The sequence below is a fragment of the Lagopus leucura genome, unplaced genomic scaffold (assembly GCF_019238085.1).
Source record: "Lagopus leucura isolate 7727_CA_CO unplaced genomic scaffold, USGS_WTPT01 Super-Scaffold_100004, whole genome shotgun sequence".
Taxonomy (NCBI): domain Eukaryota; kingdom Metazoa; phylum Chordata; class Aves; order Galliformes; family Phasianidae; genus Lagopus; species Lagopus leucura.
This window is the reverse complement of record NW_024962264.1, coordinates 34,003,191-34,067,560: the sequence shown is the minus strand read 5'-3', so window position 1 is coordinate 34,067,560 and position 64,370 is coordinate 34,003,191. Positions and strand designations below refer to the sequence as shown.

Here is a 64,370-nt window from a genome sequence, read left to right as displayed (position 1 = left end):
GCTACTTCAATGGCAGTAGTTCTTGCAACTTGACCAAAATGTCCTCTGAGGAAAGAGGTGGTTGTCAGAGGATAAACGATTCAAAGCCACTAGCCAAGCACCTGAGTGCTTCATGCAGATATTCCATGCATGTTTGTTACTCAACAAAAGCATTTGATCTCCATGTCAAATAAAATCCTTAATAGTGAAATAATAGCTTTAAAATTGTAACTATTAGTCGCTGAGATTCTGCAAATGCTGAAGTTCCTTTCTCTATGGAGCTATTAACTAGGCAATGTCTCTCTCTACACAAAGAATAGATAGTAAGGACCTTGTCAGAAACCATCGCTTGCATTATCCAATTCCTACACTTCATTTTGCAGAATTGTTCCTTTTCTATATCATTTTCATTGATGTTTAGCTATCTCCCAAATGGCTCAGAGAATCCACTTTGCTTAAGTAACTTCAGTTTCTTCCAGAATTCAATTGTTACAGAAAAAATAATAATAATAATAATAATCCTGATATTCTCTTTTTTGGCTTTGTATGTGAAACATGGGGACTTGAGTACTATATTTATGACTACACACAGTGAGAGAAGCATAGCAAAATGCCTGCAGAGGAGAAACAACAGCTCCAATGGCCAAGTGGGGAGAAGCTAACAGAATAATATTTCAATAATAAATCACCCAAAACCAAATAAAATAAATCAATCACCACAGCTAATAGACTGTTCTGTCCATTCCTTGTGCAAAGATCTCTTTTCTCAAAATTCTGTCATAAGAAATGTAACAAAGTGTTATATATTGTTGTATATACATGTTACAAAAATATAATATAATTCAAACATGTTTATGACTGATGCCAACATTATTAGCAGGCTTCAAAGCTCATGTGTTTGTTGTTTGTTTTTTGTTTTTTTAATCAGCAAGACTATGACTTATGACTCCAGAGCCAACTATATTTATTTTTAGTAGCTCTTAGGTTACTGCAGTGCTTCTTGAAATAAAATGTATCTCTACTTTACTTGTTTTCAAGTGCTGGAATTCACTGCTGAGTTGATGCAAAATTCATTCTACCAGACTTCTTGCTTTGTTCATAAAAATAATTATAAAAAAAAAAAGGATCTCATTAAGTTTTGTATAAATAAGTTTTGTATAAAAAAGCAATGCACATGAAGGGAATGCCATTTATCATTGCAAAAAACAAAAAAAAAACCAACCAAACAAACAAAAAAACAAAAAACGAAACCTTGTGCAGTGATGGGAGTAACTGCAGGAACCCAGTTTCAGTGTATGTGTAGTGGTTTAGGTGTAGCTGATCCTGTCCTGTGTGGGGTTACCTCTGTTCCTATTTTAAGGATACCTACCTTTTTTTCAATGTGGGAAACAGCAGCATTAGACAGGTGAAGATGAGTGCTCACCGCATCAATGTGGATATCTTCCCACAAACTATTGATCTGTTTTGGCCACTCTTGGGACTTGAACAGTGTTATTTTTGTATTCAGCAAGGTAATGTTAGCATTCATTATAAGCGTTTACGCTGCCAGCAGCTATTTTTGAGAGACTTCAAGATCAATTTTTGATGGATTAGTTGCAATATTAGATCTGATGTAGAGCAGTTAAAGTTCCAAAATATTATTCCACTGTGGTTCCACAATACATCATAGCAATACACTGCTGCAATTATTTCTCCCAAATTCTGTTAGGGGTGTGGGTTATGAAATATTTCTAAAAGAAATGGGAATATAAGTCAGAGACATAGTATTTAGCCAGTTTCTTTTCTCTCAGAAACATCAACAGAGAGGGTTGACTTGACATAGCAGCCTCTCCTCACCACAAATCCATGCTTAGCATATTGTGAAAGACAGACTTGGCAGCCAAACACCACGTTATGACATGTCTTCATTTCCTCTTCCTTGCCCCTGCCCACTTAAGGATTTGGCAGATCCAGTAGGAGATTGCTCACCTGCAATATGAAATCCAGGACTGCCTTCCTGACTGCTCTGAAGACAGTTGTTTACATTCCATTCCCACCACTAATTTCTTCTTAGTATCCTTACTTTATCCTAGGAATGGCATCACTACTTTTCCTGGCTTTCCAAGCTGCCTTTCTTGACCCTTGCTCCCCCACTCCCAATTATTTCGTGAGCACAAGCAGCCATCCTTGTTCAGCATTTGATCAAACCTATCTACCAGATGCTCATCTGCTGTCACATACAATTCATCCCATTTCAACATCTGACACAGTTTTTCACAACTATTGGTCTACAAGCTCTGCACTGCCCCATACTTCCCTTCCCATCCCGAGTCTCTCTCCATCCATCTGTTTGTCACTGTGCCATGACATGTAATCATGACATGTGTCTTTCCCCACACAGTTCATGCAAGACACACAAACCTCCTTAAGGGACTCATCTCTGCCTTATGCCAAGCAATAACTAAAATGGGCTTGTCATCTGCATCTCTTACTCCTTCTAAGATGATCTCTCTCTTCCTCACTGTGTCCTGAGTGGACACACCTCAGAGCCAACACCAGCAGAAGGATGACTCCACTGACCCTCACTAAGGCTGCTGCACTGTGCAGAACCAGTCATACGAACAACTGTATTTCCCCAAACGCAAATACATTTTTAAGATCAAAACTTACACTTTGAAATTTGGCCCAGCAAAATATTGCCTTTTCATAATATTCCTTCAGTTCTTATGGGTTTTTCAAGGGCACCACATCTTCTGTGCACACACAAGCTCTACAGGACGATGATTAATATGACCACATCAGATCTGCCAAGATCTGCTAGTACCTGCACGAAAGAACCGCGTTACAGAATCATAGAGTCATTTGAGTTGGAAGGGACCATTCAAAATCATGTAGTCCAACTGCCAAACAAAAGAAATTAAAAGCAAAAACTCTGTCTCATGTGACACTTTCTTTCAAAATACAGTACAAACCATACATCAGCATAGCACATCAGCTACAACTTAGTTTGATTCCCTGGTTTATTCTCCCTGAAAGAGAGAAGACAAGAAAAAACAAAGATCTGCTTCTACAAAGATAACAAAGATCTACAAAGATAACTTCAAATTATTCTGGCCTTTAATGAAATAAAGGCTACATTTAAAAACAAATAGGAAAAGAGGCAACAATCTGGATATAGTAAAATTTTACTCCCACTAAAAACAATGGGACATAAGCCCAGTAGACTTCATGATGTGTAACTGCTATCACCATGGATGCCATTTAGTTAGGTGCCATTCCCCTAGGAGAAAAGTACTAAAGCCACATACACTGCACAGCTTTCCAATGCAACAAATGGGCACTACAGACAACAAATGGATGTATACAACAAAGGGAAAATTTCAAAACAAACACAAACCATGCTTATTTGAAGTTCAACATTCAATACAATTCTGTATGGTACTCATTAGGCAGGAGTAATCTCTGTGGTACTTTCTACAAGGAAAAAAACGAAGTATCTTATGACCATAGAATTATTAAGCTTGGAAAAGACCACTAAGATTATCTATTCCAACCTCCAACCCATCACTACCATGTCTACTAAACCACGTCTCTCAGTACAAAGCAATGTTGAAACTGTCATCTGCTACATGCATTCCTTTGTTCCTGAACATCGTTGCCTTAACTAGAAAGTATTTTCCTCTCCAAAGGTCACCTTCATGTTGCTTTCAGTGCTACCAACAGTATACATGCTGTTGTCCTGACTGAACAAAATTCACCAATATTGGAACGTGCATGCTATCAGAGAGCTTATTTAATCACACAAAATGAAATAAGAATACAATTGCAACATTGCTTACATCAGGACACAAAATTATCCAGTAAAGGCAAAAGAATAGGTTTTATAGCTCACTGTCCTCATGAATGTGGTGAAATAGTGCTCTGGGATCATGTGTGGGATCACATTTGCTGGCAGAGTATGGCAGACCTAAACCAACAATAAATGAGATATTTATTTATTCCTTTTTACTTCTCTCTAAGCTGCCTGAAATAACAACATTGGTGACTATATACTATCTCTTTTGTCTGAACAAATGTCTGTTATGGAGCCAGAAATGTCAGTATAAAAATCAGCATTCTTCCTTACATTTGGAAGGAAGCACCTCATGCCCATCTTCTGTCATCCAGTATTAAAATCGTTTGGATAACTTTTGAATGCTCATACCTAGGTTGTTGTAAATGCAACAGCCTTTAGCATACTGAGAATGGTATACTGGTATACTGAGAATGATACTGGTGGCCCTGCTAGGCAGGGGGGTTGGAACTACATGATCCTTGGGGTCCCTTCCAACCCGGGTGATTCTGTGATTCTGTGATTCTGTGATTCTGTGAGAATGACATTCCTGAAAACTATAAATTATGTTTAATAGAATAAATAATCCCAAGTTAATAGTGGTAAGCAAGCAAAATAGTAGAACCTGTCACTGTACTGAATGTATTGCTTTCATGATTCAGTGTATAAAGGAATTCAATTTCTTTAAATTTAAATTAAGCTGCCACAAAACATTTATGTTGTAGTGTCAGAAATACAAAGAATTCAGCACCCTAAGGAACTGGGCCCTACTTGGTGCTGAAATAAAACTGCCAGAGTTAGGGGGGGAAGCGCCTTTCTGTTGGGCAGCAAGTGCTGGCTGTGGTTAAGGAAATGATACCGAGCTACTCCAATCACCAGTACAGCTGCCTCATACAGGATGAGACTGAGAATGCAAGTAGATGGAAATGATCTGAGGTTACAGGTGTTCAGCATCTGGACAAAACCAGCAATTTTCAAACATGAGAGCTGCAAAACTGTGTCATATGTCTTTTAGTCTTCTGGAAAATAAAACATCTCATTTAAAACAATGGAACCCACAATGGATTTTTTGAAAGAGATCTGCAGGAGAGAGTTCCAGAGCATAATTCGCACCTACGACAAAAAGAGTTAGCTTTTACCAAATCTGATATAACTTAGTTCTCTTCAACTTCAGCATCCACATCTTTCAAGTGTATGCAGGTTATGTTCATATGTCACTGTCTGGGAAATATTACACTTTTTCCAAATTCTTTTCATCAATCAGGTCTACAACACAGATTTTCCAAAGCAATATTGAAAACAGTAAATATCAATGAAACTAGTAAAATGTTGAAAATACAGAATTTTTTCTTTTCCTATAGAGAGTCTCAGTACTTACAGTGCCTATTCTTTGTGACAAAAAATATCACGTGCATTTCCTCTGCTGCTGCAATCACAACTGAAAAGCAAGACACAGTACTTACTGCAATTCTTAAAAACAAAAACAAAAAAAAAGAAAGAAAGAAAGAAAGGAAAAGAGGTTAATTTCATTTGCAAATCATGAATCAGTTTGATTTTCTAACAATAAAAAGATTATCAAGAAACTAGAGTTGTCATGCTGGGAGAGCCACTAACTACCAAGTACTAAATCCACAGAATTATATCAGCAAGACCTCAGCCCAACCAGAGCATTGTTTTGCATTGCCTGCAAGTCTATTATGTCTGGTCTCAGAAACTATACAAGTTTGTGTCTGAAGAAAAAGGCAAATTTCTGACCTGCTTTATAAAACATAAAAAAGGAGGACTCGGGGAACTACAGACTTTAATAAAACAGTCTCACACGAGGTTGACAAATATGTCAGGAATTCTGGAATATATTCGAACCAAAAGTCTGAAATAGGTGACCACCCGAAGACATCATAGCCCTAACTCTCTTTCACCTTCACAAAAATCTGACCATCTATTGATGTGGAAGAGAAGATGAATGACTGCGATTTGAAGTCTCCTGACTGCCAGGTCATTGCTTATTTCCTCATCTCTTTTGTTTTAGCTCTGGGGAAACCATACTTGGGAAAGGCTGGTAAATGAATTGGTATTCATCACAGAAAAAAAAAAAAACAACCATAAATTTGTTTGTTCTCAGTATGCTCACATCATCATCGTGAACTTCCTCTTCCTTTCAAGAAAACTCAAAACCACTACTCTGAGGACTCTGAGGGACTTCAAAATGGTGAATATAACACCAGAGAAAAGGGGAGAAAGGAAGGCTTTCTTCTGTAACGTTTTCACTACATGATTAATGAGGTTTATTGTATTAAATAGGTAGGTTTGACCAAAGTCATAACAGACTAACTCGCCTAATGGAAAGTTCTTGGTTCGATGCTTGCAGCATACTGACTTTGACCAGTGGCAAGATTTTGATAGTGACACCACAGAGGAGAGCTATGGCTATCTCTTAAGAAAACAGATACATCAAAATGCAACTCAGTTCTTCACAATTAAATATTGGAAAGATTGATTTCAAACGTGTCTCTCTCCATTTTTCACTCAACATCTTCTGGCAATCAAATCCAAGTGCCTCACACCATTGAAAGTTTTACAGCATTTTCAGGACAGCTGTGGCTGACATACACATTTCTCATCATATTAAAGTAGGTGCAAGAAAGCTCATTTCGCACAGTTTGTCATCTGAGAAAGTGAAAATGGATCATGTTAATAAAATAAAGTGAGAGATCCATACCACACGTTCTGTCAGCCAGCAACTTGTATGAACCCCCCGTAAATGCAAAGAGAGCACATCCAGATACATTACTGTGGGGCAATGGGACGGCAGCTATCAATTATTTAAAGGAAATCTGCCTGAAGACAGTCATGCCAAGCACCTGAATCCACTTTAATGGTGGAAGCGTCTGCATATGCTTGGAGACTTTAAATCCTTTATGAGTAACACTTCTGTTATGATGTACAAACGGAGAACAAACTTTAAGGAAGATTGTAGTGAGTGTGTGGCTGTTGTGGGTGATGCTGCTCAGCAGTGCTCAGGATCTGTAGTTCAGCTTGTTGCACAGATGAAGAGTTAGGACTTTCAAGTGATCTTGCATAAACAAACATTTCCACATCACAGCTGCTTGCTTCAATGGCACTTACATTAAAAGTCTTAATGAAAAATTAAGTGAATGATGCCGCATGCTGAAAAAGTCTTGCTTTTGACAAACTGATTAACTATAAAGCCTCCGCTAGCATTTCTTGGATGCATTCCCAGAAAAACCTCTTGTACTCAGGTAATTCCTCATCGTAGGTATATAAAAGAATACAAAACAATCTTAAATACAGAAAAAGTTGTTTTCAGCAACCAATTGGAAGTATTTTGATAATACTTACTTGGTGTTAAAATACACATATCAGCATTTACAGAGCAGACACCATTTCTCGTGCTAAGCTTGTTCTTCACTTAACACAATACTTCAAAGTCCTCAGTGCATTTTTTAAAAGCAGCAGAATATAATACTGCAGAAAATTTCACTCCACAAATCTTTCTTTTTCCTCCACTAAAATAAAAACTTGTGCCGTTCATGTAAGGGAATTTAATTTTAATAAACAGTTTGAAAACATTCAAATCATTTCACAGCTTTGTGCTTCTACAGAATCAAAATACTCAGATTTTCTGTTTGGTGAGGCTTTATGCTAGTTACCTGGAAGCACAGATTGCATCAACATTTGCTCTGAAAGACAATCAGCACCAATCAAAGCAACGAGTAATTGGGAAGCAAAGTGTCAGACCAACGGAAATATCACACACATGCATTAGCCGAAATTTTATTTACAAAAACCTGTAGGCAATAGCTACACAAAATGGCAATAGAAAAAAAAGAAAAAGAAAAATATATGTGTATATTTTTTTCAGTAGATTTCTGTACAAGTGAAGGAGGAAAAGGAGAAGAAAGAAAAGCCAACACTTAGAAGAAAAGAGAGTGCTCTGGAAATGTACAAGCAAAATGCCTGGCAGGAGAGAAATCTGGCAGCAAAACTCAAAAGAAATGCCCAGTGGGAATGAGACTGGGAAGAGGGAAAGGAAGAGAGAAAGATGGAGAGAGAGAGACAGAGAAGTTGTTCTGTTGCCTGGCCACAATACATAAACCTTACCAGCTACATGCGTTGTCACGGCCAGCAGGCAAAAAATTCCTGAACACTTGTCCAGGCAACATGCTTTGTGGAATGAAAGCATCTGCAATTCTTCCTGAGAACCTAAATTAAGTTAGAACATGAAGTTTCTATTATGATTATATCTCTAATTTTCAAGTTTTAAGAATGGTCTGGGTCTGTATGATGGTTCTGCTCTTGCTCTTTAATGTCATGCTTTTTCACCACTTCCTGATCTTCTGTTCATCACCAGTATGGCGAAGTAGCCAGATGCAGACTCTCTGCTGTATCATTAACTCATTCCTTGTGCTTGCCTTCTTACATAAAATGATGCTGTGGGCACTCTGTTATGCTAATGCATCACAGCAAAATCACCTGCAAAATGTGGAAAGTGCCATGATTTGTGTTCTTTCAGAATTAAAAAACACCCATCCCAGTCTGTGTGGAAGGTACATAAAGCGGCCAGGTTGGATGGGATTCTGGGCAACCTGGCCTAGTATTAGATAAGGAGGCTGGCGGCCCTGCCTGCGGCAGCGGAGTTGGAAATTCATAATCCTTGAGGTCCCTTCCAATCCAAGCCATTCTATGATTCTACGATCAGGGTCTAATGTGTGGCATCCTGGTACCAGTTGGCTTCCTATGGTTCTCTTCAGGTACACTGAAACACCTAAGGTGAGGAGATCTGTTAAGTTGCAGGTATCCAGGAATACACTTGTACTGTTATGCCTCATAACTTTTTCTGGTGTTTCTGTTCTGTTGCTGGCAACTGCTGAGAGCAATCTCATCTTGAAATGCACCTTTCTACAAAGTTTTGAGGATTATCCTGAGAACACTTCTGAAGAACGTTCTTCTCAGTTTGCATCGGAATATGTTGCCATGTGCAGCATGGATGCCTGAGGAGGATTTTATTCCTCATGTGCAGCTCAGTAGCCCTTATTCTGTGAGCTTAGGACATGTTGTTTCTCTTCAGCACAGCATTATAGGGGAAATTACATTTCCTCCTGTGTTCACAGTTTGCTGTAGCTCATAAAAATATAGATATATTATGAGCAGACTGTCCCTGTAACTCCATGAGAAAGAATTGTTCTCTTCCTGGCTCCCCTTCAGCACTCAACAGTTAACATGACCAGGCTGCTCCTTTTGAGCCCATGAAATATTAACAGAGCTCTTGGCCAAGTACCACAAGAACTTCTGCCCAATCTGTTTCAAGAAATGTACTGTCTTTTGTGGGGAAGCAGGGAGGAAACATTATGGTAAAGTCTTATTTGGCTCTTTTCAGCAGAGCTGACAATATGTTGTGGGCTGAGTGACTGTAGGCTGAACAAATTGGCAAGATCAAAACTGTTCTTTAAGCTTGACTGTGGAGCCAAGTCTGATGGGTAGCATAACATACTGTATAGCCTCTAGTCAGAATAAAATCCATACAGTGAAAATAAATAAATAAATACAGCATGCAATCATCAAATCTATTCATAAGTTCATGACTGGCTGCATAATCAAAGGAAAATTACTTCATTGGGCACACTGCCAAATAATGAGCTGGAAAGGGTGAGATTTCTACTTCTCAAATTCAATTGTAGGCAACAGGGATGACATCTCTAACCCCACAAACCTCACGTTCCTTGAACAGTTCATTATGACCTTCATGTTTACCACAGTCCTAGAAATATGAGACAACACAAAGAAAATCCAGGAGGCAAATAACGCTGCCATCATGTAGAAACTGATCATTTAAGCAGGAAGAATTTGTTTGATTTGAAACACTGCCAATATTTTGCAGTTGTAGAATTATTTTCCATTTCACAATGTCTGTACTAGCTCAGCATGGATCCCTGTTTTAACCCACGTCTTATCACCTTAGAACTATGAGAATGCTTTGGGTCTCCTTGGCTGAGGCAATACCTTGACGCAAATGCCCTCCTTATGACTCTCCACTGCCTTTCTCCATGCTCTGTAAATACTCTGGAAGAAAACAGAAACATGGACAGAAGGAAATCATTGAGTTTTCCCAGTATGGGAGATATTTAACTGCCCTACTCTTAAAAATCTCCAAGGGAGAAGACTTCATAGCCACCTTGAACAGCTCTTCCAGATATCAAAATCCTGTTGCTGTACATTAACCAAACTATTCCCCACACTATCCCTAGCAGGGATAGGATGAGCCAGAACCATACTCCTCCCCACCAGGTTTTTCAAAAGAGAAAGGTTGGACCAAGTCTTCTATCCTCTACATAACAAACTGAAATCCTCCAGTTTTTCTATTGGCCTTACATTCTCCTCTTACCATTCTTTTACATTAAATTTTATATATCATGTTCCCAATGAGTTTCTACAGTATTGCAAATAGATATGTATACAACCTAACAAATGCACAAACATCCAGAATTATTTCTTTTTGTAATAGTATTACATGGTTGACTCATTTTTGGACCCAAATTAAAATTTCCTTTCCATTCTACATGACATTATTGCGTACTTACAAGGTCACTTCTTTATATTTGTACGTAATATTTTTCCATCCACACATCATAATTTGTATTTTTGCATTCAATTTCATGTGGTTTACTTAAGATATTTCACCAATTTATCCAGTCTTCACTTTTATACTCATTAATGGAAGCGCTGAAAAGAATGGCATAGGTTGATTTAAGAGTAATGCCTCCTTTTTTTTCCCACGGAAACTACAACAGATACTAAGAGCACCATAACATTATTTGATAGAGCAAATTCTCAGCTACAGAGCACAGAGCTCCACAGCATAGACATCACTATTAGCTATGCATTTGTGTCAGTGATGAACAAGAGCCTGCATGCTGTGCTTGTAAGAATCTGCACCAGGGAAGGTGACCCACTGTCACTGTTACAACTGCTGAACTGCACTCACATCCATGATCTCCATCAACACTCAGCAACTGTTGAATGTTACTCGTTGCAATTTCTTTCACATGGGGGAATTCAACGTCACACTTTTGCTTGATATGCACTTCTATGTCAGATCCTACTCTGTCAGGCTGCCCTGCTGCTGCCATCTGTCATGTAGCAACAGCATGTAATGGAATATTGGTGGGAAGGTTCAGCCTTTACTGCCACACCACCACCATCAGCTTCTGAAGCCATGGGCTGACACCATAAAAAAGAAGGTATTACTTCTGGAGTGGTCCTTGTGCATTTAAAATGCCTCCCTAGGTCCCAGTTTGTAACAGCATTCCAATTAACCTCTACATCAGTCACACAGCCTTGTTGCCTATACACATTGCACCGGCCCTTGGTAAAAAGTTCTAGATGCTACAGTAGGTGTATTCAGTATGGACACATAGGCAGTGTGCTAGGCAACACAGTGCATAGTATTTTGATGTGCAGAGAGCAGGCAAAGACTTGAACACGATTAGGTGATGTTATGATCCCCAATGTAGGACATTCTTGAAGGGGAACAAAAAGCAGTCATTTCTTTAATGACTACAGCTACCCTGGCCCTCCCTTTTTCCCCTTAATTCCTTTTTCAAACCTCTCCACATTGTATTAGGACTACTCAGTATGTTCTTGGAGATGATAACTGATTTCTAACAGTGACTGCCTCAGCTCATTCCTCAGTTGTTACATATTTATTGTGTGCTTAAATTAGCAACCTATTCTTAAATCTCTTTCTTAGTATTTATTTTGTGCTCTTGATTATTGGCCATCAAAAGAGGGTTGAGGATTTTATTTATTTGCACGGTGCGAGATGAGATCAAATGTACTTAAATGAACATTAAATAAATAATAAAATTTGACTCTGGGGCCAAAACAACGGTGATAAACAAAAAATATCTTGTTATTATCTCCTAATGAGAACTACTGATTATTTTTTACATTTCATTTGACAGTCTTCATCTCAATTAATTCTACATGGCAAAGTTAAATTATTCAGCTTGATAAAGATCATCCTGACTCTAAAGCATACTTATTAAAAGAAATTAAAGCCTGGTGCTAATCAGGCAAATGAGCATGTGTTACTAACAACATACAAAGCCCAAAAATGAGATAATGACAGGTAGGGTGACAGATAAAAAGCATTGCAATTTAAAGGTAGTGAAATGCTTTGAGCTTCTTGAAGAGAACAGGCATTGTTGATGAGTCTTCTGAAAGAACATCCTTTGCTTTTTAAATTGCGCTTCTTTCATATCTCAGATAAAAAAGCATCTGCACTGAAAAGTGACTGAAGATGATAAAAGTAGTAGGTTGAGAAGTTGTACCAGAGCCAGGAAAGAGTCACAGAATGAAAAGCAGGGCTTGTTGTTAAATAGCACAGAGGCAGTTTTCCACAAATGACCCAAGTATTCCCACTCTTGGCACATCTATTCAGAAAGTTATTTCAAAGTGAACTGGGAAATCTGGATTCAGTGCTGATTTCCACTGACCTCCAATATATCTCTATCAGGATATGTTTGTTACATCTGGAGTCATGGCAATGCTAACGTATTTATGTGTCTATGGGTAACACTACACAGGTAAGTAGACCAGCAAAGCTTGCATTTTGATGGAATGAAAATTTCTGAATTAGCTTCAAATGCTTTGTTTTGCTCAATGACAAGTGAGATTATTTGCTTTTATTTGCATGGAACACATGGTTCTTCGGTTGAGAGAATTATCTATAATTTTTTCCTGGCAATCCTTATTGTTTTGGGACACAGCCTGACATAGTAACCTTGCTCTGTTAAGAGAGATTTCTGCTTGAAATGTAAGTCTGAGTAGTCAGGAAGGTTTCTGTATTAGCAAGCTCATGGACTGGAGGGATCAGTTTTGCCTAATGTGGGCAGGAGGATGCGCAGTCCTGTGCAGCCCCTCAGTAACTGTGGGCTTCACACTCCAGTAAGAGCAGCCTGCAGACTGCCCATGAAGAGCAGATTCATGCTGCAGGGTTTGATGAGATTACAAAAGAATTATTTCACAGCTCAGGAAATCTTGTCTGGCCTGGGTGCCCTGGAGCTTGGCCCGCTGGCCAAGGTGGTTATGTGATCCACAGGCAGTCATTGGCAGCATGCTCTTCCCCAGCCCTTTTGGAAAACACATTTTTCAGAGTGCTATAGGTATGTTCAAGGACTCCCACGGTTTAAGTTAATTTTTCACATAGCTTATCCAAGACAAGACATAAGCACAGGGAAGTGCCATGTGGCCCAACATACTGTGGATTAAACACGTGAATATAATTACAACTTTTGCACACCACTTACTCACGGGTTCTCTGGGGAGAGGAAGAAGAGCTAGTTTATGCTTCAGAGAATTCCAAGTCCTGAGCTTCTCCAAATATACAGGAGGAAATTCACCCAAATATTTTGCTCGTCAAAGTACACTCTTTTCTGCTGTTTCTTATTTTGCATGGGTTGTCCATGGATGTTATCAAACCCAGACCTCACCTTCCAGAAACAAACACAAATTATATGTAAGTGAAAAGGTAGTCAGGGAAATGTAACAGTTGTTTGCATCACATTATTGACCAGAACCTTCAGGTTGGTCTTTTGATGTATGCACTGAACTACAGCATAATAAAGTACATCACTGTTAATTGATAATAAGCTCTTTCTACTCTGTCAAGATGAGAACCTGAAAGAAATGACATACAAAAAGACAAAAGATGGATACAGACTGTTTCCATTATTTGAACTTGCATACCTGTGCTCAGCAGTCTCTTTTGCACAATAACAATAATCAGAGCCTGCATTTTTGGGTCTGCAGTTGACAATCAGAGAAAAGGTGCAAATAGAGGAATGTGTAGCTACTTACTTAGAAAGGAGTAAAATCATGCCATGTCATTCTGTGAGCGCATTTTCAATCGTAAGAAGCCACTTGGGTGCAAAATGATAAATGTAATTTTGTTTATTCTTCCCTTTATAAGTCATGCAAAATAAAAGGAATACATTCCAACATGGATATAACTTTCAATAACTTGTTCCAGGTTACCCTCATCTGTTTACTACTAACACTGAATTGCCATGTGACACTTTTCCGCCTGAAATCGTATAGATAGGAATTAAAAAACTGAGAGCATTAAAGATATCCGTGTTGGCATAGTACCTGGATTTGATTCAAATTCAAATATTCACATTACAATTTTTGCAAAAAGAAAAAAAACCTTCTCATCTCATAGAATATCAGAAATTGAATTTTTATATGCAGTTCTTAGAAAGCTCATCTAGCATCTCCATGCACGTGCATTTCATCACATTGTGGTGGGCTTTTCAGGAGTTCACATCCATCTCATTTATAATTCAATGATAAGCATGACTCACAATGCGATTCCTGAATAAAATTAAGTGTATTTTGAGCCTTGTGACTAGAATTTATTGTTGTTAACATGTTTTAAGAGCCCACTAAATCTTAAATTTGAGAAATACTTTTGCCTGATATTTAATTGTAAATACATCTGATTTTTGGGGTTGGTTAAATACAACCACAAGACCTTGTGTTATACTTAATTTTTTTTCCCCCAATTTCTGACTGTACTACAATTGGCAGATATGATCGTAACATTCAAGATAGAATGATGGCATAGAGATGCAACGCATCATCTTGTTGCTTAGCATAGCATATAATTTACAGAGCTGTACGTTTTTGTAGCTAGCACTGATCTGGTCTGTCGTGCTAAGTTATTCAATAAACACAGTGCTTCACACTAGCAGCATTTGTTGGGAATGTGTTATCTGGGTATGTATTATTTGGGTAGATTTTCTTTCCCTCAGGAGTGCCGTACAGTAGCTAAATTTAGGTACTCAAAATGAAGTTCAATCATGAAGTGCAGGTATAACACAAACCTGCATTAAAGCCAGTCAGTGTTGGGTGCTCAGGAATGCAGGATACTTTATATAAACTCTCACAGACAAGAATCATATTACTTAATGAGCAGCATGCCAAAATAAATTTGCAATAAGGACATTGCTGAGTTAAAAGAAGAAACCTTACTCAAAATGCAAGCCCAGCTTTTTCTTGAAGTTTGAAAATCCAGCTGACCAGTAATTCTTATGCACATGCCAATCCCTCCTTTCCTGTGTGACTAGCAATGATGAACTATTTTTCAGCTTTCCAGGTACACAAGGTAGGTTTTGCTTATTTGTTTGCCTGATGACAACAGTAAGTTGCTAAGATGAAGCTCTGCAGTCTTGACATGGCAGAAAAACCCCAAACCCTTGTCCTTCTCAATGCTCTTTTTTTCCTCTAACAGTTCTACTGTTGGATAAGAGACCGCAGTTTAAACAACCTGCCAGAAGGATTTCTGTTGAACAGTAGAGTTAACTGTTATTTCACATAAGGTCTCCAGAAGCAGTTTCTTTTGTATTTGTTTTTTTCAATGCCATATCTTCAATATTCTTTGTACATTACATTCTTACCCATAAAGAACGTGATCATGTATCCTTTACTATTTCTATGGGCACAGCAAGTTGTTACTGAGACATGCTCTCAAACCCAATGCCTACTATCTGATAAGCCTTTTGTATCAATAGAAAATTAGACTTCTGCTTTTCACTCTGGGGAATAAAAAGAGGATGAAATTGCAATTCATTATTCACTGATATGTTAAAATAAAGCCTTCTCCAACAACTGCTGCCATCCTTTCACAACACTTCATACTTTACCCTATCCCTACTTCTCTTGACTTCATTTCCTCCTGGGTGTCTTTCAGAAATAGGAATCGGTGTCAAGGCATTGCAAGCCCACATTCCTTTCTCTTAGGGGCAGAGAAACAAAGATGTTCTGAAGTTATGGCTAAACATGTAAAGACACAAATACCTCCTGCGTATCTGTCACTGGTGGGTCAGCTCTGGCAGCACAATTTAGATGATCCGTTATGCCAAGAAGCCTCTTTTACACTCTTTCTGGGCCACTGTAAACCCAAGGTACAGGAGAGCAGCAAACCCTAGGGTACATTTCATATGCAAATGTAAGAATAGAAAAAGCTGAAACTGGAGGCAAAAAAAATCAGACAGAAATGTAAGTGCCAAACCTTGGCAAATGCAGCTCAAAGAAGTGCGTGTCTGGCTCCATGCACCTGAACTGAAACATTCTTGGCTTGAGAGGTGACTTGTCCTGGAGAAAAGGATGTGGAATCATTTCAGTGTCAGAGAAAGATCCTATCTGTAAAGCCCTGTTATCTTGTGAAGAAAAAATGTGATATCAAAGACAGATCATATGAAAGATGGGCAGCAGCCCACAGACTGTTCAGTGGTATACAATCTTCCAAGGTTTTGCCAAGTTAAAGGGAAGACATGCCAACAAAAACAGTTTTTCCTCCCAACATGAGACCAATTACACATCCATTGTGTTCAAGGCCAATGGCTTCTGCTTTCCCCTGAGCTCTGAGCTGGCAAGGTGTGGGGGGCACTGCCTCTCACAGTCACTTCCTTCAAATGCTCCAAACTTCTGGCCAAAACAGCCTTGTGCCAGGCAATTCGAGATCTGCCTCTGTGCCTCTGAGCTTTGGCATTGCATCAGACAGTTTGTTTGGTACAACACACTTGTTCCACTGAGTAACTCCATTAAGCTGAGAAACTAGTTTCTAAGCAGTTTTCCTCCTCTTGTACTATGGTTAGATGGAGCGCGTATCCCCAGCTTAAATAAATCTTGTTTATGCTTTTTTCTATGCAAGGGTAAGCATAAAGAGTATTGTCCCTTAAGAAGCTATACTGAACAATGAAATGTTTAGTGCACACATAGGAAAAAAGTATTATTTAAGATTACCATGGAACAGCATATAACCATATTAGAAACAGCATTGTATATTAGTTTTCATTTACTAAGTTTTTTTCTAATATACCTGCCAGGATATCTCAGCCATCCAGGCATGCAAGCTGAAGAATCTGCTTGAAAAAATATTGGATATGGACATTTACAACACGCATTACATTATACTTTTTTCTAGTTAAGAATATGCAACGACTGATATACATCAATGAAGCTTTCTTGATTTCAGTGCAGTGGTGCCAATTCACATTATTCAAGGATTTAGCTGTACTTTTCCTGCTAAAAACAGAATTGCAAGCTGTCCAAATAAACAAACTTCTGACACATATGTAAATAAACAAAAAAGGAATGAGACAGATTTGTTTTGATGTGACTGTTCACTGAGACACCCTTCTTTCCCACAACTGCACATACATGCAGCACTGACAAAGCCCCACGCCTCATCCTTCTCAGTAGTTTCTCTGCCTCAGAGTAGTTGAACATAACAATCTCCTCACACTTGCACAGCATTCCTGTCTCTCTTCAGTTCCTTGCCCCACCTCAGATATTTCCCTCTGATGTCTCTGGACATACATGAATTCAAGCTTAGAAAATAGGGTCTTGCCACCTGCAATAGTTAGAAGGAACTTTTTCAGAAAGAGGAAAAAAAAATACCACTTAGCAGCAAAAATCTTGTGTGTGATTTCATAGAAGCAGACAAATATGTACTTTACCAGTTCTTGGAGTCCTTCCTTCTTACCCAGAGTGGCGTGCATGTGTGTGCATGTGCAGCCTTGTTCCACGTAGTGCAGGAGGCCTTCTTCTTGTCCCACGCCATCCTGGGATCCTGATACAAAAAATGGTAGTTATTTGTTTGTGCTCTGCAAAGTTTTTCAAACTGCAGGCCTTTGTTACTCAATGTGACTGTGAGAAGGACTGGACTGCCTGGAGATGAGAGGCTCCTCCTCTGCCACGCTGAAACACAGAGCATGCATGCATTTGACATGGCTTTATACAAACGTTGCTTTTGAATAACATGCTGCATTACCACTTTGTACATTTTCTACCATATGTAAAGCAATTCTGGATAAAGAAAAATGATTAAAAGTCTTCTGCTGCAACCTTGAAGTAAGAGGCTGAGAGCCCCAAGTTCTCTGCAGGACAGCCCAACAATATCATTATGAAAGCACAAATTTGAGGTAAAGAACTTCAATTAAGAGCATCACATCACATATTCGAGATAAATTTACTGATTACTTCCTTTCTTTAGAGAAGCACATAAGATAATTCACTTGCAGAGGCAAGTGTTTTGTTCTTGTTTAACTGTAATTAGATGGTTTAACTTGTTTCTTGTTTAACTGTAATTAGATGGTTATTCTTGAGTTTAAAAAAAAATTAGCCATATTAGTATAATCTGTATCTGCCAACCATAGATTTTTGCTTTAGAACATAAGTAGTATTTTGTAAATATATTAGCATACAAACTAAATTACTTTTAGAAAGGACTGACCCCTCAGGTGTTATATTGCCATATTTGTATGTAGACAATACACACAATTTGAATTCTGCTGCTTTTATCTTTTCTGCTTTTTTATTAACTGGCAAACAAAACCTTTGTGGTATTTGTTGTTTCCTTTTATCTTCTGAGGGCAAAAAATATCCAAACACTTTTGTATGAACCCAGCTTGCAAACCATTCTGATACTTTAAGCACTAGGTTAGCAACAACTGTGAGGGGCAACAGGTTGATGTCATTAGTGGGTATTTCACCACTGATATCAATGAATTTTTAATCAGGCAATGAATTCTGTTTCCACATTAATTCTGACTCCAAATTAATAAGCAGTCCATTAATGCTTTATGGAAAGTAGCAAAAATCAAACCTGTGTTTCTAATAGTTACCCTGAATATAAACAACAGGACATATAAGAAACATAACAGAGCCACTTTTAATTTTCTGATGCAATTCTGTATTTGAAAAAAAAAAGATTATTATTCAGCCATCGTGATTCCACTAGCCTAAATCAACTAGAAATAAGATTAGAGTCAAAGCCAGATGTTGCTGGAGAAAACGGAGATGACTTAAGAAGAAAACTTAAGACTTAATTTTCCCTCGATAAAGTTGCCAGATGAGACTCTCTTCATTCCCAAAACATAAACTGACATGTTAGCTAACAGTTATGAGAATATGATGAATTAAATTATTATTCCTACACTTTCTCTTAAAAACAGATTTTATCTATAATATTCCCTAGAAATTGTATTATATGCTTACTGAGAGCTTGCTTTCCCTGCGCATTCTTGGAACATGTGCAAAGAGTAAAATATCACAGAAAGTAATATTCATAAATTGATCACTCTGAAAGTAAAAGCTCCTATTTATTTCCGTGGAAACTACAACAGATACAACACTATTTGATAGAGCAAATACTCAGCTTCAAAACACTACTCCTCAGTACAGTCTCCACCATTAGTTATGCATTTTTGCTAGCAATGAATAAGATCCTGCATGCTTTGCCTCTGTACCGTGTAAGAATCTGACAGTGGAGGTGGCCCACTACTGTCACCACTACTGAAATGCACCACCCACATCACTGTGCTCACATCCGCTGCTTGGTTTCCATCAGTGCTCAGCGAGTGTTGATGAATGTTAGTGGGTGCAATTTTTTTCACATGGAGAAATTCAACATCACACTTTTGCTCCATATGCACTTCCATGTCAGACACCATTCCATCAGTCTGCCTCTCTGCTGCCATCTGTCACAAAGCAATAACTTGTAATTGAGTATTGTTGGGAAGGTTTGGTCTCTACTGCCACACCACCAACATCCACCTCTCATATTGTGGGCAAACATCATAAAATAGGAGGCATTACTTTCAGAGCAGCCCTCACACTTCTTTCAAATGAGTTGGACTATTTTACTTCCCGCAGTTGTTTGATAGCTGAATTTTTAGTTGCTATTGAAGGTAAGAAAAAAAATCACAAATTCTAGTATCAAAGTTTTATATATATATATACACTAATATATAGAGACACATAAATACACACACACACACTTTTAAAATAAATTGCCTTAACAAACTCTACTTCAAGAACTGCATGTACACGTGTGCAGTCCCTGACATAAGTCAACGCAAAGCATGCAAGCCATTGTTTAGTTCCTGAATCAGCTATAAGACAAAGATTATTTTTTTTTTAATCCTGGAGGTGATTTCAATGGCATTTATGCAAAACCAGTAAGCCTACACTTATGTGATCAGCCAAATCAGGCCTTTGCTTGGTTAAAAGTAAAATCCCTGTCTAATTCCTGTTCTCATTCTGAAGACAAGATTTATAAAACGTTATGCTGACAGTTGATCAGTGGTGTTTTTGAGATTATGCAGCATTTAACATGGCATGTATTTTCTAAGCCAGCTTCAAATCACCGAATATGAAAGAGAAAATAATGGCTGACTTATGCAGCAAAGAAAGACATTTTTCAATTTGAAAAATGAACATTTGCCTCATAACTAGTGTAGAATAAATGGAGTCTTTGAGGCATAGAAGGCACATATTGCATAGATCAGTTTTATTCAGAGATTGTATTTTCTGTGATGTTTTCAGCAAATTGCCTCATCTTTCCACTACGTACATATAAATCATATACACGCTTTCTTAATTATGGTAGGGAGTGGCATTATAAATCTCTCCTTTTCCCAAGATCTACAACCTCATAAAATCAGTATAATGCACATCATCTCTCTCGCGTAGCTGCTGGCACGTCATTTTATTCTCCTTCCGGCACAATCGACTACTCTGTGGGATATTTGTAGTAACAGTCATCAGTCTCTGTAGTGAAAGATGCCTGGAAAAAATATGGTAGTGTAACTACTAGATGCTATTTCATAACAATAAATCGTAAGGTTTTCCAAATATATACGATTTTCTTAACATTACTAAATTTGACTATGCCATTTAAAAAATTGTATACTGAGCTAGTGATACTGAAAATAAGACTATTCACAGAAAGTAAGTACAGTTATTTAACTTTAGGAGAATTCTCTCATCATAGACATCAAGAAAGAGAAAATTCTTTGCTTCCCATCAGAACAGTTTCCACCATTTTTCAGAAGAGGGAAGACAGAGCAACTTTGGACCTTCGTGACTGTCCAGTTAACTGGAAGTGCTTTATGGAAATGCTCCTTCCTGGTGAAACAGACACAGGCATAGAAGTTAACAGACCCAAATAAGGGAGAGCATAGAGCAGGGCTTTGAAGGGATGCCTTGTCACCGTTCCAAAGACAGGCTACTGGAAGTGACATCAGGCAAAACACTTGCATTTGGACAACAAGAAAAACAACAGTCCACACTGAGGATAACAGACCAGCACCAAGGGTCAGCAACAGGACGGGCTGACAGACCTCGTGCTTTGAGGAAGAGGTCCAGGTTCCTACCACTAATACTTCCAGGATTATGCAGTTATGAGACCCTAAACCAAAAGGCCTCCTTGTGTGTACATGGGTCTTAAAAGAGCCTCTACAAGACAACATTTTAAATGTGATATTTCCTCTCAAATACCTTGGACACCATTCTTTCATCTACTGTCCCAGTGCCACTGTTACTCTCAGAGGTATATAATATAGTGTATTTTAACGGAGCAGTGATTCAAACTGCAACATTAAAGACATGAAACAAAGCCTTGCTGGTAAGCAGATGCTAACAAAAGCCACAAAGATCCATCTGGAGTTTTCAGGGACTTACTGGCTCCTTTGACCATAATTTTTTGTTTTTCATTAATCACAAATTTCTTACCTTTACAGATATCAAATATCAAAGATGAAAGACTTCAGTCTACTGGTGATTCCTTACTTCATACTGCTGGTTTTGCAATTTTGCAATTATATTCTTGCTTCTGAACTTCACCCACGTTAGCACACTGATTTGTTCACCTCCTCTGTAAAGCCATCCAGTGAAACTTACAGACTTTGAAGGTTAAATTCCATTCCCCATTTCCTGCAACTCCAATTCTAGAATAAAAATAGAAAGTAATAAATATTGCGTAATAAACCTAAGCTGTAAATCCATAGCACATAAACTTGCAATGCTAGGTGGTATACAAGCAAGCCTGTCTATTAAGTCATATTTAACATGGATAAATGCCTATTTATCATGAACAAAATTCAGAAGTCTAGAAGTTAACTTGCTTTCCTGTGTTTTTGTTTTGTTTTGTTTTGTTTTTCTGGTTAACAAGTACTTTATTGATGTTTTCTTTATCATGGTAATTCCAGATGACTTACGTATAAGTTTTTGAAAGCTACTATTAGTTCAGCTTAAGTTTCTACCTGAACAGCTATTGCTTTTATAGTTTTTCCTGTTATGAAAATTATAGGGAAAAAAAAACACTTCTACATAATGTGGTAGTAGGCAAAACAGATAAATCCTGGAAGTTAAGACGGATGTGTAATATAAATTTGATTGCAGTTTCCCAGAGATGTTACCACATCAGAATTAGCCCAGATTGTGCAGAGTAATTGTACCTTACACCAAGGTACAAAGGAACAAAAGCTGCCTCTTTTGTATAGTAGTTGATTTCTATAAGATCAATTATGAAGAAAGTTCTCACAGAGACAGTAAGGCATGAAAATACGCACAGCTCCAAAGTCTCTAACACTTGGGTCCAAGCCATGCTTTGGAAATACGCTTCTAGTAAAAATACATTGTTTTGTTTTAACAGTTCAGCTTTGATTTCTAAAGCACGTAAATGCATTTCTGAGCTGAAACCTTAAGTCCAACATGTGTCTTTATAGGCACTGACATACTTCTAAAGAAAGGTCCTCTCTGCCTCAGAGAAAGAGTACAAAAATTCTGTTGAGAACTTCAGTTCAACATGGATGGTGCCCACAGAACTCTGCTGAGAAATGACAATTAAGTTATTTAAATTCCCTACAACGTATTAATGGACACATGCAAGAATTTACACATTTGCAATGACACAAAAAGTCCTATTATTCTAGAATACTCCCTTTTCATGTCCTACTTTTACTGCAGCTGAATTTATATTTGTATATATGTTATCTGGCATATTTGTTTTATCACACAAATCACCCTGCTAAGTACTGATGCTGTAGAAATTGAAATAATATGAAACTCATTCTTCCAAACTTCTCCATGATAAATATGAAACTCGATAAAATGATTCCTCTGCCTGACTTGGAATTTTATGCTCCCTCTAAGCATGACATATTCCACACCAATGAAGTCAATCAAATGTCATTGCTATTTTTCTTTTATTACCCAGGGCTGGTAGAGCAGCTTCAGTAAAAATAATTCATACCAACTGTTGCCAGTTAATGGAAATTCAAAGTCTTCAGACAGTGTTTTTTATTCCTAGTGCTTGAATTCTCAGGGAAACAGTGAAGTATAATTGATACCATATGCTTTTTATTGTTTTCTGCATGAAAGAATCATGATATTGAGTGGATCACTGAATTATGCTGTGGCATTGTGCCACATCATCAAACAGCAAGGTCACAAGCAATGAAGGTACAGTAATCACAATGGGACTAGCATATGTCATATCTTTGAATTGGAGGTTTATTTCAGTTTGTCTGAGTAAAACCAGACTAGGGAAAAAAAAAAAAAAAAACAAAACCAAACCACCCATAATTCCAAATAGTACATTACATTAGAGCGAGGTCAGTTGCTTTCACCACTTCAGAAACATTAATAACTTGGGCATATAAGAACAACTGCACCTACCATTATTTCAGGAATATCGCTGACATAGAGAAATAGTCTTTTCCTCCATACTTGCTCCTGCTATTATGTTACTAATTGTTTTGAACTTCTCTAATTGTTTTTGAATTTCTCTGCTTTATACTTCTGCTTCACAAAATCACATCTAAAGGAATATTTTTAGAAAATCTGAATTTTTTTTAGCTTTGGAAAAACATTTTTTATTTTGCTTGCAAATCTGGATCAGATTCAGTAATGGAAGCTTTAATCATTCTTTGACTCATCCTCCGATGCACCTCAACTTCTCCTGTATAATTTCAAGCTGAAAACTTGTTGGAAGCAAAACATCTTTGTGACATATGTCTCGCACTATGGAGAAACTAGGATCATATCATAGAATTAGAATTCCAGAACCAAGTGAGAGCCAAAACACTCTTGTGTGTTCACCACACATTACTGTTTTATTCCCAAGATCAAAATCCTTTCTAATAGCATATAAATTAAAAGTGTGTCTTAAAAAATACAAGGTCAGTTTTGTCAGATCCAAATATTACTTCATTCTTCTATAGTAAAACTGTAGTACAGAGTTTTTTTCAGCAGCTAAAACTCAAAAATTTTGTTCTGCCTATAACTCTATACATAGATGGCTAATTAAGACTTTTAATTACTTTATTTTAATGGAATTGTTTTATAGCATGCTGCTCATGAAAGCCCAGCAGAATACAATACAAAAAATGCAGACCACAGAATTTGAAATTAAATTAAAAACAACCCAACAGAATCTTAACCATTTCATTACATGACATTTCTTAATGTTTGCCACTATTTATAGAGTCGTTGAAGTGCTTCTAGTTTGGCCAGTGCTTTACATATATGAGGTAAATGTTTTTTTTCTTGGAAATCTTGCTTCTCATGTTTCTCATGACAGACAAGGAGCAGCATTACACAGGAAGAATTCAGGCTTCGGGAATATGTCTGGAGTTATAGCTGAACTGCTTACATAAATATTGCACATGCATTTCTAATCATCATACCAATTTTTCTTTTTAGTTTGATTTATAAATCTGCTTCTTTTTCTACCAGAATTACTAACAGAGGCTAAAGAATTAAAACTTTCATTTAACAGTTCACAGTGCCAATATTACCAACTACAGTGCAATTGACGTTTTTGTATCCAATAGTAGAACTACCTGAAGAGAAACAGGAAACAAGGCAGATTTTCTATTTCCATACTTCTCAGGCAGGAAATTTAATTTTTTGCCTTCTGGAAGGGTTTCAGTCATAAAGATTTTGGAAAGGACACAATGGTGGTATGACCTAATTTGATGGTTTTAAAGAGAGGAAACACTAAATGGTAGGGACTATATTATAATCCAACATCTTGGCCTTTGTTAGAGATAGAACAACTACTGCCCTGCCGTTTCAATGACTTTTTGGATGATCTTAGGATCTTTGCCATTGTGGCTCTTCCAGGTCTGCACAGGTACAGTGGAGGGAGACCCTAATTAGTCCTTTCTTCACATAACATAATAAATGGCAGTCTTGCTATTTTAATGTTCTCTCTACTTTTTCTCTCTGCTAAACACTCCCTTCTTAATAAATCAGTCAGCAATATTTAAAGATTAATTTGTATCAAATTATTACCGAACTTTTAATGGCAGGATTCTCCATAAAACTTCAGCCCTTTATCTGCTGTTTAGATCAGAATTAGAAAGTGCGAGTGATGAGACAAAAAATAATTCTAGCTCCTGTTCATCCTACATTTTTAGATTACATGAACTGACCTTGAAAATTGAGCTATGTTTTGATCAATGACCAGCTGCATCCGCCTCAGGATAACATCAATTATTTGCCCAGGCCTGGCAGTACACACTGAAGTGGTGTGAATTATTTTTGCTCCATCTTGAACCAACTCTGGCACATCCTGAGTTGTCTGTTTGAAATGTTCTTCACACACGGGCACAGGATATTTGCACAGCTGTGAATTTGGCATCCCTTCTTCCCTACCTAAAGACATATCCTACCGTTTGACCTCCGGAGGGAAAGGCAGGAGGACAGGACATAAGGTTAATTTCTAAAAACATTTAAGAGTGGTGCTGGGATTTGCTGACAGAAAGGAGATAGCTACAGAAAAGAACAAGGAATCCAGCATCTTCCATAACAAATGGGAACTTACCCTAGAAGTGTTGCCTTTTCCATTTACAGGATGCTCAGTGAAAGAATATTTAATTTCTTCTTGAAGATAGAGAAAAATATCTGAGAATTCTTTTTCTGATGAGAGAATCTGTGAGATTTATCCATTTGCCATCTCCACTGAGCAGTATTTGCTGCAAAACAAGATAGAAAAATACAAACCCTTTAGAGGGATTTACATGTATGAGGTGCAAATCAAATGTTTATGTACTAAATATGCATATGCACAAATATCTACCTTAATATGTTTATACACTCAGAGGATATTGCATATTTGTCTATATATTTTCTGGAATTGGTTATGAATGCAGGATTACCCTGGCAACCTCTCTCCACCCCCAATATTTACACATTCCTGGGTATTTGCCTAAGAGGATTTGGATGTTTTCAAAGACAGGGAATGCCTAGGTCTTTCTCAGCACATGGAAATAAGATGCATTTTTGCTGGAAATTGCTACATGGGAAAGGAAAGGACTGAGGAGGAATCTGAAGAATTAAACCTATGTAAGTTCAACTCCCTGTTGCAAATTCAGTGGAAGTTTTGATTTGTGTGTCCAATAATTTGCATGTATGTTAAACACATACTAACTTCAACCTTTAAAAAATTTATCGCAAATGTGCTTCTGTTTAAATGCTGTTAGATAAACAATAGCCAAAAAGTCACGACACCAACAAGTAATTAGAGATGATTACTATAGCCATGAAATGCTTTTGCCAGGAGCAAATGCATAAATATTCTTGGTGTTGTACCCTAGCATATCTTATGCAAAATGCCTGCCTTTAATATTTATTTAGACATGTGCAATGAGAGATGAAGCTATGGATTCTGTCAAATCCCCCTGAGGGGAATCAGATAGAGCCAACACATCAGGGTTTTCTTTTGATGCTGTATTCTGTAATGCTCTTTGTATGCATTGCCCAGCTCTACACATATAAGATTAGAAGCAAAACAGATCAACTCCGCAGCAGATGCCATGTGACTTGAGAGGTAGCAATGCGTTCCTTACTGCAATATCATTCCACATTTCCTGTATCCTTGAAAATTTTACTGTGGGGGAGGCATTAGCAGCAAAGATATGCAATGATGATGAAGCATCATTTTCAGAGTGCTTTCCACTTCTTCAGCTGTATTTTGGGGATTTACTCTAAGTGCCTATGCTAAATGTACTTTCAAGCCATAGGAATACTCTTTATTCCTGTACATCAGCATATACCCCTCTCACACATATCCTGCAGAGTATATTCCCACCTGCAACACAGAACCCATCTAGAATTGTTTCCACTGGCACCTGTTTCATTTTTAGATGTTTATATTCAACAAAATCACACAGACACACAAATAAAAAAGGGAGGAAGCATAAAGTTTAAACATAAATTATGCACAAGTTGTTCATTCTCCGAGTTGCATGGCTTGTGCAAACTCAGTTAAATGGTTTAATTAACAATATTTTTACTGGATACGTAAGGACTCTGATTTTTATTCATTCCAAAACAGAAGGCTTTTAGTGAAATATTGAAACTACTCTATCAGTTCTGTGAAAAGGGCCACATGTTTTCACTAGTCAGTACCATTAGTTCTATAGTCTCCACAAGCATATAAGTGGGTCAAAGAACACAAAAATCTCCTTTTCCCACTGTTGGTCAGTACATCACTGTACAGGTCACAAGTGCCTCATCCCAAAGATGCTCTATGTCCCTAATACATGACAAGTCATGAGTAGCTTAGACCTAGGATATGGATTATTTCAGTACTTAAGCATTAGTAGGGATTCTCACAGTGGATTGGTATAAATTACGAGTGAACTTTTTGTCCTTTTTTAAGAGGAGTGTGTTTCCTTGCTGGGCACTGCTTTACTTAGTTCACTTTAATGCAATTAATTCTCGGGAAGAAACAGCTCTGGTGAACATGGAGGAACTATTCCCAGAGACTGCAGCCACTGATAATGGACAAAGCTGTCACCAGAACAAGGAAGATTTAAATCACAGTCAGGACCCTGGGGACTCCCAGAGCAATACAAGCAGAGGATCATTGATAAAATAGGATCCTCCAATTCTAGCTTAGCCACATTACAGTGAAAATAATCTTGACAGCTCTTGTGTTAAACAGTTTATTAAACCTCAGGAAGGACCTACAGCTGAGGCTGGTTTGAACAAATGTGGATTTGGAATTCCGTTTTTTTTCCTGAATGAAGTAGAACATGATTATTTCCATAAGGACTAGTGAAAAAGGATTTGGATGTCAGAGCAGGTCATGTCCACTTCTGTAAGCCAAAAACCAGCCTGGGACTTGGGAACAGCATCCTCTGACAGAGACTCCACAACCTTCCCCAGGAATTTGCTTATGCAGAAAATGTAGATTTGTATATCAAAAGTAATTCAAAAGCCCATAGCCTTGAAACTAGGCTGGATTAGAATACACTAGAATACCAATGGGAAGATCAAATTTAATTTTGGCATCCAGAATCAAACTCTGCAGCAATAACAATTTTTTTTGGCTCTCATTTAGCTTGGTCAGTAGCACTGACTCTGCAATTGCATTTTTCACTAAGAAATAGCAATTATCCCTCCTTCTTTTATTCATATTTGTCACAGCACATTCTAGTCAAGTGCAGAAACTTTTTTTCTGATAAATGTGACAGAGCAAATCTGAAATTCAATGATCACTTCTTCCTCCCTTTAAAGGAAGTAGAAAAAAAATAAAATCCTGAAAGAGCAACATCTGTAAGCCCTAGACTCTTCCCCTCTTCATTTTTGTATCAAGAAATCTACTCACATAGATTAATAAATATACCATTATTAACAAAACAATATGAAAGAAACAGCTGAAATGCATGTTGTTATACATGTGGAAAGGGCAGAGAACAAAGGGAGAAGTTAGAAATCCAGTATCATATTAAAGAGAAACTCACTAATTACAGGCCCATTTTCCTTTCTTTTTGTGGGTTTAGAGTTTTGAGTCATATTTATAAACCCATAATACAAAATAATGCTGATAATAGTAGGAGAAATACTTCAATACTGGCCATGCACAAGGCAATTCAAAAACTCATCTAACTACAAAAATCTCAAAATAGATAGAATAGAAATCAAATCAAATCTGGGATTTCCAGCAAATAGCTTTCCTAGCTATGCATTACAAAAAGCAGCAAAAACTCATGGCTGTAATACCGCACTAACAGAATCCTGTGAATATAGAGAAAGGTCAACCAGGTTTCAAAAAACAGGAGTTAAAACCAATGTTTGAGGAATAACATATTTAACACCTGAAGCCTAATTATATGAATATTCTTCAACCGTTCGAACAAAGTTTGCCAGAAAAGTATGTGATAGCATTGAATAGTCCTTACAAGATCTTGTAGTCGAATGACATCATCCAAAACGCTTGCAGTGCCATGCAGAAAGACAGGTAGACAAAAATCTTGCCCCTTCCAGTAAAAACCTTGAGCACTTCATGGATGTTTATGTCCTTTCCTTTCAACCTCTCCTTGCAGAAACACACTGCATGTGCTTAATACATCCATATTGCTTTTTATGCTATAGAAGAAATATTGCAAGCATGCCCTTCAGGCAATCAGAATAGCTACAATCAATATCACAGCTAATATGAACTGACCGAGAAGAAACTGGAGACACATTTTCAGATGTCTTCTATACTTTACCCTTTCCTACTCACTTAGATGGACTCCCCAGCAACAACCTTTATTCATGTACTGTACAAATTACAATAATGTTTTTCAACCATGTATTGCAATGTCTAAGGGTGAATAAATTGTAGTGAGATGGAAAGGATAACAACTAGGACAAGGACAAGGGAATGTTGAACTGAAGAATACCTATAGACAAATAACAAGCCAAAGACTAGCTGTCATCTGCTTGCAAGCACCTGAGTTCTCAGCATTTATTTTACACTCAGCTTCTATACTACAAAATTATGAATGATGAGATTTTCAAAATGCGTGATTGCGATTATTCAGTCTCAACTTCTACTACACTCAAAAGCGCCTTTCTACTGTCCTTAATTGGAACATCCATCAGTCAACAAAGCATTTTTGAAAATCCCCAACCTGGAGACAGGAGGAAAGCACAGACCCCTATAGAGTCATTAAGAATTATTGAAAACATGCAAACTGTTTTGTCCCCAGCTCTTTAACGTGATATGTGAGGACGTCCCCAGGAGGCTAATCAAAGATTGAAGACTCCAGCTGTACAAAGGCATCCTCAAGAGCACAATACAGCTACACTTCGGCAACTGCGCCCTACCAGAGTGTGTGTAGTGTGTGTCTCACCAGCATTAGTGTGCATGTTTGAATCTGTTAAAATAAATTCAGTTGTTCATTTTTTCTTTTTCTGAATGGATGCAATTTGAAAGCAAGGGAGCAAAAAGCACTGGTGAAGCACTGAGAGACCAGAAAAGTCGAAAAGAGATGAAGTAGGAAAATAAACAGAGGGAAAACAAGCATCAGAGAAAGATCATGGAAGTAGTACTGAAATGTAGAGTCCCAGGATAGCCAGACATAGATCCTGAGGCAGGTCAGCCTACCTCTTTTGCAGCCATCCATCCTCACAATTGTCTTTCACATTTGCATTCACTTTCCATCTCACCTCACAAAGTGGAACAGCATCTGAGTGCTGCACAGTGGTAACAGGTGGCGATAATCCCACAGATTTCCTTGAAGATACTATGGGAAATGAAGTTTTCACTGCCTACCCTACGTTCCTAATGACAGAATGTGAACAGGGGACAACTGAGATGCAAGTACATGCTTCTGATTAGAGGGGAAATACTGCGCACTCTGCATGAAGGTTCCAGAATGAAAAATATCCTATGTCAATGTCTGCATCCTGCCCAACATCTCAGTGATACTGGTTCCTTAGCCAACTCATTTCAGTGGGCTTCCCAAGCAGAGGATGTATTTATGGACATCACAGAAAAATTGTCAGGTGTAGCCCAGAGCCAAAAAAGTTCCACTTAGTTATTCAGTGATAGACAGTTCTTACAAAGTCCAAAGGACAGTCTTTTTAGGTGCTCTTCATAATTTAAAACCATGCTCCTGAGTATCAAAAATCACAGACAAAACCTGTCATATCAAAATAGAATTTATAGCTAGACAGAAAATTTTCCTCTTCAGGTTAACACAATTTTGAGACATATCCTAAATGTTATCTTGCTTCACTAATAGCCAGTACTTAAAAAGAAAACAGAAATAGAATGGTAATGATGATTTTTCTCTTATGCAATATGACTAATAGCTAGTAAGTCCTGGTAGTTGATATTCCCATTTTTTTCTGTCCTCTTCTCATTGATCTTTAACTCACTAAACATGGGTAGTTTTCTAACAGACACAATATCAATCTTTTAATCATTTGTGCAATATTAAATACAGTGCAATGCCTTAAAAAGGAATGTGATCTCTAGACTTTGTCTTCATTTACTATTATTGTAATGCTGTTCCAATAAGAAAACATTGACAAAAAGTAAGATTTGAGTTCCACTGTGTCTGAAAGAATTACAAAATTATTTGTGACAGAAGCTATCATTAGCTGAGCTTCTAAAAGCATTTTAGTTGTTTGGCTATAATTTCACGAAGATCTTAGCATATGTGACCAGTACCATTTTTCTTTCTCATTCCACATTGTTTACAAAAAAATTGTTTCATAAAAACACATTATTTTAACAGATATTTAATACATGGGCTTCACCAAATGATATTACCAGATCCATAAATGTAATGTATTTGATCATGAAGGTAAATAAACAAACAAGCAAAATACCCCCAATAGTTTGCAACTGTCCCACTGATATTAATCCTTCTTAAGTCCAAACCTCATGCTAAGCGGCATAAGGTCAGAGTGGCTGCAACACAATGTGCAATTTCTATATGATGCTAAAGTCCAAAAAATTGACATTACCTTGTTTTTAATGCTTTTTTTCCAGACCATAGATGTGGATACAGGATGCATGTCACTTGGTTTCATTTCTCTGTTCCAGTTTACTTTGCTTCTTGCTTCACATACAAAGTATATTCAGTTTTTCAAGGTTTTCTGCATATTACATCACTTTCACAAGTGACTTCATCACCTTGCACCACTAATTCAAAAGATTAGTGACATTTGCTTGATATTTCTTTGAACTTACTTCTACTAAGGAATGGACTGTTGAACAGAAGTTCACCCTCCTGAAAAAATAACCGAAAATAAGCATTGGTATCTGTTAAAAACATTTGCATCAGCAGGCAATCTTCTGTTACAATAGTGAATTACTTTTGATAACAAAAAAAGCTTTGATCAAACCTTTAGGCTCCGTGGAAATACATTCACCCCTATTGTCTTATTCAGTTCCAGTGGCTCAGCTACTTCACCTTCAATTACTGCAGCCCAAATTTGATAGAATGCATAATAAAGTAGCTACAGTAAATTGTTCAGAACTGAGTATACATGATTCCAAAGCATTCCCAACTGAACTTGAGTATATAACACATCCAGTAGCTGACAGTTCTCAAACAATATTTTGCACTGAAAATACCTTTGTTTTCTTTTGAACTTCTGAAAAAATCATCTCTTCATTAGGAGAAAAAAATAAACCATGCAACCGTTTTTTCTTTTCCAATTTCTAAGCTGCCCCAGCGTGGCAAACATTTAGGTTTTTCTTTTCTTATTCAGATTAAATGGAGAAACACAAGAATGAACAAAGGACTAGACAAAAACAAAACAAAACAAAACAAAACAAAACAAAAAAACATATAAAGGAAGTGAGTGCAGTGCAAAAAAGATGCAAGTTTTTTAACTGAAAATTGTCTCTATCCTGTCTGGGTGTTAAGATACTGTTTGGTCTGCAGTGTCACAAGTCATGGTTCATAAACAGACTCAGGGTTCATTCTTTGCTATTCTGGGCCTCAGAGCCTTGAATTATAAATCCAGCATTTCCAAGGAGAAAGACAGCCACTCAGAATAGGACCCACAAAAATCATCTTTTGAAGATGCTGATGAATCTGCCTCCCTCCCACTCCAGAGAGGCACATTCCAGGTTGCAGCAAACTCCTCCACTGTACGCCAGTGCTATGCAAAAAAGGAAAACCAGAGGAAAAAGCGCCATCTGATTTTCCTAAATTCAGTGTGTGAGCTCCATTCACTGAATCAGTGCATCATCAGAGGTGAACTCCCTGTACCTGTTCTAAGCGAAAGTGGCAGACACTGCTGTGATTAACATAGAGCTTTTTTTGTGTTAGTTACATTGCAGGGAAATGAGCATGCAAGAGACATAGGAAGTTACAAGCCAAACACAGGCATCCGACAGGTTGGAAGCAAGAGACAAATGATCAGTCCCGTCATGCGCAATGGTGCCTTCTGCAAGGAAAGAGTTGCAAAACTCGACTTATTTCTGGAATGGTATTACTAACAACTATCATCCTTCCAGGCTTAGGAAGCAATTGAACAGGACTTCAGTACATCACTAGAGCATGACGGTAAATCTAATATAATTCCTTTTTAGATTTAAATGAACAACCAGCCATATATGTGCAATTAAAAATATCCATGTTTGCTGCCTTTACTAATCTTTTTTATTTAATAGTTTTTGTTTACTAGGTATATGTAGGTTATACATTCTGCAAACAGGTAATCAAATCATCTCCAAGGTACAAATAATTTTTGCCACACACATATTCAACTATGACTTGTTCAGGTTCATATAAGCATACTTGAGCAAGAAATAATGTTGAAACTTGCTTCTTCAAAACCAAAGTATGAACAAGTTATGACTGAGGTAGTGGTGTAAGCTCTGGTGAGTCTTTTTACAGAATGATAATGAAATAATAATAATAAAAGACATTAATTTTATAGGAAGAAGAAATATTTTTTTATTGCTAACAAAATGTTCATTCCCTATTATTCCACAAGAATTTCACATCAGATTGCACTGGAAATATCAGTGAATTCAGAAATAGCTACTTGTGTTAGGATCTTTCTTTTCAAGTTGAAGTGTTGATATGTCAGCTCATAAGTGCAGAAGGGAAAAAAAAGAAGACATTTATTTCTTGGCATACTTGAAAAATATTTAACTCGGAGATCTTCTCTGCTACATTGCAACAAAAGAAATGGCAGACGAGTCTTTGGCCTGAGTGAGGTCAGACCTTCACAAATGTTTCTTGTCACATGTGGTTTCTCACAAGAAGGGCTAAAGACCACTTTTATTCTTACATCTGCGCAGTACAAGATAGGGAATGTCCTCTACACTTTACTGAAAAACAGAGGACAAACAAGAAAGTAGAAGGCAAATAGTTTAATCTCAACAAACTTCTAAATAAAATATTTTCCCTTTCATCTCTTTAAAGAGGCATGCATCTTTCATCTACTGCATTTCACAAAATGTTATATTGAGAATTAAAGGTAGCAGTGCATGCGTCAGCTAAAATTAAGTGTCATGTCAGTTCAAGATTTTGGCACAAAATAATACTATATATACTGTTATCCTATAAATACAAGTCAGCTTGGAAATTGGCCAATGCTGCACCATTTAATATACAGTTTGCATATCATCACATAGTTTAAATATAAAGATTTATTTTTTTTTTTTTCACATGGGGAAAATAAAATTAAGGAAAAAATAATTACGAAAACATAGCCCAATTTTAAGTTAACCTCAAATCCAAAGAATCACCCCCAGGCAACCATAAATTATGTGTGTCCTCATTCAATTGAAAAGCCACTGCTACAAGAAGGGATGGAGGAGGTGGGAGAGTTCTGCTGATCAAATAAACCACAATAACTTAATGCTTGCTTAGTATTACAGAGTTTATTTGAGCAAATAACGTAGGCTGAGAATGTTGCTTCAGCTCCATGGTATATGGCAATTAAAACCATGTGATGTGCTTTCTCATCATCTACTCTTAAGTCCTGATGGCAGAAAATATCAAATGCCAAAGTAATGCCTGAGAAAATGCAGGTCCTACGTGCCCCACACTTCTCCACTGAAGGCCAACCAAGCTAAAGAACATCTTCTTTATACCAAGGCTGATCTTCACCAGATGGCTATTAATTTGAATAATAACAAAGGAAACTATGATGAGGATGTGCCTCACAATTCAGTTCAGTGCATAAAAGAAATTTAAAGTTTACAGCTCAAGCAGTTTTCTAAAACAAGCCAGTACACCACTCTCTGACCCTCTTCTTCCATGAAAAGAAAAAAAATACAATTTGAAGCACGGTTGTTCTATTTACTATGAATTCATAAGTGGGTCGATCTCAGTCTGCTGGCAATGCTGAACAACTTTTTTTGGTCAGCAGTGTCTGTGTCCCGTCAGTGGGCCAGAGAAATAGATCTTCATCTAACTAAAAGTCAACATAACTCTCTTGAACTTCTGTGCATGTGTTTGTTTACACATCACCCACAGCAAAAGCTGAGAGTTTGCAATTCAGTTTTCTTATTTTTGAATCTTTAAATTTGATTTTCACCTATTTGCCTAGATGCAATTTCCTTGAATAACTTTATAACAAAATAAACTTCTACAGACAGTAACTCATCCTAAAAAAAATCTCTGATCTGAGAAGCCAGAAAATATCAGGGGAAAACTTTTAACACTGTTAACAAATGTTTCAGACTTGAATGCCAAAAGGTGGGTTCAGATCAGTGTTGGTACACTTGATTCTCAGGGGAATTTAACAATACTGAACATGGCAGACCTTATAAGAAACAGCTGATGAGTTTCTTCATTGACTGCTGAAATCTTGCTGAGTTTTGCATTTTGTTGTTCTACAGTGAGATATAACCAGAGAATACCATCTGAGAGAAATGAGCTTGTCTTGAACAAACACGCATTAAAATACTTGAACTATAGCTACATAAATAATGCCAAGTTCTACAAATTATTCTGCTTCCATGAATGTATTGGAACATGAGTTTGCCTATCACAACACGTTTTACTGCACTTATCTTTCAAGAGTCTAATTGGTAAACAAATTTCAAAGTTACATGCCTGACTAAGCAAGGAAGATGATTTTTGAATTACCTATAAATCCTAGTTGCAGAGCAATCATACCTTATCCAATGGGAAACAGAAACAGTGCCATGTGACATATCTGAAATTCAATGATCTCTGAAATTTCATATATTAGATTAACTGAAAAATGCAGCTGCAAATTCCAAGAAGAAAATATATGCAGCCTCATAGATGTACCTTCAGCGGATATGTACATTTGATTAAAAGAGTTACTCAATGTAGACTTTTTATTCAGCTGTAGTTAAAATGCAAATAGCCCGTGAAAATTTAGTTTGTTTTTCCACTTCCTGTGTTATGCAACGTACTCCAGTTACACAAGGCTGTTTTTTCAGCTGGATCACAGCATGGCAGCATTTGCAGACCAGTGCTGATGTTTCATTAATGATCTCCATAACAAGAAGATCATTGTTTTCTTTTATGTAAATGCTGGCTAAATTACAATCACATCCAAATTTACTACCTTCTTTTTTGGTGGCCCAGTATTAGAGAGAAGGTCATGCTTCCTACCAGTTAGGACACTTGAACAATATGTAGGCTATTTTTGGTGTGTGCTTAGTGATTAAAAACACCACATGGTTAATGAAGTCTGCCAGCAAAAGAGGAAATCTCAATTGTACATGTCAAAAGAGAAGAGGACCTGGTTTGCTAGGTGACATCCAATCTACTCAGTATAAAAATGTTTTTGTACAGCTGAACACTCATCTAAGGAATCAGATCTAATAACTCCCTCAGAATACTGTTCCAAATTCTAGCTTTCTACAGACTTCAGAGCATGGCCGAGACAATTCATTATTTAATTCCTCATTTATCATCATAAACTAGAAAATACTTTTCATCCCTTTTCTGAGCTACTGATCTTAAGTATAAGCTCGCCTGTTTGGGGCAGGTGCAAAACAGTGAAAAAAAAAAATACGAGACTCATCTGTGACTGAGAACAAGCAGAAGATCCCTTTAAACACATTAATAACCTTAAACAAAATTGTAGTTCTTAAGAGTATGATTTCCAATTGAAGTCAATGAGTTTTAAATTCACAGATCAGGAAATGACTTTTGCCAAATCAAAGTATTTCACTGTAGTAATGAATTGCTCTCACATTATGAAAAATCCCACTCTCCATAAGGTCTGACAGGAAAATGCTGACCATTCATGTAACATCCAGTCGTTGTTATACACTGAAAACAAGGTTTTCAGAACTTTGTCTCAATATGCGTATTCCAAGTCCCACTGCTTGGACACTATCACAAGCAGCCAGACTCAAGTGCTTTTCTGAATGAATTGAACTATGCTGACTGCCTCTACACACACAGCCCTGAAAGCATCAGAAAAACTCAGTTTAAACAAACAAACAAACAAAACAAAACCAACAGAACCTGAGCTGCCCAGTAAAATACTTACAGCATTCAGGGAACAGTGCCAGCCACACTGTGTCAAAGTTTAAAATACTTTATAAGACATGACAAAGATAACAGAAAATAGTTTTCTAAGAACCTTGAACTGAGTGTAGTTACTCATGTTATAACAAACTCCTATGTAAAGGAAGTGTTAACTTCTCTCTACAGAAAAAGCTCCTGACTTTCACTACTCCCAGTCACATTTTCCCAGGTTGTATCTTATCCCAGTAATCCACAGCAGTGCACAGCCACAGCAGTGAGATCTTGAGCAGGGATCAAGATCTGGCAGGTATTTCTAGAGGAAGACTACCATAAACATTGTGAAAAATATTGTTTCAAGTTGTGAAATCAGCAGGGAATCTCCACTCATTTTGTGCTTTCTTTCTTCTACTTGGAAGGAATATAGATGAGCACATCTTTCCAGATTTCTTGGAGAAAGATCTAAACACCAAGAACAAGCAAGCCAGGCAAGGAAAGGTTGAGAAGTTGACATGTAACAGCAATATCTAAGGGGAAAAGGCAAAGAAGAGAAAACTCTTCTAGGGAAACAGATTTTGCATCACACCTAATCCACTCCAGGAATTCTACTGAAGTAACAGAAAAGGTTTGGAGAAACTAAAAACACAACAGCAAAATATAACAGAGAAGCACTGGCGTTTGCTAGGACTTTAGCAACAACCAAAATTCCAGTTCTCTAGATTTCACATGCAATACCACTCTAACTTCCATGAAATGATGAGTTCTTTCTGAGTCTCATTTCCTTTAATCCCAGTCTCTTAGATATTGTTCCACCGGTTTACATAAAAAACAAGGGAAATCTACCTGAAATTGTACAAAATCTGGTTTCCCATAACCTTTCTGCTCATAGCCTAGGTTTACCCCAAAGTCTTTCACACAAAGGTGTACATACTTTTACTAAGACAGTAAGACACCAAATCCAAAATGTCCTGCAGATACTGTGAATCACTGCTGCTCTTCCTCCAGACTCAACAACAAGAACACTTGTGGCCTCTCTGGTATCAGCCAGCAAAAGCTATTTTAATAAAATCAGCAATCTGAGGCAGATAACAGAGTAGCAGTGGCAAATGGTGCAAATAGACTGAGCTGCAAGAAGAGGAAAAACCATTCTTTTATTGCAGATCTTTATGTCTTAATAGGTGGCAGGCTGTATTAAACTTCATTAAGATGGAAAGGATGGACGTGCCTTTCACTTAAGATAGTTGTATAAAGCTATTATAGTTGCGTCAGTCAGATTTACGAAACTACATATATATGTATGTATATATGTATATATGTATTTATACATACCAAAGCTATGCAGGTAGGAGTACTTCACTGCATATTTTTGAAGGCAGAAGTGCATCTGTGCATCTAAGAATAGCCTCAACAATAAAAAAAGCCAGACAGGAAGCCAGAGCAAGCATTGTGGGTGTGTGAAAAGGATGGTTCCAAGGAAGGATGTAATTACAGCTTTTTAGATTTTTATAATTACCTTTACAGAGAAATTCCTGGAAGTGCACCCAAATATGACTTTTTTTCCCCCTCAGAAATCTGGTACCTATTTTGTAAACAAGCAAGATCTCATTTGTGATTTTCTTTACATTGCCATTAGTTTCCTGTCTTGAAGTAAATAATTTGCAAAACCTCAAATTTTGTCTAGTTCTGCTAGAAAAAATTAACATTCTCTAGTAGTCTGCTGCTAGCATTTCTAGCAACAGCACTGCAATATCAGAGCAATAACAGTGATGTGGGGAAAAATTCCAGCCACTAATGATATAGATTTGATAATACAGCCAAAGTGAAGTTAAATAAATAAATAAATAAACTTCTTTTCAGTCAGCAATGCCAAGAGTACTTAGAAACTCAGAAGAGGGAAAAAAAAAAAAAAAAGAAGATTCAAAATAAAAAGGAGAAAAAAAAAACCACAACACACTACAACCTAGATAAAAAATAAATCAGGAGTTAGAGATTTTGCAAAAGGAAGCAAAGCACCATTTAAAGTGTTTCCAGAAGAAAAGGCTGGACAATGAGTTGCATGGAAAATATAAAGCACAGTTTGCAATGATAAATGGACTATATGCTGTCGGCCAATCTGAAGCGAAATCCAGAAAAGCTTGGAGCATGTCCAAAAAGGCATTTACGTTTCATACATCAACAAGACGGGAATTATTACTGACCAACCTCTGCAATGATACATTGAACAAGCCATCTCCATAGGCACTCCCAAATGTGCAATTTTGCCCATCTCTGCTTTCGCTACAAGTTTATTTGTGGGTATGCCAATACTGTAAGCCCACTACTCAGCAGAAAGATTTACGATTTCCAAGGCTGAACAAAAGCCCCTGTGATTATTTCTTTCTTGGCACATCTATGCTTCAATGCCCTTCGGAGTGGACACACATGGTAGTGCTTATTGATTGACGGCAGTGTCAGCACAAAATTATGAAGTATTTTAAGGAATGGACATTTATTTCTGAAGTCTTTGTTCCACAAAAGCAGATCTGTATATCACCTGAAAAGAACTTGTAGGAGCAGTTAAATCTATAAAACATTTTCATAGATGTTTCCAATTTGTCAAGTGTCCAGCAGTACTGCTATGCTGAGATTCTCTGAGGTTCGGCTACAAACCTGGTGACAGGGATGAAAATGATCAGGATACTACAGGCAGCGTTTCAGTACACATTCATTTACACCAGTGCGAAGTGTGCATTACCTATGATGCATTGTGGGGCTATAGATAATTAGACTATAATAGGTGGAGCCCCTCTGGCAAATGGGAGCTGTCTCTCCTCCCATGTTACTTCACGTGAAGATGAATACATCCACATTTCTCAGCTCTGTGCAGCATTTCCAGTTCTCTGCAGCTTTCACATCAGCCATTTGCAGCCACAGAGAAACTGATGTGTAGATGCAGGATGATTCAAACAGACACTGCCATGGAGTTTAGTGTAAAGAAGCTCATAATTAATTAGCATATTTATCTGTTTTCTCCTTAAGTCTATATCTACATGTCCATTCTGTCCTACTGCTCAACTACTACAAAGGTTGGGCAAAACAGATGCAACTATTGTGGTTCTTGGAGATCATAAGTATCTGCAGTTCCTATTCCAGTCAATGGATGGTAGAAGTATTTGGATTATCAGCACAAAGGACAATTAACTGCCTTATGCTTCAATTCTCACCTCCATAAAATGGGAGGAATTATTCTTTTTTCTTACAGTGCCAGCAGAATGTTAGAAGGAAACTGCTGGGATAGTATGATTATTCCTATTTCCCACAGACAACAGCGGTCTGTCATTATGCTGATTGCTTTATTCCGTTATCAGCTGACTAGCTGCACTTCCAATTAATGAAACAGACAGAGCAATGAGCTGGATGTCCTCAACACTCTTCACAGTTCTCCCCATATGACTATTTGTGCCACCTGTCTCATTACCCCTCCTTTTCTGTGAGCTGAGGACACATGTTCTGCTGCAACAAAAAAGAAGTAAAAATGTCAAAAAGGGAAGTGTAAGAAAGCATATGGCAATAGTAACAGAGATTCGAATACTACCTTCCTCTGCCTGATAATTACAAGGAAATGGTGGCAGATCTAAATCATGATTGGGTAGGAGTGGCTCTACCAGTAAATCTGGTAGCCCTAGCAAGCCCCATTCAGCAGTTCTTTTACTGCAAATTATTATTGCATAAAAGTGAAATTCTCTGGCCTCATTTCAGTAATGACTAAGGCAGGTTATTGTCTCTGGAAAAAAAAAAAAAAAAAATTGTTCAATGTGATAGAAGCAGCCACTGTCTACGAGAGAGAAAATTCTGTAGAAATATTCAGTTCTAATTGAGTTCTAATATTCTAGACTGAGTTTTGATTTTTCTCCTTGATAGCAAATAAAAAAAAAAAAAAGGGGGGGGGGGGGAAGGGGAGAGAAAAGGGCAACGGGTGGGAAGATACTTTGTAAAGGAGATTTTAGGAGCAGACAGTGGTAAGAATACACGTTGCTTTGGGCTGCCAGAATGCCTATTAAAACAGCCAGTCATTTGCTTGCATATAGACCCTCTGACTTTACTTTGGGTAAGACAAGTTTACATAAAACAAAGCACAGGGTGCAAGGTAGATCTAGTCCGATTGCATACGTTTTAGTTCTGGAATCTGCTGGGCATCTTAGAAATCCTGGTCTAAGGTCTAAAAGCATAACATGAATATAAGTAATTAAAACAATCAGCTAATTAGATTGACAAGTCAAAAACGGTACAAATCTGAAAAGCAGAAAACCTAATGGAACACACTCAGATATTCAAGTGCACTTTACATGCACAGCCCTTTGGTGGCTAATATACTGAACAGGAAACATCAATAGTTTGCAGAAACAGAATGCATAAAGAATTAGCTACTAAATAGAACTAACTGCTAGATTCTTACTTCCTGCCTTGTCAGTGACACTGTTACCTTCTAAAGCAACACTGGACAGCAATTAAATAGGGCTGTTATTCACCACTAACTTAACAAAGGAAAATAAATGAATGAGCTTTTCCAGGCTGCAGTAGTTCCAGATTGTCTCTCAAAGGGCTGCATCAATTACTGTCACTTATTTGTCAGCAGTATGACATGATTAATTGGTGAGATCCACATTTTTGCGTGCCTTACGTCACATGCAACTCTGTTTCCCCATCTGTTTTTATTGGTGTTACAGCCCAAAACGTTCCACACCATGTACCTTGTCAAAAATATAATAATGTCTCACAACGGACACAAGCTAAAACAACTTAAAACCCTACAGTTCACCTAGATGTGCTGAAAATAAAGATGTAAAGAGAAAAGATTGAAAGATTTAGTAGGATTTCAAGTGGAGATGAAAAAAAAAAGAGCAACAGACTTTAAGCCTTCTTCAGCAAAATGAGACTGTTATATTGGCAGAATAAAGGAATTTGTTGTCAGGACTAAAATATGTGCAAAAGTTTTTTTTCACTTCTTCAGAGAAAATAGCACTTTAAAAAAACCCCAAGGCATGTACAAAGTAAATTGTTACTTAGCAAGAACAAAATGTCAATGTCAAAAAATCCTGAACTTTCAGTTCCTCACATACTATTTAAGATGCTGTTTGAACATTCTCACAGAAGCCAGACCATGCATTGACATGTTCTCTTGGAGTCTTATGGTGAAGAAATACACATGTACATGATAGATAGAGGGTAAAAACAGTCTCATACATGTAATAAAGAGCAGTATAGAAGGAAAAAATATGCTAAATCATCAACTTATGGCTATAATAAAGTCAAAGCATATTTAATTTCTATGTAGGCTTTTGGTTTGCTTTGTTTTGTTTTGTTTTCCTGTCATCTGCAGAGATGAATGTATTTTAAAAAAAGAAGTAGCTAAACGTTATTTCCAGCCTAGTCTTGATAGTCATCAGGACATTTAATATATCTTGTGATATATTATCTTTCTGAGATCTTTTACTCAGAAATTGTGCCATTTTTAGAATCTTCCTTAAAACACTATTTTCTCTCTTACCTGGAAAAAAGGTGCAATATATGAAATCATTTTCAGCATCCAGAAGGCTGTTTTTATAATCCACCCCCCTAGAACCACAAGATCCAGTTCAGAAGATGCCATGAGGAACACTATTTCTTTACATGGGTATTGTGCTTGCCCTTTCACACTTCCTGACTGTCTGACCATCTGAAGCACTCAGCAAATATTTACACTACAATAGCCTTGCTTTTTTGTTGCTTTAGCTGCCAAGATCAGAATCATGAAAATAGTACAGAGTGTAACTAAAAGTGTCTCATAATTACCGGACCATATGCTAGTAATTCTGCATTGATAGCACTTGTCCATGATATAATCAGAAAAGGAAGCTGGAAACAGTCCCAAGTGCCAAAAAATTCACATATTTTACTCCCGTTTCCACTGTAAAGAAACTATGTTTTAGTAAAATTTCTTAAAACTCTGTCTTCATAGAAAAGACCACAAACTATAAAAACAAATGAAAAAAGAAGTAAGGAAAAAACAATATAGTTTTTGATCAGATAAACTAAGGTAACCAGATCAGATAACCAGAGTTAAATCAGACAACAACACTGCATGATAAAAGTTTAGTTTCCAACAAGAAATAAATCTCCAAAGCCTCTGAATATTTTTGTTACTTTCTCGAAGATAGAAAAAAATATTGTGTAACTTCATAGTAATGATGCAGATGGAAGTACGGAGGAAAAAGCATTAAAAAAACAAAACAAAACAAAACAAAAACGAACACACACATACACACAAAACAACTAATGAATATTCAGGCCAAAACGCAGTTAGGTGTACTTTTGTCAGGCTACATGCCATATCTGAGTAGAGATTCTCACAGTACTGCCGTTATGGGGTGGCAAGATGGTTACCTTCCCGTGTTGCTGTATAGAACAGAAAAAAAGCCTGCATTTGATGGATCTGTTCTTTACCTGAAGGCTTACTGATTCCAAAGGGAGGTATGTAATCCTCTGGTACAGAGGCTCTCCGATGCTTCCGAGGTGCCATCAGCACCTTGGACAGGGTGAGTCCGGATGGAGCGAGTGGCACGTGCTGCAACCTCAATGGGAACCGCAGAGAAAGCAACCGCCGTGCTCACCTACAGGCTATAGTGACCTAGGGATATTTTTAACACGGCCCTTGGACAAATTTTCGTCAGACACATTGCAATTCTTCAGTGGTCAGCAACCAGTGCAACCCGAAAGAGAACAGGATTCCAAAAAATAATGCTATTGATGCAAGCTCTTGCCAGTAAATGCTGATAGCAAGTGGTAAAACAAACAAATACAAAAATCTAAGAGAAGAAAAGTAGGACTAGATCAGGCTTTAATTTTTACCTCCATTTTGTTGCAAAGTTCCTAAGACGGCTCTTTCAGAATGCTCTCCCTTCAGACCACTGCCTACCCTAAGGAAACTAGCAATATATTTCATATTCCTATCTGAGAATTCACTTTTCAAACTTATTTTTAATTCCCTACTTTAATCCCGTGCTATTTATTTCTACTTTCTTGTCCTGTTACTGTTGTATTTCACAAGATACAAAAGGAGGCTACCAAATTTTGCATTGACCATTATATAGCCACATCTATACTAATAGGTCATTTTTTATTAGCTGTGTTTTTTCTGTGTCTACACACTATGAACATACCATATATCTTTCTCTTATTTGCATAGTGAAATTTAAAACTACATTGGCTTAAAAAAACAGAAACACAATTAAATTGATAAATTTGAATGATTTGGGGGAAATGCCACTTGTACACACAACGAATATCAAGAGATCCGTGTTTATGCATTATATATTGTATAAACCTGTACTATAGGTTTATGTACACTGATCCTCCTGCACATATTTACATAGGGAGTAATCCCTGGCCTTCAGTTTTGAAGCAATTTACTATTTCTGCACACAAGCAACATTCTAAATAGAAGCTATAGGTTGCATTAGCAAGATGTTGTACTGTAGAAGGCTCTAATTTATTTAACTTGTGATCTTCACCTTCTGACCTTAGAAAAAGTCCCCAAAATTTTGATTAAATCCGTGATATTTCATATATATTGTCGTTATCTTTCATTTCACCGTTTCCTTAAACAGCCACATTTGAAGAACAGTTGTGTGACAGTGCAGGGATAAGATATGCGAACAGTGTATCGATCTGGTAGCTGTGCCTTGACAAATGTAGTTTGGAATCAGAATAAAAGACTCCCAAAACAAAGGGTAGACAGAACAACTCTTCAAGTCAGACAATGCACTAAGAAGAAAAGGAACAGAGTCCTAAAGCATACACTCCAGGGTTTTTTTCGAGAAAATTTACATTAGTTATAAGATCTTTACAAAGGCCTATAGTCTTAAAATCTTAAAATATAGATCTATAGTACTTAATACATTAGAAATCCACAAGAGGGCAGAAGAACAGGTAAACTACTGAATGTAAAAAAGACACACACGTAGACACCAGATTAATAAAAGCTAGGCCATATCATATCTTGCTCAAGATTTTAGCATTCTGAAATACAGTGTGTTTTGTGTACATTCTTATTCCTATTGTTTGGTTGTGTGTTTTGTTTATTTTGGTGTGGTTGGTGTTCGTTTTTTTGTTGTTGTTGTTTTTTTTTGTTTTTTTTTAAGGAGAATTTCATGATTTACTAGAGGAAATCATAGTTGCATTTACTTAAACATAAAAACTTGCCATATGGTGAAAATATGAAACCTATTAAATAGTTTCAAACAATGCTTCATTTGTTCTGAAACTGGCCTGCTTTGGTTTGGTTCCACAGAATCAAAATTACCACAACTCAGTTATTCATATGTATTCACTAATTTCAGCTGGAGCACCATTCGTCACTGCCAATGATATAATGACTTAAAAATCACACAGAAGAAGCCAGCATTCTCAGCTTGGCAGCGTTATGATCAGTTTGTACAAAAGCTACCTCAACTCAAAGCTGCAACTGGAGAGATTTGCTTCTCACATATAGTACTTCATACCGTTCCCTGACAGGACAGGACAAAGTTGCTCTACTTGGAAGCCTACAACTTCAAAAGATATTTGAGTATGTGGGGCTACAACCATAAATAGACGTACTCTTAGATATCCTTTTAACGAGTGGAGCTTATGGTGCCAAATTAGATGCCAAGATCCATCTTGTAAAACATATGGAAAGTATAAGATGACAAAGTACAGGAGGGAAGTTGGCTCACATAATCAGTATAAAGTCAGAAGAATGATGTGGTCTTTCATTTTAAGGCAGGTAACTACCTATCTGATTAGAGATTGTCTACCCTAAATTCTCTCCTCCACAGTACACAGGCAAGAATAAAATTATGCATAAAACAAACTTGCCCACCACAACCTCTCTACTAATATTATCATTACTTGCAAGATGAGCAGTCTGTTTTCAGTTCTCACTCTTCTCCACTAACAAAGGTACCCAAATGTAGCAACTTCGGGAATTTTTGCCACAAGTTCAATACAAATTAGATGCATAACTATTCAGGTTGTGAAATAAACATTCAGGTTTGCAAATAAACATATGCTAAGTTGCCATCTGACTTACCAACTACTTCTACAATGCTTGCATGGGAAAATGCCTTTCAATTTTTGCCACTGATCAAGTACATACTCTCACACTGATACACAGGGACATGAGCAATATCTGTGTGAGCTCAGCAGTTAAGTACTTTTAAGCATAAGGGATTCTCACACTTCAGAGAAATCTACTCATACACAGGGATGCCTCTGCTAGTTGTTGGACATGGAAGCAATGTCCTGTGGCTCATCAGCAGGTTGTTCAATGAACTTTATCAATGACGGATCTCCCTACTGTTGTCAGTTTTTTCTCAGAGACACTATGTAGAGATAGACAGTTCTCTGCCTAATATGCAGACCAGGTTTTCATCCTTTCACACATAAAAGTGGACCCAAATTGTATTGTTTTATCATTATGTAAAACTTTTGTTGTATTTATAACATTCACTTCCTTCTGTGTACACATTTTGATCTATGTATGCACATGCATGCATACATACACAAACTTTTTAACTTAAATAAAAACTCCATACAATTTCTTGCATCTGTATTGGCTATAGCATTTCATTTTCTTACACCAGTATAAATCATGCTCCCAAAGTAAAATTGAGAAAGTATGAGATAAGAACAAGAAAACATTTTCAATTTTCTCAGACTCCTCTGAAAAGAGGAGGTGCCTCTGTGAACACATTGCCAAAATCTACTGCAGCTGTGGATTCACCTATGGTTAAGTCTGAAATGGAATAGAGACCCAAGAATTCATCCGTGATTTATTTTGCTGACTTTGTAGAAAATGTTGTTCTTTATGTCTGGGTCTTCTCAAAATATGTAATGATGAATACTAAGTGGGAAAAGAGATGGTAAGAACAGTCACATTATCCAGCCAGGATCTGCTTACAGAAAAAGCAAAGGCAAATGCCACAGCCATTTCCAGTGCATACCAAATACACAGCTCTAAATTCTAGACTTCAGTGAATGACTTCAAAAGTTGTTTTTATCTTTCTGAAAATGTATTTTGAAGCAAAGCATGTAAGTATTTATCCTTTAATGATGAAGAACTACTGCTAAACCACATCCTTGTGGACATTATAGTAGACCATACCCTGAGCAGAACTCGCTGGATTCTAATTTGAGAAGCAGCACAAATAACCACTGGAAACTTGCAATTACAAAGTTGACTACTGACTGGGCTTTTGTATTTATAAAGGAACCTATCCACAATTAGGAAAGAAGTCTGCAAGGAAACATATACATTGAACTTTCCAAAGTTTGATGTATTATTCCCCTTACTAATAACTTACAATGATTAGTACTGTGCTGAGGAGTAACAGCCTACAACCATGACTAAGGACTCTTTATTAATTTTGCATTTATTTTAAAAGACTTTACTCCTAGCTCTACTGCCTAGGAACTATATTTCTGCTTACTGACAGCATGTTAATTTGGATTAATATGTACATATTTGAATAAGAAAATACTGACTTCTGCTGATAGTCTTTTATAAAAAAAAAAAAAACAAAGCATATGCTAATCCTAAAGCATGAAGTTGTTATAATACTGAAAGACTCAGAAAATAGAACCCAGTTCACAGTGCATAGCAAACAAGCACAGGACTGGTAAACTGAAACCTAAGCAGGATGATTGATTGTAAGACTTATCAATTAACAACAACAACAACAACAACAAAAAAAAAAAAAAAAAAAAAAAAAAAAAACAACCAAAAAAAAAAAAAAACCCCACTCAGCTGATAGATTTCTTTTAGTCACTCAAATATACAGAAGTAAGCTGCCATTTTGATACAAAAACAAATGTACTAATTGACACAAGGGAAATGAACAATGAACAGCAGTTTTACTTCTGAAACAGGGGGTTGCTATCTCTGAGTTTTAAAAGAAACCATTAAATGTGTAGAGCAATCGCAATGATTTTTCCATCTGACTGAGAACAGCTAACTTCTAACCAACTGGCAACTCCTTTGCCACCTCTCCGTGGGCAGCTGAATGAAGGACCTTCAGAGTTCTACAGCAACATGAAAAGCCTTCCTTTGAATGACAAATTTCTAGAATCAGGAAAATAAAAATGAAATCCAAATAATGAATTATACATCTTTTTTCACTCTAATCCTCATTTCAATTCTAAGGCAATATTCAACCTAACTTGTTTTGCTACTATAATTATTGACTTGATGAAAAGTATGCAAACAGAAAGAAGAAATCTGCTGCTTACCAGCCAGCCTAATTCCACTCTAAAGGAGTGAACAGACAAATTAACAGCAGCTCTGCTTTTTAGGTCAGTATAGCTGAATTCCCTTATAGCTCCAGGAATAGGTTTCTTGATCTTACAGTCTTTCTCTATACGTAAAAGCTAAACATAGCCCTGTTAACTCACACAATTGTTTTGGAAGCCCGTGAGGGGATGTTTTAGGAAGGGACAACCTCACCTGTTTGGCCTTACCCAAAACTACTTCCAAGGCAGAAGGAACCTCCTATTGCATTCCTCTGAGAAACACTCCTAGATCATGCCACTGAAAACAACCATAAGATACTGTGGTTGATATGTGTTATGATACCATATCTTATATCTTATATACCTTATAAGATATATTATATCTTATGATACTATGGATACTCAGATGCACACAGTGAGTTTTGAAAACAGAAGTATAGAAAAAGATTAAACAGAAGGGGTTCTTGCACGGTTCAAGGCTGCTCAAACTGCACACAAGGATATGAAAGCTCAAGACTTGGGACTCTTTATCCAGAATATCTGTGTAATTCAACATTTTCTTCAGTGTAAAAACAAAACAATAGCAGATTTTATCCATGTAAGCTGCCAGAGTCAACACAAATTGAACTCTGTACCCCAAACTAAAAGGAAAGTAGCACATAGCCCTGGTTAGAAACAGCAAGATGCAACAAAGAAAAAAACAAAAAAAGATGCGTCTTGACTTTTCACAAAGCACTGAAAGAAATCAGATTGAAAAATGAACCCGTGTGAACCTAATGAGGTTTAACAAGGCCAAAGTGTTGCATTTGGCTTGGGGCAATCCCAGATATGAGTATAGACTGAGAGATGAACTCACTGAGAGCAGCCGGTGGAGAAGAAGCTGGGGATCGTGGCAGATGACAAACTGGACATGAGCTAGCAGTATATGCTAGGCTGCATCAAAGGAGGCAAGAAGAAAGAGGAAAGGCAGTGTTGCACTCTACTCTGCCCTCATGAGGCCCTATCTGAGTACTGTATTCAGGCCTGGGGACTCCAACACAAGAAAGATGGAGAGCTGTTGGAGAGGGTCTAGAGGAGGGCCACGAAATGGTCAGAGGGCTGGAACACCTCTTCTGTGAAGACAGACTGAGGGAGCTGGACTTGTTCGGTCTGGAGAAGAGAAGGCTTCAAAGAGGTGGCTAATGCTTATAAGCAGGAGGCAAATCAACTTTTTACATGGGAAGATGGTGACAGGACAAGGGGGAATGGTTTTAAACTAAAAGAGAAGAGATTTAGGTTAGATGTTGGGGGTAAATTTTTCACCAAGAGAGTGGAGAGGCACTGGCACAGGCTGCCCGGAGAAGCTTTGGGGGCTCCATCCCTGGAGGTGTTCAAGGCCAGGTTGGATGGAGTCCTGGGCAGCCCAATCTTGTCCTGATTTAGTTGTTGGCAATCCTGCCCAAGGCAGGGGAGTTGAAACTACATGTTCTTTGAGGTCCCTTCCAACCCAAGTCATTCTATGTGATTCTACAATCACATCTACCCACTATGAAACTAAAAAAACTATATACAGATGTAGATGATTTAGAGAACAATCTTTCTGAGTTTTACCACAGCATAAATAACTTCTTAGAAAAATGAGTATATATATTTTAAAAAGCAAATTGGTTTCCCAAGTCTTCATACGTCTAGAAATACTTTTCTTTCACAATGGATTTGTGACCTACCTTGAATTTAGCAGATATGATTTGTTAAAAATTTGTTAAAGAACATTTTGAAGGATGAGGCATGACACAGATAGACAATAACTGCAATACTGGCACCAAAGATTTAACCGGAATAACATTGCACTGAAGATGTCTAATCCAACAGCAACATTACCTGTTGTAGCATTTACTCCCAGTTTTGTTTGAACAGCTGTCAAATCAAAAATGAACTTGTGGATATAAGAGCTTAGAGTCTTCTCATTAAAGAAGGATAAAATAACAATAACAAAACAACAACACACCAAATTTTTATTAATGGTGCTTTTTTTGCAGAATGCCCTTCTCAAAGACAAATAAAAATGAAAACATTCTTTGTAATGTTCAATTTTTAAAGACAAAGACTTCAACATCACTTTGTGAACATTTGAAAGCACCTTCCTTGATCACTTTGGATTTGAGCTGTCACTCCAAAGAGAGGTGACTCGACCACTTTGGACTTCTACTTTGGACACTACCATTGAAAAATGGCCATCATCGCTGTGGTCACCGTCGTCGTCAACAGAACAACAATGCCTGACAACCCACCAATACTGAAGATCAGTGACTGAATTACAAACCACACTGGATCCACAGTGGTGACTATCCCCCTCTTGCTTTCTATAAAGACTCCTTGCTTCTTCTTTCCTATCTTTTCTATTGCCCTCCTTCCCTTCCCTTCCCCATTACCCTAATTCATAATAGTGTCCATCCTCCCCTTCCCCATCTCCCTGATTAAGATTTGTAATAAACTGTTCAGATCAAAATTTGAATCATTGTTTCTTAATCTCACGCCAAGTATACAGATATCGAAGAACATCCTCTCCCTCCTATAAATTGGAGCGAGACAGGAGCATACACAGAATCAGCCTTTAGATCACTACAACAACATGATCTCATATTTTCCTACTAGACTATGTCTTACAGATCTGACCTATATATCAGTTTATGCATATGTACGTATGCATGTCTGTGAAACACTTGCAAGACTGCATTGTTTCAAAAATCTAGGTAGCACCTCTTACTGCTTTTCTCTTTATTAAAATTGAAGAATAATGTGAAAATCCAAGTTTTATTTGGTTTAATTTTTCTAAGGATCACGCAATCTGATGGACTAATACAACAACACTAGTTTTTTGTCCTTCAAAAAACATTCCATCTGAGATTTCAGTTGCGTATGACAGAAAAATAGTAGGCGTAGAAGGCATCTAAATTATTTACAAGTACATTTATAAATCATCTCAATAGAAGAGTTGCAGTTTATTCAACCAGCACATCTCAAATACATTTCTTAAATATATTGCATATGCCATTTCTCCAAGTCCAACTCCACTTAGGCTGCACTAAGACTGACACAACAGGAACCCTCTCAGCACTCAGTTGACACTGGTTACAAGAGATCACCGAGCATTCAGTGCGGCACATGACTTCATTAACCAAAATTCAATTCAAGTGATTGAAGTTTCACTTCAAAATGACATATATCTCCTGATAACACACTTCATGCTCACTCCAGCCACAAGCTCATTTCAAACAATTTTTTGTTTAACCACAAAGCATTTGCCCATCACTTTCAAGGACTGCATCAAAACATATCACTGCATACATTTCCACTAATAAGTGAAACACTGCACTTTTGTTTCTGCTGCTCATTCTTTCCACCTTTTTTTTTTTAAGATCAGGCCGAGAATACGTGCAATAATGGAGATCCAATAATAATCTTTTTTCCTACCTTAACTGAATTCCAGAAACACATACGGGTCATCGGAGCTCTCAATCTCTCATCCACACAAGGCATGAGTGGTTATTTCGTCCTTGTTTCTTTTGTCACTGGAGAATGGTGACATTTTGCATGTAATATACAGCATCTGATCTCACTCCTGTTGTAATATGAGATGCAGGTGATGTTAGCAAACTAAGGGATGCATGCTACTTGAACATAACAAATAGGGCATTAAACAGATGATGCAACATAACAGCTAGTATTCTGAAAACACTGAGTCTGCTAATATACTGTCTGCCCTTGTTTACAGGGTATTACAGATTCACTACCAGTTTACAAGCTACTGGCATTATGAAACAACAGACTAAAACAAAGCCAGCTATTAAATAAAACTAGGACAGGTAGCCTAAAACATTCAGTGAACAATTCTCCAAGTTAAGTGTATAAGAATTTCCTTCAGACTAAAATTTGAACTCTGCCTATTTTTTATATTGTTTTGTTTGTTTGTTTCTAATGTAATTCTCTATATAAAAATAAATAAATAAATGATAAATAAATCCTAAGGAAACTTAAGTGTGCACACTCTTACATTCACTTGCCTGACTGTTGCAGATGGAGGGTGCTAGTGTTCCAAAGCATTAAATAGATGTTTTCAGAGATGAAGAAATACAAACACTGTCTTCTGCTGGCCAAAGGTGATTGGTAATACTGTGGCCAGGTATCATTCTCTCTAACAGAGAGACTTTTGGCTATATAATGTTAATAATGGATAGTCATGAAGCCAGCTCTGTCAGGCTAGTTATAGCTTAGAATATGGTAGGAGTTAGAGCTGTAGAGCTGTATTCACTGAACACATTTCAATTTTGTCAAATTATTTTAGTCTTTTGTATATACCAAGGCACATTGAGAAGATGGAATAACTTAGGGATGCAAAGCAACATCTGAAAGGTTGTCACTGATAAACAGTTCAGTTATGCCACAAATATTTATGTAACTGCATTTGTAACACTTTAATATCACTTGAACTCTAAAAGTGACTGTTCAGAGGGTCTGATTACACTGTGTCTTCTAAACTGAACTTGCTATGAGTTGCTGCCAAACAACAGACAGATCCATTTGTGAATGGTATCTAAGCCACACACAAGAGATCAGTGGATCTCAGACTATATTTTGCAGAGAAGGCATGGTTTATACATCAGCATTTAAACTCCAGGCTGGACTACCAGATCACAACTACTTAGAGCAGAAATCATTCAACACAGTGAGTTTCTTCATAAGCTGCCACAAGGCAGACAGCAAAAGAATATTCTCCCCTCTTTTAATGTAAAGCAATAAAAGAAAATAAATCAATTTCTGGTTTGGATTCAGAATTCCTTTATTTTTCCCAGCCTTCAGGAAGGAAAAACATCTCAGTAGATCAAAATGTTTTTCCTAGGTTGAAATACTCTTAGACTTTCTTCCCTATAACTCGCACACTCACTGAAAGCACTGGTGAGATGGAGGAAAGGAGGCAGAGAGTAGAGCTAACTGGGTAGAGCTGATTATAGTTTTTTGTTTGTTTGTTTCTTTGTTTGTTTTTGCAGGAAATACAAATTGAGTTGGTGAATCTAGCAGTATAAACAAGTGACAAAATAGTCTTATTTCTTCAGACTCTGAGAATAATTTATATAATTGCATATTATGTCATCAGCTCCATAAAATGTCATTGTTATGCACTGCAAATAGCTCTAAGTTAAAATAAACTACAGTAAGAGGTCTTTGAAGAATAATGGCATTGGTACATATTGATGCAAATGCAGAATATTAAAGGTCACAAGTTAGAACACAGACCAGAAATCTATATTATTGTAACAGAACCACAAGTTTTGCTGCAGAACACATAAAATGCTTTGAAAATACTATGTCTGTTTAAACACATTTAAACATTTAAATGTGTTAAAAACATTTAAACACAACAACAAAATCATCCAGAATACATTTATTAACTTACCGTATTTCTTCCTCTTTCTGATTTTGAATTAGAACTTGTTGGCATGAAGGATCCATCAAAATTTTGAAAATCTTACAGACAAAAAGAATTACAAATATCTTTTGTGTTTGCTGTTATTATCATGTTAAAGATTTGTACCAGCTTCTGGCTGTACATCTGATCAGACTGGAAAGCAAAGGAAGGAGTTTGCTGCTGTTCCCAACATTAGAGATGGAACTTTCTCAATGTTAACTGCAATAGAAAAATAAAGAGAACAAATTCAATGTCATGATCTGGAGAAAACCAGGCAATAAAAAGAAAACACAGCCTTCTAAAATAACAGTGGCACTTGTTTTTTCGGGAGGATTCCTAACTCTTCATATCGGTCTGCATTATACAGCTCACTGTGGAGGAGTCAATATTTTAATTAATGATGATTTTTTCTGTTGTGTTGCAACAACAGTTAACAAAGCAAAATGAACATATGAACACATACACAAAAAAAATCAACAATTACCTTTAAACCAAAATATTTCAATTTCTCACTTCTCAAAATCACCTGAGGGGAATATTTGCCAATTGAAGATTTTTACTCAAAGGAAAAAGTTTGAGGTTTTTCATGTTTTATTTTTGTTTATTTGCATAAGAAAGGTATGACCGAGTAGAAATATACAAAGGTAAGTCTGCATTGCATATAAACTCCATTATACAGTTCAACACCATGAATTCACCGAGATCATATTACCTTCTGCATGAAACACAAGCACCTCGTGGAAAGAACAGGGCAGTTCCTAGCTGAGCCAGGTGCTGGTTCTGTAGGGGCTCAGGCAGATTTGTAACCACCTTGGTCCACAAGGGAAGATCCTTGTCTTCTTACACAACTACAGCTATGAGGTGGAACTGGGCTGCTGCGCCTATCTGTCTTTTCCATGAAGCACTGAAAGCATTAAGAAGATCAGTACTCCAGTCAGTTAGCTGCTGCTATTGAGTAAACACATGATTACTACTAATACATATAAGGTAATTTTCCCAGCAGCAAAATGAGTAACTTATCATTTTCATCCACCGACTTTCAGTAATTAGCTAAGATTCTAAGATTAGCTAAGATTTTTTTTCTTTTTGCAAGGTGATTCTCTTCTTAGTGTTTCTTTAGTGTAGTCACTTAAAAACTGTTTAGAAAAACTTTAAACTCTTTTTTTTTTTTTTTTTTTTTTCTTATTTTCTTCTGCTATTCCCTGTGCTTTAGTTTGCACTGACTACAGGGAAGAAAAAATGTAAAGGAAGAAAAATATTTTAAAAATCTGCTTATTTTTATGAGATTTAATTCTTGATTTTATTTTTGTCAAAAAGGCAAAACAAAAAAAGAGAAGTCTCCTTTGTGATGTCCTCCTATCCCAGCCACATTAATCATCTTTGCAGATCATTAATAACAGTTAAATTAAAAGCCTCAAATACGTTGTCAGACATCTCAGTATTTGATATTGATTCTGCTGTCTGAACAGGTTAACTACATGATTTTTTATAACTGCAAGAATAAATTAAATTTCTCTGGACTTACAAGTCTGATAAAAATAACATTCTCAAATAAGTTGAGAAGTATTTTTCAATCAGCCTGGTAATAACTGTTTCTATTGTATTAATCTTAGATGTGTACAACATATTTGATTTATATGGAAAAGCATTTATATAGAACTATCAAAGACTCCAATTTTCATATAACTCACAAGTACCAAAAAGGGAAGAAAGAGGACTTTGTATATTTTCACACACAGATCGGAGATGCAAAGTAGTAAATCTTTATAATCGCACTTCTTTAAAGTCTGCAGGAATCCTAAACAATCAGAATCAATTAAGTATATGCATTTTAAATACACAAGTCGAATGGAACAAAATAGTGAAGTGTTACTGAATAATTTTAATTTGTGAAGTATTAGCCATGCAGTTTGTCTTCAGAACTAATATTCTGAAAAACGACTAAAACACAGGAAAAAAAGTTCTACATTTAATTGAAGTTAAAAAGAACAGAGACTTTATAACTTTACACAGTAGAGATTATAACATGACACAAGATTACATAACACATATATGTAGTGTTACAACTTTCTCTCACACACCAGCATGACATCTATGCAACTTGTTCTACACTGAACTGGTATGTTAAGGAACAACAGAATATTAACTGTTCTTCACATGCAATTCTCTTTCAGAACCCTCTTCATATGAATTTATCTCAGTATGTAAATGCCATGGATTATTTTACACACTTACAATACAGTCTGGCAGACTACGCCTATTGCCTAACTATGCCTTATTCCTTTTAAATATGTAGGGGACATGGTTCTAATTTCAAATTTGCAGATTCAGCTAAAGATCACACCATTGCCAGCAGAAACCTTGCAGGTAACTCATTAAAGCCAAACTGGTCACATGTAGCTCAGGAAAGATCTATTGCTATTTCTGTGCTGGTGCTGTGGTGGTTGAAAAATCTATCACAAAAGACAGATCTGAGAAGAGAGATTAAAAAAAAAAAAATCATGCTGTTCATTCAGTTGTTCCCACTGCAGTTCAGAAAACCTGAACTCTCTTCCCATAAAAACTAGAACCAGGGTGTTTCAACACTAGTTCATTTTATAAAACATTGTCTAAAATAAATACGAAAAATTGGCCAGTGACAGTCTTAATATTAACTGCTGATATCTCAGGATTTTCAAATCCAGTCACTCTCTGAAGTTACATTTTTTCCACTCTTGTAGATAACAATTTCTTAGTTATCTAGATGTGATATAAAGAAGACCTGCAGCAATTCTTTTCCAGAGTTTTACTCCAGTGAACAACTCAATGTGATATTTGGGAGAATTTCATTTTGTTACCTAGGTTTATTTCTCCCATGACTCATTAACAAGATTAACAAAACAAAGGTAGTTAAATGGGATGAAGAAAACAAGGGCATCTGATTTAGCAGTAGGAAAGACTGGGAACCAGCTGTTCACCAGAAAATCAAATACATATTAACCAGACAGCTGGAGCTGCTCAAGCCACTCACTCAGGAAGTCTTTCCACTTACCTTGCCAGTTACAGTGGTGAGTATGAATATAATAGTTGAACTAAATTGTTTATTTATTTTTTTTACTTCTGTCATGTTACACGCAACCACAAGCATTTCTGTCATTGTCTAGAACCTAAGTTGACAGATTTCCACAGTTTCTATGTCCATACATCCTGACATCTCAAGAATCAATTCAAGTTAATCAGTTCCATCTAGTAATAAGAAAGCTGTAAATAAAGTGAGATAAAGTCATGTCACAATAAAATGCGGCATTATAAGAATTGAATAAAATATGCCTGAATAGAATCAGCAATCAATCACATAGACAAATTCTGTCTGGCTTCCACTTTAAGATTTGTAATGGAGCGTGAAGCTTAGATATAGAAATAGTTGCAGACAGCCAGGGGTTGAAATGTCCAAGCTTTCCAGGCAGCATCACTAATATCTAGGTTTCTAAGGCAGGAGCTGAGAAAGCAAAATTTATTTAGAGCTGGTTGGATTTTTTAGTTTGTTTCTTTTAAACTGTCTCTTCAAATTCTTATTTTCAACTTCTTATTTTCCTTCAAGTGATTGCCTTTTTTTCTGTCCTGCTACCATATAAAAAAGTGAGAAAAATAACATGCGAACACAGTTGTTTCTCCTGACTATGCCTACTAGTCAGGTGAGAAGTCTGGAGTATGTACACATACAAGTGGAACACTTTGGAACATGAGATCCATTCTTCTCACACATCATAATTAGCTGTCAGTTTCACCATGGACATTTTCCATGTGCACTTTGAGGTAGTCATTTCTTGTAAACTTCTTGTGGCAAAGCTGGCATTCTGCCATTGGTCGATTGGGGTTGTGAGTCAGCTTATGTCGAATCAGCATTTTCTTCAGGCTGAAGGACAAATCACAAACCTAGGCCAGAGAAGACAATACAAAGACAACAACAGAGATCTTACAACTTTAAATATGTATAATTTTACATCACTGACGTCACAACTATGCATGCCTGCAAGACTTAATAAATGAGTTTGTCTTCAAAAGAATAACACTTCAGAGAACACTTCTAAGATTATTACTCTGTCTTTCAATGCTGTACCTTAACAATCTGCAACACATGGAGGTATTCCAGTAACATTACTTTTTGAAAACCTATTTTTCTCTCTGGACACAACAAAAATTTAGACAAAAAATCTCACAAGCATCTGTCAATTTAACGTCAAGGGAAATGCTTTCTTTCTGATCAGCAGAATGAGATCCATGGGATCATGAAAATCAGTTCAAATTGCTCAGTTATGAGGAGGCAGAAATGAGAAAGAGGGGGTTCTCAGTACTGCAACAAAGCTTAATAACAATAAAAGAGGAAGCCCAACTGTCGTGGTGTTCTTTTGCCTGGCCAAGGAAAAAAATAATAGTTGCAAATAAAAGTGCATTTCCTTTGCTTTATAACCAGCTGTTTCTTCCCTTCCTCCTCTGCACTCCATGCTTTCAGGTCCACTCTGCTATTTGAATAGACAGATAAGGGATAAGGGACTCTGCTATGCTAAAACAATCATTTCTTACACAAATTTCTGTATTGCAGTCAAAATGAAAGGTTAACAATAAGTTCAGCTAGGAGAAGTTAGAAAAGAAAGAAAAGTAAGAATCTGTAGGCAAGACATCAAGTTACTTGATATCATGTAGTTAATTCTGTCACATTCAACTTCCATCCAAGTATATACTGTAGGCATGAATTTCCCAGAAAAAAATATTTTTAGAATGTATGCTCCTGATTTGACAAATGAAACAGTCAGCAATCATATCAGTAGATGAACATGTACAGGCCTGCAATCTTGGAATTCCAGACAAAAACAAGTCTTGTGCAGAGGAAACTCAAGAGAATCCAGCAGAATCTCTCTGATGTAAAACAGAATTTTAAATTTATATTGGTATCAAACTAGTAATGAAAGTGTTGGATGGCTCTTTTTAAAAGCAAAGTATACAAACAGAATTGACTATACAAACAGATAACTGTGACTTGCAGAATACATATACTTTTGGTATACTGATAGACAGTCAGATGAATATGAGCCAGCAGTGTGACCAGGTGGCCAGGAATGCCAGTGTCATCCTGGCTTGTATCAGGAATGGTGTGGTGAGTAGGACTAGGGAAGTCATCCTGCCCCTGTAATCAGCACTGGTGAGGCACCACCTCAAGTACTGTGTTCAGTTTTGGACACCTCAGTACAGAGAGGACACCGATATGATGGAGTAGGTCCAGAGAAGGGCAACAAGGCTTGTGAAGGGCTTGGAGAATATGCCCTATGAGGAGAGACTGAAGGAACAAGGGCTGTTTAGTCTAGGGAAAAGGAGGCTGAGGGGAGACCTTATTGCTCTCTTCAACTATCTGAAAGGTGCTTACAGTGAGAGCGGGGTTGGTCTCTTCTCACTGGTGACAGGATGAGGGGAAATGGCCTCAAGTTGCACCAGGGTAAGTTTAGGTTGGGTATCAGGAAAAACTGCTTTACAGAAAGGGTTGTTAAGCACTGGAATAGGCTCCCCAGGGAGGTGGTTGAGTCACCATCCCTAAATGTGTTTAAAAGCCATTTGAATGTGGTGCTCAGGGACATGATTTAGCAGAGGGTTGTTAGAGTTAGGGCAGTATGGTCAGGTTGAGGTTGGACTCGATGATCTTTAAGGTCTTTTCCAACCTGAACAATTCTACGATTCTATAAATGCCAGCTAAGGCAAAACCATACAATGACCATAAAAAAGGCAACAGCCTGAGGCAAGTTTTGTACCAAAAATATTTTTCCCCAGACAAGAACATTGTATGTGCTATTGCGATGGAACATTTCTGAATTTATGATATGATGTAACAGAGAGAACTATTATACAGCAACTGTAACTCTCCAACTTTTTTCCCTAAGCATATAATTACCTCTTTCAGCCCCAAGCAACAGTCACTCTTTGTTAAGGGATGATGAATGTTACTTACAGAATTCACTGGTTGGGTCTTAATACTTCTTTTGTCAAGTACCATTTTCTATTTCTCTTCTACAGAGAAACTCATGTACCTAATCACTACCATCACACTTGCCCTCACGTTTGAATGTGTTAGAAGTGTCATGTCTTCGTAAACACACATTTACTGGAAGGTAGGAAGTCAATCATGGATATACACACACAAGCTGCATGTATTCTGTGCATCTTACATACACCTCACAATTTAAAAAAAAACCAAAAAACAAAAAACAAAAAACAATGAGAATATAGTAACAGGTAGAGTTCAAGATGCCAGATTAAGCTTCCACTAAGCTAACTTCCAAAAATTTCAGCAATGAAACTGCATATTGTATTTACAAAAAGAGAAGACAGACAGTTTGCAGAAACACTCCAAGGTAGAAGGAGAATCTGTAGTATCCACTTTGAATATGAAAAAAAGTCAGAACATAAAACCACAGAACAAAAAAAAACAGCCTAAGAGCCATTCAGACCAGCATTAACCTTCCTCCAAAAGTTTTCAATAGCAAAAAAGGCTAAGGAGCAGGGCAAATATAACATAAACCTCTTTATGATGCAGTAGGCCAATCAGCTTTAGAGATTTCCTCAGTAGTTCTTAGTATTAAAAATAAACTATTCTTATGAATATTATTAAAGATAAATCTCTTGATTTTTAAGATGAACTGCTTATAGCACAGTCTCATGGTAATTTTTTTCATTTATAATTCTCACTGAACAACTGGATCTAGAACCACATGTCCTGCTGTTGCTTTAAGGCTCTAGGATATTTTACTATCAGACTTCTTCAAAAAGAAAACAGGGAATGCATTACCTAAAGTGACATATCTTGTGCTTACTCATTAACAAGCATACAAATATCTTGTTTTAGGAGTTTGCTTCATATTTCAGTTTTACAAGCAAGGCTGACATTTTACAGATGTACAACCATCTCGCTTATTTACACTGGTATTCAAATCATTCTCTCCAAAATGATAAAAGTTTTGATTGAATAGGGAGGATGGACACAACTGATGTGTAAAAATAAGTGCAGAGTCAACTAAAGATGGAGTGGTGGGAAATACTGCACTGGAAATAAACCAGGATAAGTAGCGCTTGATCTTTCTGTCCCAAAAGAATAACATCTCGTCTCTGAGGAAACTGAAGTTCAACTGGCCTTCCAGTTAAAAACAGGCAAGTCTTCAGAGGACAGAAAGCCAATATACTAGGATAAACATATTTTGTGTTTCCGTATTTCAGTTTTCATTTTCCCTTGTGAAATATTAGAAGTTTAAAATAGTAATATTCAATTTCCACTGTTATCAATGGAAAGTGAAGTCTTTGATTGATTAAAAGATCTAAAATTGCTTTTGATGACTGATAATACACAGAAATGACCATGTAAAGAAAGTGCGGCACCTTCATATGGACTATATGGATTACTTTTACATGTAGCACAAGCCTGTATTACATGAAACAGGAAAGCACTGTAAACACTTGGGCAACTGAATATTGTATGAATGAGCAGTAGTGGTAACTGCTGCGCATGTTAAAACCCTGAAAACTCAGCAATCTCTGTAGTGTGTTGTTGGCCAAACATGCATGCTGAAGAATGATTTTAGTGAAACATGACTGTAATTGAAAGCATTAAAAAAATCTGCAATAAGTGAAGGTACATAAGACTAATTCAATCAGTGCTAGAATCACAAAACAAAGAACCTGCACTCATTTTCTTCCCTGAACTGATACCCTCACTAAATCTTTGAACAACAATTTTTAATCCTGTATTTGGTAATTCTGAATGTCATTTCTTTCCAATTGTTTCTGCACAATCAACCTTTCCACACATCCTGGAAGTGATGAGACACATCGTATAGGATGGGGCATACTGTAATTGACAGTGATCTGTGAGCTGTAATACAGTATTCTGCAATTCAGAATTGCAAACATACACAGCATCTGTGATTTCTTCATTGTTCAAAGAAAACACATGGATAGTTATTGAAAATAACACACCAGATTTCATTAAACAAAAATAAGAAATTCTAAATTTATACTTGTGTTACTGAACATCAGAAGCATTCAGATTCCATGTAATGTCTTTTATAACTTTTTCTGTATAAGCTGCTCTTTCCATCTATTAACCTGTCAAACAATCAAAGGGAAACCCAACTAGCATGAATTTGTAACTTGCAATACCTAAATCGCATTAAGAACAGTGAAAATAGCACTTTTGGGAGTCAAAACGATTTAAAAAGTGAGTGCAATGCTCTTGGCAACAGCAGAGGATACGTAAAATTCACCAGAATGGTCTTTCATGAGTTAGGCAAAGACCCTATTACGGGTAACTTTATGCCACAGCTAATGGATGCAAGGCCATATTCTCACCGAAGATAAGCCTTGCTCCTGCACTGAAATCAAGAAAACAAAGGGATAGATCAACTCACATCACACTGAAACGGCTTCTCTCCGGTGTGGGTTCTCATGTGCTCATCTAGGCCTCGTTTTTGACTGAAAGCCTTGTTACATTCAGAACATTGGTATGGCTTTTCCTGTATGAAATGACAACAGTGAGTGAAAGTGAGTCAACACAGAGCCCAAGTCATTAAAGGAGTGGAATTCCATGCTGGATGATGGTGCAAGTTTTATATTTTCTCTAAGGGATTACAGTCAGTGAAAACAACAGAAAACGACTTTCAGATGATTAAGTGAAAGCTGGGAAAGCTGTGGCCTGACAGTTTCCACTTCAACACCCACTTATGAATTAATTATCTGTTCCAGTCTTTCAAACCCAGCCATTTTGGAAATCTGTTTTTTGTAACATGAAAGGTATGAAAACGTAAAATTTCAATGTGTTTTCCTTCATCCACCACAAAAGCTTAAAGAAAAAAAGACTAGTAAGATGTCTATAAAACCTCACATTCCTTACCAGGTTTCCAAGCAAGGAAAGAAATGAAGGGAAGAACTGGGGGTACAAGAAAAGTTTGCAGTAGAGGAAAAAAAGCTTATTTTGAATAAAGTGATGACAGAAGGTTAATAACATATTCAATGCAGAATCCCAAAAGTACAGATGGCAATCTAGCCATCTGCATTTTTTTAGAACTATTGGTTAGCAGCTACTATAACACACAATGTTATAAAAGTAGCAAGTTCACTGACCTCAAATACTTAAATATTAGAGGTATGTACAGAAAATCACTTATATAGAGATTTCCTTCTTCAAATTTCTTCCGTAATTTATAAATCTACATATAGGTAATTCCTCCTTTATTCCACTACATTTATGAAAGAACCACATGGAAAACAACATCTAAATAAAGTAATTAAATATGAACATAAGCATTATGGCACTACAAATTGTTCCACTGATGACTCTGAAGGTCTAGAGGCACTTTTATTTTCAGTCAATTGTACTTCTTCCGTTTTCACCCTACTTTTTTTTTTTTCCTGTGTTCCCTAATTACATATTGCTTGAAATCAAAAGACAGATGTTAAAATAACCACTAAGGATTTTCTACTAGGTAAAATTGGAAATAAAGACTGACAATCAAGAGGCAATAAAAATGTTAACTCCATGATTTAACAAATAATAGTAATTAATCTTATATGGTCTTTTGGGAGACAGTGGGAGATCTACGCTAAGGGAGAAAGAACAATTCAGGTAAGGTTTTGAAGCTAAAAACTGATATTGAATTCCTATTCTGAGTATGTAGGGGAAAATAAATCTCCATATACTGCTTAGTCCTGCCAGGTGCTCAGCATAAACTGGATAAATTAAACAAACAGAATATCAACCAGTGCTGCTTTGGGTAAATCCCAAGCTCTTTCTTTAGGGCAGCTCTTTGCAGTATCCAGAGTTCTTCTGTTGCAAGCTATGAGAGTGAGCTCCCCATGAAGTTCCCTAGAAAAGGTTCTGTCAAAGAAATGTCTCAGCTTGCAGTGACAGGAATATGTATCAACACAGAAAAGTAGTTCTTTAGCAGTATCAATTTTACATTTTAGTATTATGAAATTTTTAAAAGTACATTCTAGTTTGATGCAAGACAAAACTGTCTGCTGACACAGCCTGACTATATGGTGTCCAGCTGCACATCATTAAATAGGCCTAATAGAAGCCCTTAACGAAGTTTTCCTTATAAGATTCTCCTTTGTAAGAGATTCTTCTTTGTGTTTTTTTCAACAATAACTTAATTTTGTAATTTCCATAACACTTTAGTGTATAGTAAAACATAAATTACTTATAAACGATCTGATCTTAAATTGCCATCTAGACTAAAAACTTTTAATGAAAAATTTCTCTGGACTGCCTGAAGACTTCATGAAGCATTATTTTTTAAGGCAATACATGGATAAGCCATATGAAAAGCAGGTTAAACTGCAACACTTTAATTGGCTCAGCATTGTGGTTAATATAAACCATATTTTCTGTGAGTTCTCAGAAAACAACCTTTCTTTGCATGGGTTGTAAAGAAAGGTTTCTTTGCATGGGAAAATGTAAAATATATGATGTGTATACATAAAACACCTCTAAAAAAATTCAATTATTGAGAACAGTGTCAGGTGCATTTGCTTCCTTTTTATCATCTTGTTCTAAAGGAAACTGAAAGGTAAAACTTGATTATGATTAACTTCACCATTTCAGATCCAAATGGGCTTCAGAGTTGCCCAGGTTCCATTCTAGAGAGAAAACCAATACGAACACCAGGAAGTTAGTCACAAGCCTGGGCAGAAATATTGCCCCTGAGGTTATATGCATTTATTTGTATGATCTGTATAATTCCCTACT

General features: G+C 36.9%; 1 protein-coding gene and 2 long non-coding RNA genes across 4 annotated transcripts in view; all 3 read right to left on the bottom strand.

The window, feature by feature from the left end:
- Positions 1-7,930: 7,930 nt before the first annotated feature.
- LOC122179602 lies at positions 7,931-10,485 on the bottom strand. The gene is made up of 3 exons (XR_006178766.1): positions 10,390-10,485; positions 9,812-9,871; positions 7,931-8,014 (listed from the first exon to the last, which is right to left on the bottom strand). It is a non-coding gene; the product is annotated as an uncharacterized LOC122179602 (long non-coding RNA).
- Positions 10,486-20,315: 9,830 nt separating this feature from the next.
- Positions 20,316-25,623, bottom strand: LOC122180501. Its single transcript, XR_006179111.1, has 3 exons — positions 25,491-25,623; positions 21,392-21,606; positions 20,316-20,444 (listed from the first exon to the last, which is right to left on the bottom strand). It is a non-coding gene; the product is annotated as an uncharacterized LOC122180501 (long non-coding RNA).
- A 31,550-nt stretch (positions 25,624-57,173) lies between these two features.
- The window catches only part of PRDM5 (PR/SET domain 5), an 84,489-nt gene continuing 77,292 nt past the window's right edge, over positions 57,174-64,370 (bottom strand). For both annotated transcript variants that reach the window (XM_042871352.1, XM_042871353.1), the window contains exons 15-16: positions 62,032-62,136; positions 57,174-57,520 (exon numbers count right to left, since the gene is read on the bottom strand). In XM_042871352.1, coding sequence (XP_042727286.1) covers positions 57,356-57,520; positions 62,032-62,136 — 270 coding nt within the window. In that variant the 3' untranslated portion in view covers positions 57,174-57,355. The remainder of the gene's footprint in view (positions 57,521-62,031; positions 62,137-64,370) is intronic.